Raw genomic sequence first — 72,089 nt, forward strand, 5'->3', positions numbered from 1 at the left:
AGGCACACCAGGCAAGTCTAAAGGAAACACTTCTGGAAATTCACACACTACCGGAATAGAATCAATAGAAGGAGACTTTACATCCATATTTCAAATATGGGCCAAATAGGCCAAACAACCCTGCCCCACATTTTTTCTATCCTGGAGAAAAGATATGATCTTAGCTGGCTTAGGCTTGTACACCCCTTCCCACTCTAACCTTTCCCTTCTCGGGATATCTAGATCCATAATGTTTGCATTACAATCAAGCACAAAAAAATATGGAGACAACCAAGTCATGCCTAAGATTACATCAAAATCGGTCATGTCTAAAATCGCTAAGTCAATCCAAGTCTGGTATACCATAAATGCCACAGGAAAAACACAATACACATGGGTGACTATGACTGACTTACCAACAGGGGTAGAAATATGAACAAGAGCATATAGTATATCACACATGCATAAAAACCTAACGCATATTTCACAGACACATAAGAATAAGTAGAATCCAGATCAAACAAAATAATATCCATCCATTCACAAATAAGAATAGTACATGTGATCACTGCATGAGATGCCTCTGTCTTGGCCTTACCCAAAAATTCATAAAATTGAGCCTGATCATCTTGATGGACCACCTCCCTGCCTGGATAAGATGCTCCTCGGCCTGTACTACCATTACCATGGGCCCCACGACCTCTTTAATTTCTTTCTCACCTACCCTGTAGGTATTCTCTACCACTGCCTCCCCTAGCCACAGGTACTATTGCTCTAGCTTGCTGGGGTGCTGAAACTTTCCCATGGGGTGAGAACATTCCCTCTGTATATGCCCCGGTTCTCTATAATTAAAATAGCCATGATCAAAGGATAATATTCTACCTAGAAATGATGCTCTTTGACCCTCATGGGATGGATGCTGCTGTGGAGTACCTAAACAACTGCCAGTAGAAGCGGACATAGCTGACTGAATCAGCCGGGCTGCAATCACCGGCCTGCCTGACCCTCTAGAATAGGATCCCTGGAAACTACTTGTGCTCTGGGCTTCTTATCCAAAGACTTGGCCTGCCCATCTCTTCTCACACCTTCTACCTTTTTCATAAAGCTAGTGACTTTGTTGAAACTCCTTCCTGACGAAGTCATATGAACTGACAACACTTCTAACTAGGGGTTCAACCCCTTCTCAAACAAACTAATCCCCTCTTCATCGGTAGTGACCAGCTGTGTAGCATACCTGGACAACGCATAAAATTTGGCCTCATAAACAACCACTGATAACCTTTCCTTCTCTAGTGCCATGAACTCATCCTTCTTTAGGTCCCTCAAAGTACGGGGCACACTCTTTTCCAAGAACAGGGCATAGAACTGAACCTATATAAGTGGGGGCAACACTGGTGAACGATACTCAATATAAGCCTTCCACCACTGTTTGTCATTACCCTACAGCTGAAATGTCACAAACTCTACTCCATTCTGGTGAACTATACCCAGCTTGTGCAACTTCTCATAGCAGTCAAGGATAAACTCATAGGCATCCTTATTCTCAGTACCATAGAAGACCAGAGGCTTGAGCTTTAGAAACTTGGTAAGCATGTCATTCTTAGTGCCGGTCATAACAAGACCCATAAGTGATCTGAAGAAAGAATCTGTGCCTACCACCTCATCTGTTAGCGGAGCTGCAACAACAAAAGAATGAGTAATAGGAGCTGAGATGATACTGCGGGCATAGTCAGGATGGATCTAGTGCCAGCCATATGGTACTGCGGGCATAGTCAGGATAGATCTAGTTCCAGCCACCCCACTTAAAAAGACCATGATCTCTTAAGATAGTATGGGGTCCATAGGGGGAAAACTAGCAACCCCAGCTTAGGTGTCTTCCTCCTGTTCAACATTCTCCTCTTATTCAACCTCTACATCTCCCTCTAACTCATTCTGGGAGCAGGAGGGACCTCGCTTATTGGCACCTCTTCAATTGGAACCTCCACTCTAAGGGGAGTTTCTCTACTTTTGCCCCTGTCGCATCTCCCTCTCCGGCCTCTACCTCTGTCTCGCCCTTAAACAATGGGCTCTTCATTTATCTCTACTAGAGCTATGGGTCGTACACCATTATAGCGTGTGTTAACCATCTACAAAAAATAGAGTGAATAAGTTGGATACCAATTTGGATCATTATATACCAATTGGAATCAAGTTATACCATGAATAAATAACGAAAATTTTCCTAAATCTTTGTAGCCTCTCGAAAAAATATAGACGTCTTCGTACCATTCCATAAGACTCTACTAAACTCATCTTAGTACAACGAGATCAATGAAATTAGAGCTCTAATACCAACTTTTGTAACAACCTCGACCTGCCGTGACTAGCACCCACATTAACCCTCTAGTGGAAAAACCATCGATATAGCCCAAACTAACAATACTTGAAAAATATAAACCACTTAAATATGTGGAAGTAGGTTTAAATCAATAAGAAATACTGAGTTCCTATAAACTCATAATAACAATCTAGTCAATGATCTCAACATGCGAAAATATCCTAGAAACTAAAAGTTATCGTACCAAAGCTCTAAAACTAACAAGTCTAGAAAAGGAGTGCAACTCCTAATAGAAAATCATTAAAAAATTAACCATTGTCTGAACATCTAAGTCCTATAAAAAGGAATAGAATAAAGGAGAGAGAGTTCCCAGCAGCCTGAAAGAACAACTCATCCTTGAACTCGAACACAACTACTCTTCTAGATGAGGTCTCTCCATAACCGGTTGGATATTTCCTGTACTCAACAAAGGACAGAGCAAGTGTAGTATCAGTCCACAAAATCAACATTATACTGGTAGGATCACGTGGCTAGCTTGTAAGCGGATCTTGAACAAGTAAACTCAATATAATAGGCACATATATACAGAATAGCTAAACTTATTTCACCTCAATAGTACTCAACAAGATTATAGTTCGCAATCTCAATATTATAAAACTTCACATAAGGGTGTACTTAGGGGACCTGGAAATACTTAACTTGTGTCGGAACGTGACCCGATCTAAAATTTATATCGGAATGTGCCACCCGATCCAACTGTGTGTCGGAATGTGACACCCAATCCCTTTATATGTCAGAACGTAAAACCCAATCCAAACATAAAAACAACCACAATTATATTTAATATTTAATAATATGTCACTAAGAATAGGTTCATCACAAAACGGCCAGCAAGAGATCATTTAACATAAATTCTAGAACGTTTCCTTATTCATATACATATATGCATACCATGAACCAATTTAGCAAGTATATGCAACACATAAGGGAAACAAAACCATTACCTACCTCGAATTTGAGATTCAACTACTCTAAGATACAAGAGCTTCTCCTTTTTAGGTTCTTTCTACTAGTTATTGGTCTATAAATAAGTCACATATACACAAGGATCAATAAAATATCCTAATTCACTAGAATTATAACATGATTTCCTTTATAGGCCAAAACCCATGATTCTAATCCCACCCTAAGGTTATTTTCTACCATTGATTTTAATCTAAAATCCTCTCCCAATGATCATCCATCCAAGTCTATGGGTTTAGAAATTAATTTACAAGTTTAGGGGGTAGAAATCTTACCTCCTTAAGCATGGAAATCGGTGGAAAATAATGAAAATCACCTATTTTGCCTCCTATCATTTTAGGAACTATAATTCTAGAACTAAACTGTTTCTGGGGTTTTTTCCGTCTTATGTTGAGACTTCCCGCTCTAAAGGGAATAATCCCATTCTGGCTGGATATACAGAAATAGTGAGCTCGAAATTTGTGATCCAAGCCGCCATTTCACAACACACCCTCTTCCAAAGATGTATTAAATTATAACCTTCACGCTAAGTCCTATTTCGGAAGTTTTACTCATTTGAATACGATTCTGCGAAGCCGTAAACGCTGTGTATCATCTTTTCTATCAACTTACCCCATAAAATTAGAGATTTGATCCCCTACAATCCACAAGGTCACCATAGACCTCACCTGAATTAGAATTCGTCCAACTCTATCCTAGGCTAAACTTTTTCGAAGTTACTACCCAAAGTTTTCTGGCTCAAAATCCTTCCCCATTGGCCTATCCATAATGACGGAGACAGGTCATTACATTAAATTAATCAAAACTCATTTATTTATATAGATAATAGAGAATACTCCCGTCGTTTATATTACTTTACGCTCATTCTAAAAATAGCTATTTTAATTTACTTGTCCACTTTATTAAATCAATTTTTCAATTTTTACTTTCCAAACCATACTTCGCAATCAAGCTAGAAAAAGACTAAGCAAGTGCTGTCCTAATGAAATGGTATTTCTACCTTAAATATTAAATAACTGCATAAAGTAATAGTAGTCAAATTATCATGATCCAAGCCTAGGACCTAGTCGTAACACGGCAGTCAAACCTCGAAGGGCTTTGACCATGCCTCTTGACATATCGTAAGCATATAACAGGTAAAATAAAGTGGAACATAGCATATGAAAGAGTCTAACATTAATCATAAAAGTGATAATAAACTTGAGTACAAAATAGACTCTATGAAGTTTGTCCAATAATTGCCTCTACTAATGAAAATGGGCGGGGGCTAAGACATGTCTCTAGCTCACCCTCAAATCAGAACATAACAAAGTCTTTTAAAGTAAGAAACAATAACTCATAACTAGTCCTCGATATATGAGGACTCACCATAACTCCGTCAATGAGAAAACTCAACTAGCTACGTGTATGGATATGATCCTTAACCCCTACATTATGAGACAATGTAGGCAATAAATATGTATTAGTATGTTTGAATATACATAGTATGAGGGCATGCCATGCAATATAAATCATATGATAGAATGATCAATTTAGTACATGAGAAAGAGGATGAGTAAAATAATGAAAAAAACCATAATAATTAAAACATTAAAAGGGCATATTTGAAATCATGAATGAGCATAAGAGAACATACATATGTGGGATTGAACCGTAATCGATAATAAGACCATGCGAGCTATAACATGGAATTCTGATGTCTCCCCATACAATGAAAGAAAGGGGAATCTACTCGCCAAGGTAGATTTTACCCTGCTAGGCGGGTCATCTACGTACGTTATATGTGGATCAACTAGCTAAGCCATGAAGGCAACCTACAGTGGCACGTAATTTAAAGGACTAAAGGCTGCTACTAAGGCTTTTGGTAGGGCACCCACCTCAAGTCCACTCGGTGCTAAGCCAAATCCCACAGAATTCATAACATAGTGATCATACTTAACAAATATTATAAACTTGTTCATAAACTTCATAATTCATAGAATAGCTCATTTTTATAACATAATTGCAATGTGACCAGCTTGAAAAAGGAAAGTCCTAGTGCTAGTTGTAAGGTTAGGAAGGCTTTTTTGTAATGCTACTAATACTTTCTCTGTTATTTTGCCCAAGCCTGGCTGAGGAAAAGCTGGAAATCATTCCAGGTACAAGAACTGGGGAAAAAAAGGGCTCGAACTACAGGTATCTGATACCTGGCTTTCTTGGTGTGAGAAGTTGGTTATGTAGGCTAACAACCTTTCCTAGGTTGTTTCAATCATAATTAAGATCTATTCATAGGTTGTCAGTCCCCTACGGTAGGGCTTCTCTCTTTTCATGAATCGACTTTGATACGCCTATGAACCTTAGTTCACGCTCTACATATCTTATTCTTTCAAGCAATCAATATTCTGTCTGAATTGCTTTCTTTCTTCCCTTACTGACCATTCAAATTTTCCTTGACTCCACAGGGCTGTAAAAAAAAGACTGGGTTAGTTTGGGCCTTTAAAGCTAATCGAAACACGTTATACCTAACAAACTAGCATAGCTGTGGGACTCTTGTCAGTATTGACCTCCTGGACTAGTACCGATGGTGTCTCCTAGGATGAGTCTTTATTTAGTTAGGAGTAGGTTCTTGCAATGATTTCATGCTTGGTTGATAGAAGAGATGTCATCTAAGTTACAGGTTCCGCTTAAGAAGGCGAATCCATAATGAATGTGGCAGACACAAAGAAAGGTTAGGAACAACTCTTTCTAATGGGAAAATGATTTTCCAAAAATGGGTGATCAAAAGATCAAATTACTATGCCTATCTTGGTGGTCGTTACTTTTGGTGGTCTTTATTTTTTCCCAGTTCAAATTCGGGTGTCGCTTGATCAATAAAAAAGTTGAAATATATTCTTTTGATATAAACCGCCGAATGAATCCCCAATAGCAATCGTAGTAGCACCATCCGCTAAAATTTGTCCCTTTTTAATGCATTTACTCCGAGGAACCCAAAAAATCATCTTTTGTAACATGCTTTATTAAGAAAAATAGATACATACGCGAACACATCCATCCCTCTTGGGCATGGAGACGATGTACTTAGACACATATGGATTCTTCTAGACCATCTACGAGAGAGATACCATGGTTCAATAGCATGGAGAAATGGAGGAAAGGAAGACGATAATTCTCAAATAGAGTGAACATACTGAGACCGCAGGGTAACACCACTGCCACTCAGGTCCCTCGACTGATTCTACCATAGAGGCCAACGATAGATAATAACTCCCCCCTCCCCTCCGAACACAGCTTACAACTTTCATCGTACTGTGCCATCCAAAGAGCAACTCCTAACTGATTTGAATCCATTTTCTTTGGGGGTCTAACTTTGGTTGTTCTTTCCTTCAAGCTAAGATAGACCCGATCAAAAATTAGTTCCAGAAGCATCTTCCATTCATCTCAACCTAGACTGATCTTTGGTGCTAGAAATCTCCTCATCAATGGCATAATTAGCTAGGCTATCAGCCACAACATTTCCTTCTCTGGTTTGTTTCGCCACCCCGACTAGTGAATTATTAAGATTCCCTTTTCAATAGAATCTTTTGCATTCACACGTTTCTTCATATGAAAGTGACCAAAAAAGCAGATGGTGATGGTTCAGCCGGTAAGTGAGAAAGCTTACAAAATGAAGGAAGAGGAGACCCTTCTATTATAAGTTAAAAAAGAAGTCAATACTCTACTATAAATCAGGTAGTGAGGATGAAAAATAGCATAATCTACCTCATTCGTGCTCCCGTCTTTCCCACTGCCATCTTCGATAGATGTTAGGACCGACATTCTATCTCGGTGAATAATGTTCCACTGATTAGGCGAGGACAGGATTTAAACCTGGAATCTTCAGGTCATGTCCTTCCTTTCAAGTGAAAAGTTATGAAATATACGGGCCGGGTCTTGGTTCCAACAGCCGGATCGATTACAAGTTGTCTCCTAGACTTCTTTTCGCAACTCAAACAGTCGGTATGCTTTTTGGCTTAAATGGGCGTGGGCTTGCAATGCTAGTTGTTCAACTTTAGTTAGAAGTACAAGTAGAGGCCATCGATTCCCCCCGTTAGTCACTTGCACAAGGGTAGGTCTCGAGCAGTAGTTGTTGATGAAGAAGAAGATAATGAAGCAAATTGGAATCCGCCCTCATCTGAGGTGACGACCTTTGTAGTACCAAGGCTGACCTATGAGGAGCATGAGAGAGCAAAAATGCTATGGAACTTGGGTGTGGGACTGTTATACCGAGTAGTTAGATCATAATCTCTTACCATAAAAATGGTTATATGCGCGGCAGCACCAACTATGACAAATCCACCAATCGACATGTGATGTGTTAACAATGACTATTGACCTTTCAACATTACAATATCATACTATCATAATTCATGTCATTAGGTTCCTTGGTCACCACATAGAGCCCTAAGTCACCTTTCTCCGTAACTTGCATGAAAATCATAACTTGAACATACTTGTATTCCATGATCATAATTCATACTTGAATTTAGAGTAAAACTCATATACATAATCAATTTGGATAAAACAATCATGAGAATACTCGAAATCATTGAACTTCATGATCATACTTCATAATAGCATCATGAAAATAACTTCATGAATGGGCAATCGTAATTCAACTTGAAATCTTGTAATTCATTTAGAAACATACTTATAATGATCATTTATAACAATTAAAACATAATTGAAATAGCCCAATGAAATTCATCAAACTAGCGTTACAAACCCAATTAAAATTAATGAGATTTTGAGTATAAACCTTGGGACTTCATAGGTAAAAGGAACCGGTGGATCAATTCCCACATACCTTGATTAAAATTGAACTTTGAAATTGACAAAGAAGGCTTGATCTTAAAGAAACCCTTACCAAAGCTTGATGAAGATGATGAACTCTTGAGGAACCTTGGGAGAGAAGTCTTAAACTTGTTTGGGAATAATAAGGAAAAAAGGGTTTAGGAGTATTTAGGACCAATTACAAATGAATATAGTCCTAAAAACGTCCACATTCATTAATAAATTATAGGAAAAAGACTAAACTACCCATTAGTAAACCCAGAGTCGGACAACCCTACGAGGGAATTCTATGATTCGTAGTAGAAGTGACAAGTCATAGGAATGACTCATCTTGCAGGTCCTGCAAAAGACCTGAAAATTGAGTCTCTGAACTTTCTATATGAGTCATGTCTATAATTCGTTCTCAAGTCTACGAGTCGTAGACTTCATTCGTCTTGCAGGGTACAAAATACTACCCTTTGAAGTTTGTGTACAACTCTTTTTGACGAGTCATCAAATCCTCTACGACTCATCCTATTAAGTCATAGTGTCACACCTCGAAAGGGTATCCTAGGCGTAGCTGGCACTCAAAAACCATCTCTGGCCTTCGAGATAACCACTTGGTCTCATCACTTATTCGTTCAGCAGCGGAACACTTAAGTGAAAATAACAATATTTATGTGGACTCACCATCATCAATATCATATTAAAGAAATAATCCTTAGAAGACGTAGTTTCAAAGAAGAACTACTCCAATTACATCATCAAACTTTGTCTACGAAGCCTCTAGCACTATCAGATAGTGCCAATGACATGTCCATGGTTACCTCAAAATAAACATAACACTCAACAATAATAAAAGGATAAACCTCCGAATACAAGGACTCATCAAATAGCTGAAAAGTAATGATCTTCAACAATGCGCCTATTGAGGATCTCTAACACCTGTATACGCTTCATAAAATGATGCAGGTCGAACAACATCAGTACATGAAATGTACGAGTATATAAAATGGCAGGAAAGTAAGGACAGATATCAAGAAACTCATCTCAAAAAGACTCAGCTCAGAACTCAATATCAATATGTAATGAAAGCTTTAAAAAAAATAATAAGCAATGCTTACTCAGTTTGGAGTTTCTCTAACCGACAACCATCACTTATGAGCTAGTGATGATACAACGAAGCGATGTCGTTGCCACATCCATCCAATACCTTGCCAGGGTAAAGGACATCACCATCTTGGATCCATTCATCAAAGTCCTCCTTTTGGGACTTAAGAGGTATAGCCTCCATTCTATGTTGGCTACGTAGTTCTAGGGTATGAGTCAGTTAAATTCTTACCCAACTCGGTGCTCAATACTACTCCAAAAATATGTGCTCATATTAACATCATCATCTAATCTTATTGAAATTTTTTTAAAACATCAAATTTATCTCATTACCTCTTCATCAATCATTATACTTTAAAACATTATTTACATCTCATCAAAACATCTTGCTCAAAACATCATTTAATCAAATTTATTTAAACTCAATTCTTTTGCTCTTTCAAAAATTAATAAAATACATATATAGTATTAATTCAAATCACTCTTTTTGTCAATGAATATTAAAAGCCAACATCTTTATTCAAAATACGCATAAAAATATTCATGAACATCAACTCAATTAGGATTCATGGAAAGTAGCCACAAACAATAATTTTAATAATATGAGAGATAAAAATAATAATAATCTCAATGCATAAATATATCTAACTCAATAGAAGAAGAATTAACTCATTAGAATTCAAAAATTAGGGTAAAACTCAACTATAACTCAATTACGGTGAATTTAAATATTGAGCACATGGAAGAACTCAATCCAATGCTTTGAATAACCTTACATATCTGAAATTTAAAGCTTTACTCTGAATTGAAGAACTCAATGAACACTCTTGAACCCCTAGCCTTTTCTCCTCGCTGGAGTATTTTGTGTACTATCCGTAGTATAAGAATCACATGAATAGTTCTACACTACTAAAAACTAAAACTATATTTGAGAATGAGTAAAGAAGTGTATAGAGAGAAGACTTACTTGAGAAAGCTTGATGAATAAAATGAGAAAATAAGGTGGGTATTTATAGGTGTGGAGGAGGGACCTAACAATAAATAAAAATAATTACAACGGATGATCTTGAAAAAATTCAATGGAGGATTGTGATGTCAAATGGAGGATGATTGATGTCATGGTTGATGTCAAATGGATCTAGATCTTTCTATGGTTGGTGAGATGAACCTTTTTTAAGCAGAATACTCTTTTTTGAAGCTGCGTTTGAACAAGATAACTTCCTCATTATAATTTGGTGTCTCTATATAAATTGTAGCTCTAGAGGTCTAATTTTATTTCGTTCAAGAATCAACCAATTTGGAGCATCCTACAGTGAAATATGGTTTTTTCTTCTACAAATACTCAATCTCTTCACAGCACCATGTCTTGCAAATATTAGTTTATTTGACCTACTTAGCCTCCAAATCGTAAGATATGGTCTTCACGTAATGATGTTGGGGTTATTGAGAAATTTGAATCACCTAATGTGGACTATCCTATGAAAAGTTATGCCAACAATACAAAAGCAGTATTATTTTCGTCGAGAATTAAAATACCACAAACAACATTTTAGGGGGTGTTAAACATAAAATATGTTCTGAGAGTTAAATAGTTGCAGGGTATTAGGCCTTCACTACGACTCCATTTTACAAGTCGTAGACTATTTCACGAGTCGTCAAAAGACTCGTAGACCCTCATACTTGCCTTGGTCAAATTTCCAACTTTTACTTCGCTTCCACGAGTTGAGTTTACAACTCATAATAACCTCCACGAGTCGTAGACAGACTCATAGTCCAGGGTTCGTTCAATTCTTCTAAAAATTTTCTTTCGTTCAACTTTTCATCTTACGGGGTCTTACACAAATTTAAAGTTTCAAAGCATTATTAATAATGTTAGTTTAGTAAAATAAACCTCTAATTAATTTTTTTTAAAGGGTGTCATATCAAGAAAAGCTAAGTAATATGAAATGCATAGAGTAAAGGGTGAAGAAAGACAAAATATAAGAATACATATATATATATACATACACTTAATGCATAGACCAATATTAAATTTTGTGACAAATTCATAAAATATTATTCTACTTATAATGTTAGTGAACTTAAGGGTTTGTTTGGAAAGCACAATGTAATTGAAATTTGGTGTAATTGAGTGTAATTACACTCTTTGACATGTTTGGTAGATCAGGTAATTACTTAATAAGAGAGGAATTGAGTGTAATTAAAGGAGAATAATTACACTCTTCAATTCTCAAAGGAGGGAAAGAAATTGGTGTAATTACACCATGTAATTACATGAAACATTTTAAAATTCTTCTGTTATTTATATTTTTTTCATTTTAATTTATTTTTTTATTTCTATTCTTTTAAAAAAAATATTTTTATTATTCTAATATTTTCTAAAAATATATATATATATATATATATATATATATATATATATTTTTATTTTTTTATTTCATTTCCTTCTCATTCTCAACCTTTAATTTTTAATGTGATTCCATGCAATTTTACATATTATTTATTTATTTATTATTCTATTTTTTTATTTGCATAATTTTGTTAGTATTCTAGTTTTTAAATTAAAGTAGAATTCATTATTAAATAAAATTATAGACTTATGTTTTTCTTTTCTTTTAAATCATATTTATGTATGTTGTGTTGAAATTTAATATAAGAGTATTATGTTAAATTTTTTGTTTTGAATTTAGAATTTATTTCATATTTTCAATATGACATTATATTTATAATATTAACATTTTTTGTCAAACATATCATGAAGTTCATAAAAATCTTATACTTTTAGTTTTAATGATTAAATTAATTAAAATATACTAATTTAAAAATGTAAATAAATTATTTTTTATAATATTAGTTAAGAGCATGAATTTATTAATTAATATATATCTTACATATTTAATTTATTATCATTTATAAAGATCCTTATTTTATGCTTTTTTTGAGCCGAGGATCTCTCAAAAACAGTCGTCCTACCTTGGTAAGAGTAAGGTCTGCGTACACTTTACCCTCCCCAGACCCCACGTTGTGGGATTTCACTGAATTGTTGTTGTTGTATAAAGATCCTTATTTGTCTAATATATATTTTAAATTTTTAAATGATTAATTTTTATTTTTAAAATTTAATATAATCTTATGATTGCACTTGTGCAACCAAACAGTAGACTAGTAATTACAATGTAATTACATTCTGGCAAACAAATAGGTCATTGTAATTACTCGGCTGGTAATTACTACCTTAGTAATTACTACCTTAGTAATTACATCAATTTCAATTACTAATTGACTTTCCAAACAGACCCTAAATAAAAAGTTATAAATACCTAAGTAAAAAATAAATTTTATATATATATAATATAAAGATGTATTACATATATTTAATATAACGTTAGTAAAATGGACAATGCATAAAATAAAGAGAGGAGTTTGATTACTATTCAAAATTGTGATTTTTTTTATTTTAAAGCAAAATTGAGGGGTAAAAATAATTTTCCTCCCTTTATATTTTCCTTCCCAAGTCGCTTATTAATTATTCAATGTAGTTGGGGAATGATTGAGAATGCACTGGATAAACTTCTAATTACATCTTCAATATCTTACTAACCAAGTCACTTGCATATTAATTGTTCAATGTAGTAGGAGAATGATTGAGAATGCATCGGATAAACTTCTAATTACATCTTCAATATTCCTCTCTTTGACATATTAATTATTAAAGATTCAGGAAAATGGTACAACATAATATATTGTAATTTGAATTAAAAAAATGGTCCTACAAATTATAAAGATATGTTTCATTTTCATATCTTATTATGAAAATAAAGTTTGTTTAAAAAATTTGACATAAATAAATTGTATTGAACGACTTATTCAAGATTGACTGAAAATTCATTGAATAATATCAATTTACATACTCATTTTTTTTTACGTTGATCTGATTAAATAAATTTTTTCTAATAAAAATATTTTATTATATATTTAAATATTTAATTTAAATAAATTATAGTTTTACTATCTAAATAAAGTTTGGTTTATAAATATAACGGGTTAGACACCTTACACAGAGATGTGAACACATCCCCCAACTGTCTTAATCATTCTCATTAAGCCTTGATGTCCAGTAATCCATAAACTATAGAGGCTCTGGTTAAATTCTAACCATGGTTACTTTTTAACTTATCCTCCAAGTGTCTATTCCTACAACAAAATACAATCAATGTCCCTCTTCTCTCGCATTTCAACACACAGTATGGTGTGTCAGTGCGTGTTCTATATATTTAAAATCTAAAAACAATGTACAGTGTACTACTACTACTACTATCAAGTTACTTCTGCTACCGAGTAGAGTTTGTTATTGTACACCTGTAGAAAGCGACAAACCGACACCAAAACACTGTTAACCCGCCGCCGCGGTTGCCGCCGCCGCCGCCGTGCAATGACTACTCGGAGGAGATCATCCTCCCCGTTCCAATCCTTGAAACTCTCTACTATTTCAGCAATTACAGTTTTGCTTCTCTGTCTCGCTTTTGTTTCTGCTTTGGCACTTGCATTCGCGCTTCCAGAATCAGATCAACAGCTAAGTGGAGGTAGTAATGGCACTCTTAATGGTAGTGAATTAAGCAATGGACCTCGGAGTAGGCCTAAAGAGGATAGTTTTGCTGATATGATCGATCGAGCCCTCGAAAAAGAGTTCACTGAAAATGATAAGGATGAAGGTTTATGTTCTAGATCTGAATTTCTCACTGTTTATATAACTTCGTTTTATTTTTTTGCTCAGAGCGTTTTACAAACATTTGCAATTTTTTGTGTGAAGCTTGATAAGTGTGAAATTGTCACAGTTGAATTGGCAACTGGAGATAATCTTTAAAACTGTATCAATGATCTAACCAAAGATTCTCTAGACTGAAGAATTTATGTGACTTGTACTCTTGTGTTGTGTTTAACGCATTCAGACTCCATCTTGCTGTAAATCTTCATTTTCTGCTTTCAGATACCTTATTTTATTAATGTGACCTGGTATATATAGTTCCATTAATTGCTGTATCTAGTAAAAAAAGATTTATATGTATGAAGATCTGCTTTTGTAGCTATCATATGCAATTTTGGAAGGTTGGTAAAGAAGAAAAAGATCAGCTACTAACTGATTGTGCGATATATTTTCCTATCTTATTGTCAGCTAATGATGCGGGCAGCTTCAATAATAGTGTGGCCGAGCAGCAGGTGTGTACATCTTACATTATCTCCCCACCTCTTCCTACTGAATTATATTCTATAAAGTGATTGTTATAGTGTTATTTGAATTGCTGTGTGTAATTTGTCAAGTTTGCTGATGAATGCCTCTCAAATTGAGAGGCTTGCCATTAAATAGAAAGTAGTCAGATTTACATCCCTAAAAATCAACTATTCTATCACAATATTTATTCTATTTGATCACAACATCAAATCTATATAATTACACACTTATATACAACACTATATTATTACTTAAATAGATACAATATTCTCTATTAATTCATGATCTGTGAGCTGTCCAACATGATCAATTTGCCTACTAGAAAATGATGGCGCTGTCGTGCCATGAATTTTGTAAATGCGTCAACTATTTGAAGATTATTGGACACTTGTGGAAGAGTAATGACTCCTTTATCTACCTCTCGTATATAATGATAGTCTACTTCGTTGTTTTTGGTCCCCTCATGATAAACTGGATTAGTTGCAATCTAAATAACACTTGTGTTGTCAGCGTGGAGAGGAGAAGAATTAGAGGAAATTCAATCGCAACAAGTAATCCACGAAGCTATACAACCTCGGAGCAAGCAATAGACATGGCTTGATATCTGATCTTTGTTGAAAATTTGGCACATGGTCTTGCTTCTTACTCTTCCAAGATATCAAGGACTCTCTAAGAAACATGGACCAACCAGTAACTGAACGACGAGTAACAGAACATCCCGTCCAATTAGAATCACTAAAAGCATTAAGATGAATAGGAGAACCACGAGGAAAGAATAATCTACGATTAGATGTTCTTAGGAGATATTGAATGATGGGAAAAACAACCACCAACCGCCAAATGGAGATGACGGGGAGCTTGCATAAATTGACCAATTTGCTGAACTGCAAAAGAGATATCAGGCCGAGTAATAGTAAGGTAATTTAGGCTCCCAACTAATTGTTGAAAAATAGTTGGATCAGGAAGAAGATCGCTTTCCTCATGATGATACATTACATTTAATTCCAATGGAGTATCTATGGAGGAGGAATCTTGAAGACTAATCAGAGAAGTCATACCTGAGTATATTTGTGTTGACTTAGAAACACACCTAAAGAATTCTAATGAACTTCCAATCCCAGGAAATACGTAAGAGTACCAAGATCTTTCATATGCAAAGAATAGTTAAGCTGTGGTTAGAGGCTAGTGCTTAATGAAGAATCGGTTCATGTGATAATAATTTCATCTACATATACCAAAAGAAGAACATAATCTGTAGATGTTTTTCGAAGGAACAAAGATGAGTCATGTTTGATCTGCTCAAAAAGGAATTGCAGCAAAGTAGACCAAAAATTGTCAAACCAAACTCTGGGAGCTTGTTTTAATTCATACAAAGATCACTTTAACTTGCATACATGTGATATAGGTGATGAGAGAAAATCAAGTGAAAGTTTCATATAAATATCTTCTTTGAGATCACCATGGAGAAAAGCACTTTTAACATCCATTTGATGAAGAGGCTAGTTTGTCACGCCTCGGGAGGGTACCCTAGACGTGGCCGGCACTCGAAAATCATTTTTGGCCTTCAAGCGAACCACTTGGTCCAATCACACTTTCATTCAGTCACATTCTATCAGCGGAAGACTCAAATCATAAGAATACTATTCATAATAAGGCCAAAGGCCAACCACATCTCCATTCAACAACTAGTAAAAATAAAACTAGTCACAACGAAACAATTCAGCATCATCTACACTCTAGTCTATGAAGCCTCTATCAACAATATAAGAGGTGCCAATGACAGGTTCATGGCTACCACAAATCAAAATAAAGAAAAACTAACTCAAAGCTGAAAAGATAACTGTGGTATCCTCCGGAAACAAGGAGGACTCACCAACTAACTGGAAGTGAATAGATCTTCAACGGTGCGCCTGTTGATGATCTCTAGTATCTGTTTCTGCATCATGAAACGATGCAGGCCAAATGACATCAGTACGTGGAATGTATGAGTATGTAAAATGGCCGAATGAAACAGACATCAAGGTAGAATCAAATCAACTTGGAACCTCAACTCAGAAGAAGAAACAACTCAATCAAGATGTCTTGAGTCTAAACAAGAATATATGATTTATACAAGACCAATCCCATACAATTCAACCCAATCTGACTCAGAATACTATCAAGACCTATATGTGAGTTTCTCTTATCCGACAACCATCACTTATGAGCCAGTGATAGTATAACAAGCCGACATTGTTGCCACATCCGTTCATACCTTGCCAGGGTAAGAATGAATCAACAAATCATGGATCCATAACCAATCAAGTCCTATTATATCAGGACAGTAATTTGGGAAACATCCAACTTTAACGGTCCAATCTCTTCCTACGTTTGGCGACATTGTTATTGGATTCGAGTTATTACTTACTCTTACCCAATTCGGTGCTCGATACTCCTCCTAAGACTCAATGCTCATAAAACTCTATCCAATCAATTCAATCTAATCATATCGACCAGTCTCATTTGGACCCTTGTCAATTCATCAATTCTATCCTAAATCAAGCCTGTTGACCAATCATATTATCCAATCAACCCCAATCATATTTTTCCAAGAGTAGTTTAGATATGTATTTATGACAACATTTAATTCTATCCAATCATTTTTCCATTCATTTAGCCAATCTTTTGGGGCTAAATCATGACTCACCAAGACTTTAACTCAACAATTTAGGATACTCAAATATTTAAGTTTATAACAAAAATATGTTTAACAACTCATATCAATCAACTCTTAGACATAACAAAATATGTATAACAACTCATATCAATCAACTCTTAGACATAACAAAATATGTATAACAACTCATATCAATCAACTCATATCAAACATGAAGCATTTATCAATTTCTCAACTTATCAATATCAACATAACAAAATCAAGTTAATAGATGTATAACCTCATTAGGACATAAATCTATCAAGAAAACCCAATTCCTATGAACATTCAATCTCAAAGAAGATGTAGGGCGCATGGTGAATTCAATCCATGTTTTTAGTAGCGTTACATACCTTAGAGTAGATTTTGAAGAAACCTTGATGTTAGGTCTTCAATGGAAAACTTGAATCCTTGATTATTTTTTTTTGGCAAATCTTGTTGGAGATGATTTGGAACAGAGGAGGATGAAGATTAGGGTTCTTTGGAGGTGAGAAGACTGCAAAAGTGATCCCAAAACGTTCCAAGTTCGTATATATAGGTATTAGGTAATTTTCCCAAAATACCCCTACAAAATCTGGAAATCGGCCAAAGTTCGCTGCAGGTCCTCTCTGTTCGACCAAGCATAACTTTTGACTCCGAACTCGAAAAAATACAATCTTGGTGGCGTTGGAAAGAAGACTCAAAGACCTTTAATTTGATAGGTCATGGGCCACCCAATTTGTTATATTTTAGGAGATATGGTCGTTTGAAGTTGACCCTTATACGAACTCATTTGGAAACTTAGCTGAGAGGAATTCTTTGGACTTGGCTTGATTTTTTGGGATCCCTTATGACCCTAAATCACATCTAATATACTTTAAATACTTATGAATCAATCATAGATCATATATACAATTTGAAGCCTTCGAGTTCAAGCCTATACACATACGAAGAACGGTCCGAATCTTAGCGTAGAGATTTTGAGGTGTCACACTAGTTCTGTGAAGCAACAATGGCAATAGTTGTTCGCACAGTAGTCATTTCTGCTACTGCTGCCCACACCATACTTGTGTACCAAGGAAAACCAATCGAGCTTTGTAATGATTAAGAGTTCCATCGGAATGGTGTTTAGTTGAATAGACCCATTTACATCCATTTGGACAGACATTTGAAGGACATGAAACAATGGCGCATGCATATTTTCTTTAAGAGCCAAAAATTCTTCCTCCATTGCTTTCTGCCAAATTTATGCTTGGAGGCTTATATGTAACAAGTTGGAACAAAAATGGTAGATAATGTAGAAGAAAAGCCATACTAGTTAGGAGTCTGAGATACTCTGGTGGATCTCAGAGCAGGCTCTAGAGGAGTAGGCCTTGAAGAATTTTCAGATTTTAGTTATGGAGCAGTCTCAAGTGTGGATAAAGTTGGCCGACCTCATTCATACTCAAATCTAGGTTTGAACTGTTTAGAAGAAGATGAAAAATTCTTAAAAAGTAGGAAGAAAAGGAGAAACAGAAGATGACTCAACATGAGTAGGAAGAAAATACCGATTCTCAAAGAAAATAACATTTATAGAAATACAAAATTTGTTCGAACATGGATCATAGCACATACAACCTTTCTGTGAAGGCACTATTAACCCATAAAAGCATAGTTAGTAGACTAAACATAAAGTTTGTTGGCCTAAAAAGGAGGCAGATGCACAAAAAAAACACAACCAAATGCATGAAAATTGTGATAGTTGGGATTTTGCTGATAAAGACGATAATATAGAGACGGAAGATTTAACACTTTAGATGGCAATTTGTTAATTAAACGTAGACAAAGTTTCCACCCAATATTTAGATGGGACAAAGGACTCAATCAATAAAGTACGAGTGACATCTAAAAGATGACGATATTTACGCTCGACAACCCCATTTTATTGTGGCGTGCATGGGCAAGAGCGTTGTAAGACAATTCCTTTCTCAAGCAAGAAATTATTGAATTTATGAGATATATACTCTCCACCAGACTCAAATCTTAATATTTTGATGCATGTGAAAACTTGAGTCTGAATGTAAGCCAAAATTTTCTTGAATATGAAAAATACCTCAGATTTGGAACGAAGAATATACACCCATGTGAATCAACTATAATCATCATGAATCTCACAAAGTACTTGAAATGGGCATGTTAAACAATTGGTGAGATGCCCCAAACATCACAATGAATGACACTAGAACACTCTGCAGCACAACTATCAAAATTAGGAAAAGGAAGAGGTTTGCCTAATTTACAAGTAGAACAATCAAAGGAAGCAACTGGAAATTGATTTTTATTTCCCAATAAATCAAAATTTTATAAATGAGACAACACAATAAATTTGGTGTCCTAGATGCTTATGCCAACCCTCCGTCTTACTAGATGTAGAAGTACAAGCAAAAACAGAACACGAGGAATGGAAAAGTATATGGGAAACAATCTTCCAACTTTAGGCCTCTTTATGATTATTGCCCCCGACACCTAGAAAAATTTACATCACAATTGTTATCTACCAATTGACCAGCTAAAATAAGACTAGTGGAGAGCTTTGGTGGTCCACAAACATTCCTGAAAGTTTGTGGAATATCCACAATCTTGGTAATGGGTAAATTACTACCATTGACAATCTGAATTTGTAAGGGACCATGATACTCACGACCATTTTTTAGCACACTAGTTGAGTCGGTCATATGATTGGAAGCGCCAGAATCAACAAGCCAAAAATTAGATGTAATATCATTACCTTGTAGCGCTAAAAGTTAAAAGACTGACACAATCATTTGTTGTACCATTTCAGGAGTAAGAACTTGTCCAGCTGCTGGATTAGCAAATTAGTTGTTAGCTCTCATTGAAGATGAGTTATGAGAAGTGGGACCATTTATCCTTGCTTGAAAGACATTGATCTTACAATTTTGAGGATGTGTGGGACACTACTTGATAATATGACTCTGTTGTTTACAATAATGTAGTTCGAGTTTTGCTCATATCCCTGCTATTTCCATTTCCTTGACCAGCAAATGCAATAGTGTGAAAATTTTCTTGCTTGAAAGCATTTAGTGAAAAGACGGTGCTCTTCACAAATTAATTTCCTAAAACAGATTACCAAGGAGGGAGATGGATCACGATTCATCAAGTTAGAGCGAACACCCTCAAATTTAGATCACAATTTCATCAAAAATGGGTCTCTCTTTCTTTGCTCATTAACTGCTTGAATTACAAAGCGAGATTCAACATGTATTTTAGCATAAACAATATCAGCAAATTCAACCCACAAGTTTTGAAATCCAGAAAAATAATCCTGATTTAGAGAAACCTCCTTGAGAGTAATTAGCAATTCATGCTCTAGATAAAAGTGTGTTGTGCTATTGTCTTAATTAGCAATTCATGCTCTAGATAAAAGTGTGTTGTGCTATTGTCTTGATTGTAAACTTTTTCCCACATGGCTTTTGCAATCTTGTATGGCCTGAAAGTAAGGATAATAAGAGGGTCAATTGATCCTAATATCCATGTCATCATCCGAGCATCTTTGACCTTCCACTGATCTAACTTTGTAGGATCAGTATATGAGTATAAGCAGGATCACTTCTGTCTATATGGCCCCATAATTCTTTTCCGGTGACAAATAGCTGGAACTGAAACTCCCCAGCAGAATAATTCTTACCAGTCAAGCAAACATTGAAGTACTCAAATTGATGCGAAGTCATGTTCTCGCATACACAAACAAGAGAATAATCAAGATCAAGAGCCCTAAATATATAAGATTAATTGTTGACGAATAGTCAAGAAAACCAAAACTTCCATTTATTTTTAAAGGAATCACAAATTAACGACTCTAAGAATCAAAGCAGTAGGCTCTGATACCATGTCAAGTTTGCTGAATGCCTCTCAAATTGAGAGTCTTGCCATTAAATAGAAAGTATTTAGATTTACATCCCTAAAGATCAGCTATTCTATCCCTCCAATTAATACGAAGACCAATGAGGGACTTGGTGAGATATTTGCAAGTTGACCACTCGACTTCACAAAATCGACAGTCAATCTCAATGTGCTCAGTCTTCTCATGAAAAACTGGATTTGATGCATAATGCCAGTCAATCTCAATGTGGTCAGTTTTCTCATGAAATACTGGATTTGATGCATAATGTCGATAAAATATAGAGTGATAAATTCCTAAATTGCAGTGTTGAATTTCCCCAACCAAGCTTGAGAACACTTTTTCAGACCATAGAGTTACTTACATAATCGACATACAAGGCTATTCCCTCTGAGCAACAAAACTAGGTGGTTGCTCAATGTAGACTTCTTCACAGTGCAGTGGTCGCCAGAAAGTGCTCAAAATATGGTATAAAATATATCGATCGTCTTGGAATCAATAGACGACATTAAACAAGAAAGTCATAGAAAAATTAGTCGGAACATACTCATGCGTCAGAGTATTAGATTTGATAGATGAAAGTGGTCACAATCATATTATACTAAAAGTGGGAAGAATGTTAGGCAAAAGTTAGATTACGATTTTACCCCTACATTAAATTTTAAATGTTATAAACTATTTAATAAATTAAATATTAAATAATAAATCATCATATTAGTACATGAATCAACCACCATAAAGTCTCTTGAATATGTATTCTTTGTATTAATTCCATGCTGAGTAAATTCATGAATATTTTGTTTTGTTCATCTTCCAATTGGAAATATGAATGGTTATATTTGGCCTTCACAAAAAGGAAAAAACGATACATATCTATTATATTCTTTTTTATATATATATATATATAAATATTTATGTTTGGCCTTCACAAAAAGAAAAAACAATACATATCTCTATTATATTTTTTATATATATATAAATATTTGTATTAATGTGAAGTACATTACATAAATTTTATTTTCGCCAACTCTCCATTATGTAAATATATGTAACTCCCACTAATAATTATATTCATTATGTTTTTTACTTCCACCTCTCATCCATGATCTCAAATGGATTAATGTCATATTCATGTGTTCCTCAATCCTATTCTATAAATAGAGACATTTGACACAATATTGTACACACTTAAAACAATTGAAAAAATATATGAGAAAATCTCTATGCTCTCTTCTCTTGTGTCTTTTCATTTGTTTTGTTTAATGTTTATGTTTCTAGTTTGTTTTAATTGTACAGGTTTCTATTGTTTTTGTTATTATTATTGAGAATTTACAGTGGCTTGTTTCTTTGTATACATTAGCCTAGCATGTAGTATTTTAGTATCCTCATTTGAATATTGTATTTGTACAATAGTTAGTTATTTTTACTTTACTCATTTTTAATCAATTTTATAATTTAGGACGTATTTTTTTTATTAGAAAGTTATATATACTTGTATCGTAAAAATGATGGATTTTTTTAGTAAATACCAATAGATTTGAACGGGATAAAATATGTCATTTGCAATACAAAATTATATGAAGTATTTTGGATAAACGTGCAACGCACGTTCCCATAACTAGTCTGAGAAATAAAGGGTAGGGTCAAAATGATGACATGATCCTACTGAGAAAGAGAATTATATGGGTAGGATCGGAAAGATGACACAATGTCATGACCCAAATCCGAGTGTGATGTCACTCATCTCAACCCACCGAGACAAGTCAGCCTAATACCCAATGGAAAGTAAATGAAGAAGAAAACGAAATAAAACAAAATTTAACTTAATCAAAAACAAATAAATAATCTCAAAATTCCCCAAGACTGGTTGTCACGTATACAAGCCACTAATAAATTACCGAAGTATGAAAGAAAATACAGTCACAATGTCTTTGTCTCTAGAACATGACTAAAAACATATTAAAAGAATAAGAGGTGTCCGCTATATGGCTGTAACAGCTACCTCAACACTCGAGATAATAGCCTCGGAAATGGTAGTAAACCCTAGGAGATCAAGCAGGTCTGGGCTCACAACCTACACAAGTGTAGAAGCAAGGGATGAGTACCAAACAACACGGTACTCAGCAAGTGGACAACTAAAACTAAGCAAAGCTCAATAGATACAAGTACTCCTATCCTCCCAACCGAACCTCCTTAATTACAACCTGCATAAAACTAGTCCAACTCTATACTTGTACAATAATAACAGTAATACAGTCCACGAATACTCATCAATAGTCTCATCAATGAATCATATCAAATCAAGTTCAGCATATACAGAGTAATAAAGGGGTAAACACGAATTCACAAATATCAACAAAATGCGATGCAATGCAATGAGATAATGCATGTCTGTCCTATCGGTACACATCCGCTGAATTACAGTTCGAAACCCATAGGGTACATTTTTGTCCATGTTACCTGCCACGGAACGTGTGGCCCGTCCCCTCAATATACATATCCTGCCATGGAGCGTGTGGCCCAACCCTTTTGTTTCATAATACCTGCCATGGAGCGTGTGGCCCGATCCCTTTGTTTCATATCATTTTCAGTCTCAGCACAGTATGTCAGAACCAATGCAATCAATTCATGTTCATATAATTCACGATAATAACATGACAACAACAATAATGTTTTTTCTATCTCGCATCAACATATTCATTTCACATGTCCAAAATAAACCTATAATCACAACATATCAATTCTACCAATACATGTCATTAGATCACCATTTTATACCCCTCATCTCCATTTTTAAGGTCAATCATACAGTCAATAACCCAGTCCAATTCTCATTACTCCCCAGTACACATAATACGGAAATACAAGCATATACAAGCTTAAACTGAGATTTAGAAATTCACTTGCCTCAATTAAATTGAATAATCACTTTAAAACTTGAGCTTTTCGTAACACTTCTGAATGATCAAAATCTGTTCAAATACATAATCTTTATAAGAATACGAATTCAATGACACCCATATTGCTATATTTATTTTCGGATAAAAAATTGGGTCAAAAAATCATCCCGAGTCATTGAATTCAAATATGAATTTTTTTTTCCGATTATGTTCACTCATGATAAAATAAACTCACAGTCAAATTTCAGCTAAAACGGATCGTTATTCAACCCCCAAATCAAGATTTTATGTGAAGAACCCTAGGGTCATATTTTTTTATTTCAGCGTTATTTCTCCACCAATATACCCTAAAAATATGTTCATAATCACATAAAAATTTAATGGAAAGGATGAGAATAATTACCTTGACGCTTTGGAATGAAAATCCCTATTTTTCTCTTCTCCTTTATTTTTCTTTTCCCCTTTCTTTTCTTTCTTCCTCCGTATTTTTTTTCCAGTTTCTGCCGCTGCGCTTTCTCGCTGTTCTCCTTTTTTTTAATTTTATTTTCTTTCTCAAACTAATTATGTATTAAAATTTACAAACCTTACTAAACTATTTTAATAAATATAAGAAAAGTGGTATAAGTATTAAATAAATCAACATTTTAGCCCACCAATTAAATTAATTCTCTAAAATTATCCCTCAACTAATTAACCGAAGTTATCGAAAGGTCCAAAATTTTTAACTTAAATTTACAAAAAGGGTCTTTTATGAAAGGAGGAGGACTCATTCTCAAAATGACCTAACGGGTCATTACACACAACCCTACTAGAAAAGAGAAATTATATGGGTAGGGTCGGCTTGATGGCACGACCCTATTGTAAAAAGAGAAATTATATAGGTAGGGTCGGAATGATGACACTATCAAACACAACCAAGAAAGTAGTCACTGAAAAGATGTCACGGTGCTACACAAATAAGATATGAGAAAATTATCACCGGAAAGATGCACGGTGCTACACAAATTAGATATAAGAAAGTAGTCACCGGAAAGATGGCACGGTGCTACACAAACACTGACGGATATGAGGTTGGTACAAAACAACCCTAGAAAGTCACCGAAAATTAATGCACAGTGATCTGTCTGACTAAGTTCTCTTCCCTTGCATATGAGATTCATACAAATATCATTGACCCTACTTTTGTTAACATAACCATGGGCTAGACGGGCGGCATATATGAGTAATAGCCGCCCGCTGGCAGCGGAAGCTCTTTAATTTTCTACCAAGATCATAGAGGCTCTAATACAATGTGAGAAATATAGGAGAAAATATTATTGAATTGCATGCATCTACATTATTACACAGAGACCCTATTTACAGACACTACAATACAATTCTTTACCAAGTAAGATACTATTTACTATTTATATTCCTATTCCTATTCTAAGTATATGCATATTCCTATTCTAACAATAACAATTATACCATTGTGCTGATAATCCTTTCTCGCTTATAGCTGTTTGTGTTGCTTCAATGTTTTATCCCTTTTTTTCAGGCGGTGTTGGAGACTGTGGCTAGAGTTAAGCCCAAGAAAAATGACACGAAGAAAGAGGACAAGTACATGCTTTGTACATTTTCACAAATTAACTTTCTACAGCGTTAAACTCCTTGATTCATGATTTTGTATTTTGTACATTTACTTTGTAGATCCTTTCAGCTTCATCATGTTTTCAAACTTGATAATGACCATGGAGCAGAAGAAACCCCAACATTAATAGATAGGAAGGTAAGCTTTTAGCTTTATTTGCTTCTGTGCATGAGTTGATTGGTTGGTTATGATTTCTGAAAATAAAGATCCATATACTTGGAGTGTAATGCTTGATATTTTGTTTATTCAGGATAATGTCTTTATCATATCTAATTTCAAGTCCAAGTATCCGGTATTACAGTTAGACTTGCGGTAAGCTTTCCACATTCATATGGAAACTGACAAGCATTTGTATGGCTCACTGTTGCTTGACATGTGTAATGTTTAGGTTGATATCAGATCTAGTAGTGGTCATTGTTTCTGCAACATGTGGTGGAATTGCCTTTGCTTGTGCGGGTCAACCGGTTGGATCACTATCTTTAACTGAGTTTTTCTTCATTACTGATTAAGAAAATGACTGATATTTCTTCATTTCCAAAGTGCACAATAGGCCTTCAAATTTCTAATTCTTAATTCATATTTCTCAGGTTATAACTGGATACTTACTAGCAGGATCTATTGTTGGACCTGGAGGTTTTAATGTTGTCAGTGAAATGGTGCAAGTATGTAGCTTTGACAAAAAGAATCTTATTATTTGTGTATTTTCTTTTCCTAATACAGTGGAGTTGTTCTTTCCTATAGTCCAAAGATTCTTACTCAGCTTGTAGTACTTGATAAGAAACGTGAAAAAACCTCTTTTCACAAGTTTGGGCCTGCTTAAGTGAGCATCTCAATTTTGTGAGCTTAATCAGATCATATGGGTTTTATATGATTGGAAAATGGAAATGATGGAGACTTGCAATCTCCGAAGAACTTTTCAACTTGGTGGTTTTTATAATTGCAAAAAAGAACGATATCAATTATCTTTAGCAATTGAATTAATGAAAGTTATCTGCCAGTAATCAACTTAGTGTAATTTTCTTCTGAGCTTTTAATTCATTTATCAAGTTTTATGTCACTTTCAACCTGTTTCTGCTTATAGGTTGAGACAGTGGCTCAGTTCGGTGTAATTTTTCTTCTTTTTGCGTTGGGGCTGGAGTTCTCAACCACAAAGGTTCGCTAAATAGAAAAAACATTACATATTTCATTTTCATTTTCTTGATACAACTCTGCAATCATTATTGATTTATGTTATGTAAACTGTGATTTGACTCTGATTTTTGTGCATTATCTAGCTCCGTATTGTTCGAGCTGTTGCAGTTCTTGGAGGCTTACTTCAAGTTCTTCTTTTTATATGTCTATGTGGAATTACAGCCTCGGTAGGTCTAAAATTTTCTTGTTTTGTGTGGTCTGGTTTAATGTGATTATGGTGCACCATTTCTTGTTATTCTAGTGATCGCTTTATTGCTATGCATTGATCACAGTTACTGGGTAATCTTATTAGAAAACATAGTGTTAATATGTGTTGTATTGGAAGGACTACAAAGTTTGGTGCCTGAGTAGAGAGGGGGTGGAATGTGCTATCTCCTTGTGCTGCTTCGCTCTTAGATTATTGTATCTTAATCAGTATTGACCAACTCTTCTTTATCAAACAACAAGAAGCTATGCCTTAATCCCCATCTAGCTCTCCAGCTATTTGAATCCTCAATGTCCATTTTGCTCTATTTATTATTTCATTTCAATACTTGAAGTTCTATGCTAACTGCTCTCTCTATTTTTGAGTGACATTCATATCTTTAAGGAGACTCTAGCAAACAATGAACCTTATGTAAATCTACACCATGAACAAGTCTTGGTCCCAATTTGCCGATATCGCATATGTGGATTTTTTACTTCTATTATGTTTTTTTTCCCTATGTCTGCTGGGATTTTGAGTGATTGTAGTCTCTTGAGACAACTTCCTTTGATGTAATTTTAGGTCTACCTTGTTTCCATTTAACATTAGCCAGTTCATCTGGAGGTCTAGGTAGGATGTGATAAATCCTAGCAAACAACATTCTCTCGTTTATCCTCTGTATATTCTACTTTTACCTTTCAGATTTTGTTTATCTTTGTATAAGTGCACATCTATCTTAGCATTCACATTTTGATGACACTAATCTTGTGGTACGTCGGACCTTTGAGGGCCAGCATTACCGTATAACAGTGTTAGTTTTCAGAGGAACTTCCTTTAAGCCTGTGAACTACACTTTGTCACATGATCAATACACATATGTTTTGAATGTGATGTGTTGCCATGCAGGGAATGTATTTCATTGGCAGCTTAGTGCATTTGATCAACAAATTGTGAAATCAGTAGCAGGCACATGTATCTTGTGTGAAATAAACTGTTTCTCAAACATTTTTGTGAATTCGCTTCCCTATTTGAACAATAGCTAGCTACTTAGTTTCAGTAATCATAACGCCACTGACTTTTCAAGAGTCAATTAATGAAACTTTGCTTCTCAATGGGAATGGATTGTTCTTCCTCCATCCAGATTTTAACTTGTTGGCTATACTGCTCCTCTGAAGTGCACAGGGCTAGGAGAATTTATTGGGACTAACAGTCTTGCGCTGGTTGCCTCTAAAATGAAAATTTTTAATGTGAAAACTGTTGGTAAATTTTTAATGCGGAAAATTTAGTTCTATTTAATAACAGAGCAAGTGAAATTTAATTAGCATTCTATATTTTAGTAACAGAAAATATATCCAAATACAGTCAGTTAAAATGTAGAAATTTTCTGCTTCACCTCATTTTATGTTTAGTATGTCAGATGAATAAATTGTTGAGCAATAAGATGTATACGCACATGCGACTGGCAGATGCTTCTTAATTATTTTGACACCTATACATATTGTAAGATAGATGTAAGATAGGAGAACGTTGCTCCGGACCAGTACTATGTCTCATCTTTTATGTTTACTGTTTGCCAAAAGTTTTTCCCCGTTTGTAGCAATATAAACTTGTGCAACTTGATGACTTTGTAGTTGTGTGGCGGTAAACCTTCAGAGGGTGTATTTGTTGGAGCATTTCTCTCAATGTCTTCTACAGCTGTGGTAAGCTTGTCGATATCCACTCTGTATCTCCTTTCGGTTTGAATACAAGTAATGATGGATAAGTTATGTTGGGATTAGTTAAGATGGGATACGTTATGCTGAGATTATTTCTTATTGAGTGTTTGGTTTGTTGTATTCAAAATAATATGCATTGCATAAATTTTAAGAATATGTTGTTTGTTTACAAAAATACCCTTCACTTTATTTAGTTTGTTATATTTTCTTTGCAAGCTTTAGTTATTCAATATTCATTCTTAAAATAAAACTTTCATCTTCTTTACTTTAAATATTTTTATTTGTTCATTTCCATGATGTCCGTATGTATTTAAAAATAAAACTTCTTATTTAATTTAAAAATAGAATTTTCATTTTAAGTTGGTTAAAGTAAAAAAGGATTTATGAGAAATCAAAATATAAATAAACATAAGAATTAGTCAAATAAATTTATAAATAAAAATTATATTATATAGTGTAATTTTTTAATAGACAAAATATGAAGAATTATCATAAAAATAAGGAGTGAATATTGTTATATATGATATTAAAAATAATGTAAATATATATGAATGTGGAAAGTGAGGTATAAAAAACATTTAAAGGGATATATTTGTCATTTACTTATTTTATCCCGGGATAAGTTATCCCGGAATTAGTATACCACCCAGGAGGAGGGTTAACTTATCCCGGTACTATTTGTTAATCCCGGAATAAGTTATCCCAGACTTGCCAACCAAACACCAACTTAAATGTCACTATAATTTAATCGCGGGATTATTTGGTGTTATCCTTCACACCAAACGACCCCTTAGTGTATTGTGGAGTCTGGAGGCTCTGATGGTAACTGACCTTTTTCCTTGCCATAGGTGTTGAAGTTTTTGATGGAAAAGAATAGTACAAATGCACTTCACGGCCAGGTTACAATCGGCACTCTTATTTTGCAGGTGCTTTGTCCTCTGATTCATCTCCTGCACATCCTTATTTCTTTACCATTTGCAAGAGTAACCAGTCTCACAGATTGAGATCTCTATGAGTTTTTATTTAGCACTTGATTGAAATCTACTATTTGGAAGTTCTAGTTGAATATTATTTTATTGAAAAGAAGTCTAAATGGCACGTGGCCAGTTCAAGGTCACAGAAAGAAAATATAGTCTCACCACTATTTCATCATCACAAGAATAACACTTGCTAAACATCAAATCACCGGAGCCCGGTGAAGCTATTAATTATTTTCCCATAAGATATCACCACATAAGAATAGATCATAGTTAACCTCATACTCTTTCTTAGCTCAAATGAATAGGAATGTACTGACTAAATTCCAGGTACTTTCTTGTTCTTTCAGGATTGTGCTGTAGGTCTTCTGTTTGCCTTGCTTCCAATCCTGGGAGGCACTTCCAATGTTCTGCAAGGGTTAATATCCATGACAAAGTCGTAAGTTTGTTTGCTTGACTTTGAGCACTTTCTATTCCCTCGCTGTACATGCTTTGGTGCAGGTCAGTTATATTTGTAAGAGCTAGTTGGTTTCCACTTGCTTTCCTTCTCTTTTAGAATCTTCTTAGTGAAAGAAAAAGAGTGTTCTTGAACATAATTTAGACCGTCTCATTAAAAATATAGATAGATTATTGTAACACTAAAAGATAATAGGTTTTATTGTGTTTGAAGCTGATCAATCCTGCAAATCACCTCTTTGCAGAGCTCATTACTGTATGAGAACTATTTGTTCTATGCTATTTGTTAGAATAGGAATAGATATATACAATCCTACTTAGAATAGGAATAGGAATACGAATAGTAGTGGGAATAGCAATAGTAAATAGTATCCTACTTGGTAAAGCATTGTATTGTAGTATCTATAAATAGGGTGTCTGTATAATAGTGTAGATACACAATTCAATAATATTTTTCTCCTATATTTACTCACATGGTATCAGAGCCTCTACGATCTTGGTAGAGAATCAAAGAGCTTTCGCTGCCGGCGGGCGGCTATTACAACTTTCTCATATATGATTTGTGTAGCACCGTGCATCATTCGGGCCACTACTTTTTCATATTTTATTTGTGTAGCACCGTGTCATCTTTTCGGTGACTACTTTCTCATATCCGATTTGTGTAGCACCGTGTCATTTTTTTGGTGACTACTTTTTCATATCCGATTTGCGTATCACCGTGCAATCTTTCCAGTGACTACTTTCTTATTTGTGTAGGGTCGTGCCACCATTCCGACCCTACCCATATAATTTTTATTTTTCAGTGGGGTCGTGCCATCATTCTGACTCTGCCCATATGATTTCTCTTTTTCAATAGGGTCATGCCGTCAATACGACCCTATCCATATAATTTCTATTTTTCAGTAGGGTTGTACCATTATTCAGATCCTACCCATATAATTCTCTTTCTCAGTAGGGTCATGCCATCATTCCGACCCTACCCATATAATTTTATTTCTCAGATTGTGACTACTTTCAGCCATCAAATCTAATAATCCGGCACACGAGCATGTTTCGGCCTGTTGTATGATTACTTCCCCCCCCAAAAAAAAAAACGAAGATATACTCAGATATTTGGGCTGAATTAGATTTATGTTTTCTCTCCCGTGGCTAAACTAACATATGTTCCTTTTTCTATCTATGGTTGTCATGATTGGCCTTTCAATCAGTTGAACATTAAGAATATTTTTCTCCATGATTATCTTGAGGAAGAAGTCTATATGGAGCAACCACTTGATTTTGTTGCTCAGGGGAAGTTTGTTAGTCTTGTATGTCGATTGTGTAAGTCACTCTATGGTCTGAAACAGTTTTCTCAAGCTTAGTTTGGAAAGTTCAACATTGCAATTCAGGAATTTATCACTCTTTGTTTTATCGACATTATGCATCAAATTCAGTATTTCATGAGAAGACCAAACACATTGATTGATAGTTATACATTAAATCATGTTTTTCATGAGAAGACTAGGCACATTGAGATTAACTATCAATTTTGTGAAGTCGAGTGATCAACTTGCAGATATTTCACCAAACCCCTTATCGGTCTTTGTATTAATTACATTTATAACAAGCTAGGTACCTATGACTTGTATGCACTAGCTTGAGGGGGAGTGTTAGAATAGGAATAGGTATATACAATCCTACTTAGAATAGGAATAGGAATACGAATAGTAGTAGGAATAGAAATAGTAAATAGTATCCTACTTGGTAAAGGATTGTATTGTAGTGTCTATAAATAAGGTCTCTATGTAATAGTGTAGATACACAATTCAATAATATTTTTCTCCTATATTTTCTCACAAAGTTGTCTTGTATGTCTAGGCATGCATTTCATAAACAGCACTTCCCTAGAGGCATCTGTTAAGTTTGGTAGATTTTAGCAACTTGACAATTGAATACTTTTATCCGTAGCTTTTCCAACTGAGATGTTGTAGGCAGGTCCAAATTACTTGACAACATGCTCATGAGTTCGGAATTTAAATTTAACTTCTTAGGAGTTCATGTTGTCCTCTAGAATATGGTAACAACTTGTCATTATGTCACTTGAGGAGGGAGGGTCAATTGTTCTTTTCTGCCAAAGGAATCTACCGCATAAAATATTACAGTTCTCAGATGGTTGTTGGGCTATGCATCCAATTCTGTTGATTGTAGAATATATAATGGCAAACAAACGCATTGGTGAAATATTAATTCACTTAAGAAGTGTATGGGCATAAAATATGTTAGTAGGATGGGACTAGGAGGTTTAATGCCTTTGGATCTGAAGCTTCTTGCATTGGCTATGAGAATTGACAAGCTCCAAAGTGGAAAGCTATGATATATGCTTGATATAAACATGAAGACTCAAATTTAAAACATCTAAATCATGATAAGATATATATATGCATGGAAAAACTAATTTCAGAGTCTAGCAACCCATTAGTATAATATTTAAGTGAGAACTCTCTTGCAGCGAATGAACTTATTGAAGAAAATATATTTTCATGAGAGTCTTCTAAAAGAATTTAGTGGAAGTCAAATTTGATGGGTGGAAGGTTGATGGACATATTCCCTACCAGAGATTATATAGGAATAACTTTTTCTTGGTTAAATGTGAAAGGCATAGAGAAATGAGATTATTATAATGAACACATAAATATTTTTTCGTCAAACGAATACCTATGGGAAGGTAAATCATAAAGAATTGCTACATGATTGTAGCAAAATTTCACCTAAATTCCTGGAAGGTTTTTTTTTTTTTTTTTTTTTTGGGTGGGGTGGGATGGGGAGTGGGGAGTTTAGGATTGATTCTTGAGAGCCATGTAGTAATACTTAACCTTCTTAATGATTCTTTACATTTAATCCTGTCTTCTGAGACAGATGATATATTTTAAATATTATGCAGAGCAATTAAAATGAGAACAAAGCATTGGTATTTCTGTGTATTTGGTGCTAAATTCTGTAACTTTGGTACCTTTATTCTTTTGCTAAGAGGCAATGCTTTTAGACTGTTGTTAGTTGTAAAATGAGGAGCAACCTTTAAATGTTTAGCATGGAGAATTTGCAAGTGTGACATACTTATTGATCTGTCTCATGTATAGAGGACCATTTTTGGTATCTTTGTGAAGGAGAAATTTCCTTTGAATGGAATGAGCTTTGGAAAATTTCATTTTGCAACTAAAATTTGCATTTCTTCTTGGAGTGCTTGTATTTCAGCAGAAATATCAGTTTCAATTCTTTTTGGTATTGTAGTAACACTAACGTAACTCCATTCTATCATATGATGGTTGTTGATTCTATTACATAGATGACATATACTGTATTTACTGTCTAGTGGTGTATTACATGACATATAATTAGCATACCGATACTGGTGTACCACTGTATTGTTTGTCTGCCATAATTAAACTTCTGGGAAATGTGGAAGGTGGGAGTCGGGAAAGTAGATGCTAAGCTAGTACTTCTGGAATTTTGGTGCTTTAAATTGTTTGAAACTCTTGCCTGACGTTAATTTTGCACCAATCCTACTTATTTATTGCATTATACTGATTCATCTATCAGCCAGGTTGGTCATGTTGCTGTCATTTTTGGCTATTTTGTCAATATTATCACGGAAGTGTGTGCCATGGTTCCTGAAGCTGATGATAAGCTTATCATCACAGGTATGAACTTCCTGACTTAAAGAAGTCCCTTTGTTTGGCAATAGCACTTTCTGAGATCTGTTGGAAGAGGAAGAATTATAGAGAATTAAATTGAATTCTCACAAAAAACGCCAAACATCTATTTATAGGTGTGTTATACTGTAGAACGTAGAGAATCAGTTAAGACCTTACTCGTACATCGATGCATTTATTGCATGCTTAACCCATATATATGGTCGCACATTAATTGTACTGCTTGACCCATTAATTAGGCTGGACTGAAACTTCTCAATGAACATTGTTTGTCAGTTTTCATGAGTTCTTCATGACTACTTGTAGGCATGGTGGTTACTGGTATTTAAGATTTTTCTGAGAATTCTAATTATGTCCTTGATTTCGCAGACCAATGAACTGTATCAACTGGCTTCAGTGGCATTTTGCCTCCTTCTAGCTTGGGTTGGTTATTCTTCTATCACTCAGCCTTTTAAACTTGTGTAAAAATATGGATTTGGATTGTCTTTTCACTGCTTTCTGGTTATGTATCAATTCCTGTTGAGTGCTGGCCCAACCTCTCTCTACAACCCCTGGTAGAAGAATTCAGCACTAGGACTTTTGGAATTGGAGTATATATTTGTTATGGCCTCCTAAACATGTCTGCATTGTTAGATGTGCTTGTTTTTATCATTTTTGAATTAAAACCTTGTCAGAAAGCTCTTCACAAGGATATGTTCATATTGCCAAGATATTCCTAGTTCAGAATTCTTTAGCTCTTCAAAAATAGCTCCTCAACTGCGCTGCAGTCAAGAAGAGCTCAGAACAGCTTGTTCATGCTTGGGCTGCTTTTCCAAAGTTTTTTATTCCAATTTCTTCAAGTTTACCAAACTGTGCTTTATTAACGTATTTTCACTATATAGTCCGTATTATTTTAGTTCTTGAATTTTTTACTCAGAGAGGTGCATGTTGAATTTGGTTCTTTTGGTGCATGCTAAGAACTAAATTCTTTACTTGTTTTCTTATCAATATTTTTTTTTCTATTGTTTGTACAATTTCAGTGTAGCGATAAGCTAGGTCTAAGCTTAGAGCTGGGTTCATTTGCTGCTGGAGTGATGATTTCAACAACTGATCTTGCCCAACATACTCTTGAACAAGTAAGACTTCATTATGATATTTGTTTTGCCATTACAAACATAGGGACAAGAAGCAATCATGGTATCAATGGGCATTAGGATATAATATCCGAAGCCTATCTGATATTTGAACGTTTGATATTATTGCTGAGAACGTGCATTTGCCTGGTATTGAACTACTGATATAAAGATATACTTCAACTATGCCTGGTGAAGATTTGATTCTTATTCCTACCTTCTGAGAACTAACTTTTCCTTTTTAGTGTCCAAGATGTTTGATCTGTGTATAACCTGATTTCAGGTTGATCAGAAACAATTTTCAAATGCCGCTCTTTGTCCAAAGTTTTATTTGTTCTACTTGCTAAATAATTCCAAGCATAGTCTATAATAATTTAGTTGAGATGGTAGGGGATAGAGTTGGTTTTTAAACAAAAGATAGAATAACTCAGAGACATACACTTATAGCTCTAGTTTCTAACTAAAAGATTGAATAAATGCTACTAATAACTGCAAATTCAAATAACAAAGAAAGAAGAAACTAACCCCTAAATTCAAGCCACTGAGCATTCTAATAAAAATAATTTAAAATCCTAAAAGTTAGCTATTGATAAACTGAATTTTTGCAAAAGAAATCTTTTAGAGATAATGCAACTAGCTGTTTATTTCTGCAATACCCTGAGACATTTTCAACAGAGAAACATGTAGTTTCTGAAGATTGGTTGCAATATTAAACTAGTTGCAGTTTGTTCCATTTGAAATCAGTTGATGTGATGCACCTTCTATTTATTTGAAGTTGGTCAAAGTCAAGGTCATTGTGGAGTAAGAATTTGATTTACTTAGTTTACAAATCAACCCACAAAAAGATTGCATCTGTAAGTTTTGGTACCAAAATTGTACATTTTATTCATCTATAGTACTACAAATATATAGTACAGAGAAATAAACAACAAAGAATCAGATCCCTTGATTCTAGTTGATTTGAGAATCAAGGGATGGTCTTATTTGATCTAATTACCTATACTATCTAATATCATAGCATATATGATTTTAGCAGATCAACTAAGATCCTATAAAATCAAATCTGATTATAGTTAGATATCCTTAAATCAACACTCCCCCTCAAGTTGGCATGTAAATTATCTGTCATGCCTAACTTGCTTACAAGAATTTCAAATTTTGGTTTGAACAAGCCTTTTGTGAAAACATCTGAAATTTGCTGATCTGTTGGGACGAAAGGCATGCATACACTTCCTTCTTCAATCTTCTCTTTTATGAAGTGCCTATCCACTTCAACATGCTTTGTTCTATCATGTTGAACTGGATTGTGAGCAATACTTATGGCGGCTTTATTGTCACATTACAACTTCATTGGTAAACCAAATAGTTTTACCTTTTTCAATTCTGCCATCATCTTCTTGAGCCAAATCATTTCACAGATCCCATGGACCATAGATCGGTATTCAGTTTCAGCACTGCTACGGGCTACGGCATTCTGTTTTTTACTTCTCCAAGTCACGAGATTTCCTCAGATAAATGTACAATATCCATACGTTGACCTCCTGTCAGTAGTAAAACCTGCTCAGTCTGCATCTGTAAAACTTTCTATGCCCCTATGTTGACCCTTTTTGAAAAACAATCCTTTCCCCGGTGAACTTTTAAGATATCTTAGGATCCTGTAGACCATTTCTTGGTGCTCTTCCTTTGGAGAGTGCATAAATTGACTGACCAAGCTTACAGCAAAAGCTATATCAGGTCGAGTATGTGACAAGTAGATCAACTTCCCATCCAGTCTCTGATACTGACTTTGGTCAACTAATTTCCTTCTTTGTTTCCAAATTTTATATTCGGATCAATAGGTGTTTCAGCTGGACGACAACCACTCATTCCTGTCTCTTTTAGAAGATCTAGTACATACTTCCTTTGTGACACCATAATGCCTTGTTTTGATCTTGCTACTTCCATGCCAAGAAAATATTTCAACTGGCCCAAATCTTTGATCTCAAACTCTGAAGCCAACTGTATTTTTAAATTCTTCATTTCGGACAAGTCATCTCCTGTAAGTATGATATCATCGACATACACTATCAGGATAGTTGTCTTTCCCTCATGAGAATGTTGAATGAACATGGTATGATCTGCTTGTCCTTGATTGTACCCTTGTTTTTTCACAAACTGAGTAAAAGGGCAGCCCGGTGCACTAAAGCTCCCGCTATGCGCGGGGTCCGGGGAAGGGCCTGACCACAAGGGTCTATTGTACGCAGCCTTGCCTTGCATTTCTGCCAGAGGCTGTTTCCAAGGCTTGAACCCGTGACCTCCTGGTCACATGGCAGCAACTTTACCAGTTACTCCAAGGCTCCCCTTCTGAGTAAACCTCTCAAACCAAGCTCTTGGAGATTGTTTGAGCCCGTAGAGAGATTTATTTAGCTTGCACACTCTAGTTCCATACCTTTCATCAAAACTCGGAGGTGGATCCATGTAGACTTCTTCAAGTTTTCCGTTCAACTAAGTTGCTTGGACTCTGGTGCGGGTGTCCGATAAGGGTGCGGATCTAGATGTCGGATCCTCTATGATCTAAAGTTTAAGATTCGGGGATATGGATCCATATATGGATACGGATGCGGGGATTCGGCTAAAAATAATTCGAATATCTAAAAATAGAGTTAAAAAACCTAAATTATGAGATATTATGTGGAAAACTTGAGGAGAAAATATTGATCAAGAGTAGAATCCTGGAAGGAGATAAAAGAAAGAGGAGTGGCAACAAAAAGTTATATATACAAGATATTTCATTTTCTTCAATTTCACCTTAGTTTTTATTTTGCTTACAAAAATCATTGAATATGTTCAGAATTTCTCTCTCGGATTCGGTCAAAGTATCCAAAACTGTTTGGCCAGAATGGGTACGGATCCCACACCCACACCCACACCCACGTCGTGTCGACACGGGTGCGGCACCGAAAGTGAAGAGTTCGAGCAACTTAGCCGTTCAAGAATGCATTTTTCATGTCTAGTTGTTGGAGGGCCCAATCAAGGTTGGCAGCAATGGTTAGAAGGACCCATATTGAATTCAACTTGGTGACCGGAGCGAATGTCTCAAGATAGTCAATCCCGTAGGTCTGAGTGAACCCTTGCTACCAAACGTGTCTTATACCTCTCTAGGGATTCATCTGATTTAAATTTGATGATGAACACTCACATGCAGCCCACTGTTTTCTTTCCACGTGGTATTTCCACCATTTCCAAAGTTTCATTTCTCTCAAGAGCATTCATCTCCTTTAGAATTGCCTCCTTCCACTCGAGAACATTTAAAGCATCTTGCACATTTCTCGGTATCTCCATTCCAGATAATTGAGAAAGAAAAGCTATATACGAAGGGGACAAGTTTCTATATGACACAAAATTTGACATGGGATGGTTGGTGACTTTTCTTACCCCTTTACGTTTGGCAATAGGAAGATCAAGGTCTAAAGTAACAAGGGGTAAATCAGAATTAGGTTCTGGAGAATTACCTTGTACATCAGTGAGATTGCTGGGTGGACATTTTGTTCTGATGAGAGTTCTTGATCTCTTTTTCTTGGTTCCGGTTTCGTCTCATGTAAACCTGTAATTCATTTGTTTGTTCCCTGTTCTTGTCAAATAATTGTATCATGAAAAAGCTCTATTGTCTCAGTTTCCTTATTTTCATTATTTAAGTTGGGATCTCTTACCTTGTCTAGGTTGTTATTACCAAAAGTACTATATCCTGTATCTATCATAAAAACTGAATCCTTTTGTTTCTCACATGTGAGGTCAAGAAGATCCTTCTTATCCCTTGAATCTTCACTATGTTTCTCCCCCTGAAGATGAGTTCCAAAAAATAATTGAAATTCAAAAAAGGTGACATCCATTGTGACAATTACCTTCCTAGTATTTGGATCTTAACACTTGTATCCCTTTTGATTAGGGGCATAGCCAATAAAAACACATTTTTTAGCACGTGGATCAAGTTTGCTCATATTATGATCATGGACATGAACAAATACACTACACCCAAAGACTCTTAAAGATAGATCAGCGGTCAATCTAGAAGGTGGGAAGTATGTCTTGAACATAGTGAAAGGGGTTTTAAAACCTAGAACACGGGAAGGCATCCTATTAATAAGATAGGTGGATGTCAAAAGAGCTTCTCCCCAAAGAAATTTAGGGACTCCACTTGTGAATATTAAGGCTCTAGTTACTTTCATAAGATTCCAATTTTTCTTTCCGCTGCTCCATTTTGTTGGGGTGAATTAGGACATGAACTTTGGTGCACTATTCCCTTGGAAGTGAAAAAATTGCCTAGCTGGTCATTAAAAAACTCTCTCCCATTATCACTTCGAAATTTTTGAATCTTCTCATGAAATTGTGTCTCAACCATAATATAAAAAGCCTCAAACATATGTTTTACTTCCCTTTGTCTTTCAATAGGTACACTCAAGTTAGTCTAGTGTGATCATCTATGAAACTCACAAATTACCTTTTCCCATTTACAATTGCTACTCTAGAAGGTCCCCAAACATCACTATGGATTAACTTAAAGGGTTTCGTGGCATGGTGTTTTTGGGAAGAAAAAGGTGAACGTCTGTGTTTAACCATTTCACAAAATTCACACTAAAAAGAGGATGTACTTTTATTCCCAAACAACTGAGGTAACAAGAGTTTCAAATAGTGAAAACTAGGATAACCAAGTGTATAGTGCCGTAATATGACTTTATTATCAACTAGAACAGAGTTCAAACAAGCTGAACTAAAATTTACTAAATTGTCACCATCTTCAAGAAAATAGAGACCTTCAGACTCTAGCATTGCCAATAATCCTCCCCGAGACCTTGTCTTGAAATACACATGAGATAGAGTCAAAGATAGCACGACAATTAAGGTTTTGAGTCAATTTGCTGATGGACAAAAGATTATGAGACAATTTTGAAACATGAAGGACATCAAAAAGAGTCAAAAAGGGGGTTAGCTTGACTGTCCCTTTTCCAGCAATTGCTGAGAAGGAACCATCAACAACTTTGACCTTTCTATTTCCTGCTGAAGAAGTATAGGTCGAGAAAAAATGGGAATTTCATGTCATGTGATCACTAGCCCCTGAATCTATGATCCAAGAGCTTATACCTGTTGAATCTGTACTTAAATAAACAGATGGCACATTACCTGATTGGGAAAAAGAACAAGTGGGAGTAGAAGGATCAGGTTTACTGGATTGGAGAAGTTTGTGCAGTAGCTCTAATTGTTCCTTGGTGAATGGTGGCATTTCTGGTGAAGATTTCAGCCCCGGTTCTCCAGTACACTGAAAGGCTTGGCTGTCATGGTTGTCTGCCCTTCTTTTGTTCCATTTAGGCGATTTTCCATGGATTTTCCAGCAAGTCTCACGAGTGTGCCAGTATTTTTTGCAAAAATCACACCACGGCTTCTTTTTCTTGTCATTTTCATTTTTCGCAGCAACTAAAGCTGAAAAATCTATATTTTTTTCTTCCTGATTGGAATCCATTTTCAACATAACATTCCTCTTTGTTTCTTCTTGCTTAATCTCAGAAAAAGTTTCCCTCAAAGTGGGCAGTGGATTTTTTCCAAGAAGTCGAGAACGAAGTTCGTCGAAATCTTGGTTCAACCCCGCTAGAGACAGATATACCCCCTCATTTTCTTTTTTTCTCATTGCTTTTACGCTATCCTTAGGACACTCCTATTCATCATTATAGCATTGATCTAATTCTTGCCCTACGGAAACCATCTCGTTATAGTAACTAGTAACACCTCTCACTCCTTCCCTAGCTTTCCATAGTTTAATTTTCAATTCAAAATTTGAGAGGCATTTTCTACATCGGAATAAGTCTCTCTAACAGCCTCCCAGACGTCCCTAGCACTGGGAAGAAATAAATATGGTTTACCTATGGCAGGTTCCATGGAATTTAGTAGCCAAGCAATTGCCGTCGAGTTTTCTGATCTCCAGGCATTCATTTTCGGGTCTCCTGGTTCAGGCTTTCTTGTTTATCGAGTCAGGTGCCCAAGTTTTCCTGGACCATCAATTGCCAAACAGACAAATTGCGCCCATTCCAAATAATTCTTTCCATTTAACTTGTAAGAAATAAGCTGAAAGGAAAAATGAGAAGAATCGCTGCCTTGGGTCATTATTTTCTCGGTCGGAACTTTGTTAACAGAACTCTCGGCTTTTGTTGATGCCGCTGGGTCAAGCAGCCCAATAAATGCTCTTTTAATCATAAGAAACTGAAGAATAAAACTGCTCTGATACCATGTAAGTTTTGGTACCAAAATTGTACATTTTATTCATCTATATAACTACAAATATATAGTACAGAGAAATAAACAACAAAGAATCAGATCCCTTGATTCTAGTTGATTTGAGAATCAAGGGATGATCTTATTTGATTTAATTACATAAACTATCTAATATCATATCATATATGATTTTATCAGATCAACTAAGATCCTACAAAATCAAATATGATTATAGTTAGATATCCTCAGATCAACAGCATCCATATGCATAATTTTTATCCAATTGTAGTTCTTTTGGAGGTGAATTAGGACTGATCTAATTAGGTTCACTAAGTTATAATATCATTTATTCATGTCTGGACAATCGATGTGATTAAGAATAATTCTGATGTGTCTTGTCATGAAAACTGCATTGAGAAAGTTATGAGATTACTATATAAGAGAACTTATTTGCTTTTCTTTTGACATGAGGAGACATTACGGACACAAATATCATCTGATTTGTAATGTGCTCTACATTCTGAGTCCATAGCAGCTTCCTTTTAATGGCCCGACTGTTTCTGAGCTTAGCTTCCTTTTAATGGCCCGACTGTTTCTGAGCTTTTCGAATGTGTTTGGTGGTAAGTGACCCAAAATGGGGATTTCTGCTCCCTTAATCCACGTAATGAAATTAAAGGTCTAAAGATTGAGCTTATTAGTTTGAGTAAAAGGTCTGGTGTGTATTCATCAAACAGAAGTAAAAGGTCTGGTGTGTGTGGAAGTAATTGGTCCACTTTTGAAAGAGTTGGTTTGGTCTTTGTGGGATCAAACCCAATGGAAGAAAATTCCATGTGCCAATTTGCTTGGCTTGGAATTGAACTTGGAGAGCAAGCTAAAATTTGTGGAGGGCAAATTTTGTATTTCTTTTCCTTTTCTCATTTTGTGCTTGGAGCCCAAGTTTGGCCACCTATAAAAGGATGGCCATTCTTCATTGTTGAAATCATCCATAAACTCATAGAAAAATACATTAGAAAAGTAGAGAGTTGAGAGAGCAATTTTCTTAGATGTATTTGAGATTTCTCCTCTTTCTTTGTTAATATAAAAACAGTTGTTATCTAGTGGACGTAAGATCATTCTAATCCGAACCACGTTTAATATTGTTGTTTTTTTTTGTTCTTTATTTTCATGTTTCTGCTAACAATTGGTATCAGAGCCAAGATTTTGTCTGAGTATGCTCTGTAGTTGCAGCACAGTCTGAACTTCCACATCAAAAAAGAATTACTTTGATTTTCTGTATTTTCAAATACTTTGTAGTAGAAGAGGAAGAACAAGTAACGATGAGTTCCATGAAGTTTGAAATCAATAGATTTAGTGGATGCAACAACATCAATATCCAAAAGATCCAGATGATAGTGTTACTGCGGAGGGAAGGTTCAATCCATGGCATTGACGAAAAGTACCCCGATGATACATTAGATTCCGACAAGGAGAAGATTGAAGGAGATGTATTGAGTGTAATCCAACTATCCCTTGCACCTAACGTGCTTTATGAAGTGAGTACAAGTATCGAGGAGACGGCCAAACAGTTATGGGAAAAGCTAGAAGGGCTTTATCAGGACTGGTCGGTAACAACAAGGATGTTGTTAAAACGACATCTTCACACATTTTAGGCGGAGTCAGGTCCTTTGTTGCAAGACCATCTATATGCGTTCAATAAGCTTGTGTTGGACTTACAGATTGCCAGAATTAAAAAGAATGAGGAGACGCTTGCATGTGCTTTGCTATTTTTATCATCTTCAAAATATCATGATATTGAGAATTCAATGATGTATAGCAAGGAGCCTATCACTCTTGAGCAAGTGCAGCAAGTACTTAACTCTTGTGATGTCTGGAGGCATTTTGAAGGAGACAAAGATGATGAAGCTAGTGGGCTCTTTATGAGAGGCCGTACTAGCCAATAGGGAAGGAGAAAATCAAGGCACAGATCAAAGTCTCGTGTGAACAAGATGAATGTGGAGTGTTAGGGCTGTCACAAGTAGAGGCACTTTGAACGAAATTACCCTATGTCAAAGTCTAAAGAAAAGGCAAGTGCATCCATTGTTGAGCAGGTACATGATTCTGATGACGATTATATACTAACAACATCATGCAATAGTGGAGTCTATGGCAGCAAATGGGTGTTAAACTCTGGTTGTACTCTGCATATGGCATATCAAAGAGATTGGTTCAGCAACTATGAGACAAGTGGAGGAATAGTAGTAATGGGCAATAATGCAACTTGTAAAATAGTTGGCATTGCTTTAGTTCAGGTTCGCTGCCATGATGGAACCGTGAGGACTATTATAGATATTGTCATACTCCTGATCTGAAGAAGAATTTGATCTCCCGGGGTACTCTGAATAAACAAGGCTGTAAGTACATGGGTGAACGAGGAACTATGAAAGTAACTAAAGGGTCTTTAGTCAGGCTGAAGGCCAAGTTGGAGGATGGCCTCTACACACTAGCAGGAAGCACCATTGTTGGCTCTATTAATGCATCTACAATGCTGTTATCTGATGATGAAAAGGCATGATTATCGCACACGAGACTTGGCCATATGAGTACACGAGGACTGGAGATTTTAATCAAATGCAACCTTTTGAATGGTGAGAAAATCAACACACTTGAATTTTGTAAGCACGACGTCCTAGGGAAGCAGAAGGTCAGCTTCAGCATTGGCAAGCACAAGACGAGAAGGGTGCTAGACTACATCCATTCAGTTTTATGGGGTCCCTCTAAGCTTCCATCGAGGGGAGGAAAGAGGTATCTTCTCATATTCATTGATGATTTTTCACGAAAGGTTTGGGTGCGTTTCTTGAAGGCAAAAGGTGATGCTTCTGAAGCATTTAAAGAATGGAAGATTTTGATTGAGAATCAAATGGAGAGAAAAATCAAGTATCTTCGCATAGATAATGGCTTGGAGTTTTGTAATGAAGAGTTCAACAGTTTCTGCAAGGATAATGGGATTGCAAGACATCAGACGGTCAGGCACACACCACAACAAAATGGAGTTGCCAAGAGAATGAACAAAATTCTTCTTGAGAAGGTTCGTTGTATGCTCTTACAAGCCAAAATGTCTTAAGTGTTTTGGGTTGAAGCAGTTCACATTGCTTCTCATATTGTCAATCGATCTCCAGCATTAGCGATTGACTTTAAGACTCTGAATGAGGTATGATGAGGTGGATCCTCTATCTATTCATACTTGCGAATATTTGGGTGTCCAGCTTATTATGCTGTTAATGAAGGAAAGCTGGAACCTAGGGCTAAGAAGGGCCATATTCGTAGGGTATGTAGATGGAGTAAAAGGGTACCAACGTTGGTGTTTGTCTTTACTCAAATTTGTAGTTAGTAGAGATGTTACCTTTGATGAATCCTCTATACTTGGTCCTCGTAAAGTTTCTATGGAGTTATCAGGAAACAAGAACAATGAGTAGGTGGAGCTTACCAAGGAAAAGGATCAAAAGACTCAAGTTGAGTAAAAAGATGCAGATCCTGAATAACTTGTTGTCAATGAACTATACACCATTGTGAAGGGAAGGGACAAAAGGCAGATACGAAAACCGCAACTTCTTATAGAGCAAGCCAATCTGATTGCATATGCGTTTTTAGCTGCAGAAGAAGAGATTAAGGATCTCGAGTCCTCCTCGTATGTTGAAGCAACTTCTTGCAAGGATGCTGCACAATGGTGGTTAGCCATAATGGAAGAGATGGAGTCTCTTCACAAAAATGAGACATGGGTCTTAGTTGAAAGGTTAAAGGGAAAGATGCTAGGTTTAAGACAAGATTAGTTGCAGAGGGTTTCAATCAGAAGGAGGGAATTGACTATAATGAGATCTTCTCTCCAGTTGTGAAACATATTGCACAATTTGATTTGGAGCTTCAACAGGTTGATGTCAAAACTACTTTCTTACATGGTGATTTAGAAGAGACAATCTATATGGATCACCCTGAAGGTTTTCTAGCTGAGGGAAAAGAAGATCATGTATGCCAACTGAAGAAGTCTTTGTATGGTTTGAAGCAATCCCCTAGACAGTGGTACAAGAGGTTTGATGCATTCATGACTACGCATGGATTCTTGAGGAGTCCATTTGATAGTTATGTGCATCATAAGAGAATGTCTGGTAACTTTATGATTTATTTATTGTTGTATGTTGATGATATGCTTATTGCTGCTAACAACATCGAAGAGATAAGCATTTTAAAGAAACTGTTGAGCAAGGAATTTGACATGAAGGATTTGGGAACTGCAAAGAAAATCCTTGGAATGAAGATTTCAAGAGAAGACGGTGTTGTACATCTCTCTCAGAAGAGGTACATCAAAAAGGTTCTTGAGAGATTCAATATTCATATGAGCAAGCCTATAAGTACATTGTTAACTTCTCATTTTAAGCTTTTAGAGTTACAAATGTCTCAGTCTGAGGATGGGGTGGAGCATATATCAAAGGTTCCTTATGCTAGCGCAGTTGGTAGCATTATGTATGCTATGGTGTGCACACATCGAGATATTGCTCAATCTGTAAGTGTGGTAAGTAGGTACATGGCCAATCCAAGAAAAAAGGTTGTCATGTGGATATTGAGATATCTCAAAGAAGCTTCTGATGTTGGCCTAACCTTTCGGAAAAGTGAAGGTATTTTAGTTCTCGGTTATGTGCATTCTGACTATGTAGGGGATATTGATAGAAAGAGGTCCACAAATGGATACATCTTTACTCTTGTTGGCAGTGCCATTAGTTAGAAATCAACTTTACAGTTGATTGTCGCTTTGTCTACAACAGAGGCAGAATATATGGCAGCAACGGAGGTAGTGAAAATTGAGTTTGGTTCAAGTGGAACCAACTCTAAAATGTTTTAGTCAAAGTGCTATTCATTTGATTAAAAATCAAAGATTTCATGAGCGCACCAAACACATTTATGTCACATTTCATTTCATTCGAGATGTCGTTGAAAAGGGAGCTATCAAGGTCGAGAAGGTTATTACAGACAATAACGCTGCAGACATGTTGACAAAGATAATCCCGCTTGCCAAGTTTGCACACTGCAAGGACTTGACGGTAGTATGCATCAACTGATGCAACTCGGGGAGAACAACTGCTAGCTGGAGCTAGTGTGTTCAACAAAGCTTTCTTCTTGTTTCTTACAACGGGATTGCCTAGTAAGCTTAGAAGTTTTTGGCCAGAGTTGTTCATATGCATGCTCAGAACGCAAACCAAGGTGGAGATTGAAAGAGTTGGTTTGGTCTTTGTTGGGTCAAGCCCAATGGAACAAAATTCCATGTGCCAATTTACTTGGCTAGGAATTGAATTTGGAGAGCAAGCTAAAATTTGTGGAGAACAAATTTTGTATTTCTTTTCCTTTTCTCGTTTTGTGCTTGGAGCCCAAGTTTGGCCACCTATAAAAGAATGGCCATTCTTCATTGTTGAAATCATCTATAAACTCATAGCAAAATATAGTAGAAGAGTAGAAAGTTGAGAGAGCAATTCTCTTAGATGTATTTGGGATTGCTCCCATTTATTTGTTAATATAAAGACAGGTTTTTTGTGGTGGACGTAGGATCATTCTGATCCGAACCACATTAAATATTGTTGTTCTTCCTTGTTCTTTATTTTCACGTTTCCGCTAACAACTTTAAAGAGAAAGCGGCTCATTGTCTTGTTGTACGATCTAGTGCAAAGATAAGACTTTTACTGTTTCTGCCTTTCTCCGCTGGGTACATTTGGTTTACAATCTAGTTCAGAGACAATACTTATACTGTTTCTACCTTTTTCTGCTGGATACATTTGGTTAAGGTTTATTCTGATGCAGGTTGAACCGATACGCAACTTCTTTGCAGCTCTTTTTCTTGCCAGTATTGGGATGCTCATCCATGTTCATTTCCTCTGGAACCATGTTGATATCCTACTTGCATCAGTGATATTAGTGGTCATTGTTAAAACTGTTGTGACTTCTGCAGTTGTTAAGGCCTTTGGCTACAACAACAAAACTTCACTGCTAGTATGACTCCACTTCTGTATTTAGTTTTAACTTTTTGTTGTATAAGTAACATTTCTTAACAAAGGGATATTGACATTTTGTAGGTTGGAATGTCTTTAGCACAAATAGGAGAATTTGCTTTTGTATTGCTCAGTCGTGCTTCTAATCTTCATCTTGTTGAGGTAATTGATACTACTGTTCTCTATGGGACAGGATTTTCTAGTTTCTATCCAACTTTAAGAGCCTAATAGGATAAAAAGAGAACTTTCACTGCATTAAATCCTCTCAGCCTGCCATTACATTCCAAATAAATCTCTTCCCCAGCACTTCTATCTGACAGGAATTCGTTAGTTTGATTGATGAATGTACAATTACAACTTTCAGGGTAAATTGTACCTGCTGCTTCTGGGGACAACAGCTCTCAGTCTGGTATGAGCTGTTAGCTTTCTTTTTTATCTCCATAAGGGGTCTCAGTTCTGAATGATGCTGCAAATCTTATCCATGTTAGAGTTTATATCGTTATCTTTGACTATTAGGACCCATAACGCATGTCTTCTCTTTTCTTTCTCTTATTTACTTCTATGTTAGGAGATTGAGTTACTTGTTATTGGTGAAGGATTATTCTCAGCCTCTCAGTACCAATTACAGATAGATAATGCCTATACAAACGAGGAGACGCATTTAACTAGGGGAAATTAACACTTTGCAAGGATACTCATGTGTCCTTTTCTAGCATTTCACATTAACTTAGTGGCCATTTGGACTACATTTTTGAAAAAGGGTTTTAAAATGAAGCTAAGTTGAAAATGTGTTTTGACTAGTTATAATTTTTTAAAAGATTTTTAAGCAGACGGATTTGTGTGAAAACAACTCCTAGCACTTAATTTAATTCAAAAGATTATTTTTCCAGATTCTTGCAAAATGAATATTTTTGGAAATTTTTAACAAATATCGTATTCCAAAATATAACTTCGGTTTTTGCAAGAAATTTGCACAAACACAGTCCTTCCCATAATAGTGTTTCGTGTGCCAGTGGAAGCATGTGCGGGCAAGAGATAGAGATGAAAATAGCAATACCATCTTAACTGAAAGCGTCTCCATGACTGCATATATGAAGACTAAATCATTTTCTATTCACAGTCAGTCCTTGGTCTTTTTTTCTAGCTGAATTATGACAAATCTTTTGGCAGGTGACTACGCCATTGCTTTTCAAGCTTATACCTGCTGTAGTTCACCTTGGTGTGCTGCTTAGGTGGTTCCCACCTGATAGTCCAAATGAGGTAATTACTCCCATGGTGGTCATATCACGAGGACAAATATTCACCATTAGCACTAATTTAGGCTCATGAGTATGGTTTTACTAAAAATTTCTTGGACTTGTTTATTTGCAGTTTGGATTCAAAAGTGACAACTTCCGATCTGATAGTGCTAAACAAAGGATTGCACTGATATCCAAGGATCTGATTCATAAAGGTTAAATTTGTGAGGTAGGTCTAGATGACCTATTTTACTTGGAGAAGTTTCCTAGTTCACAGCTTGAAAGGTGCTACAAAGGTTGTGGACTTGGCTAATTCTTGCCTCTTCCTAATGCGAGGGACTTGATATGTTTTTCTTGTTATATATCTTGAGCAAACTAGAGAAAGGCAAAGCTCCACGTGCCTCCAAAGGTGGGAGAGACCTGGATATAGAGGTATACTAACTGCGAACACAGCTAACAACTCGTTCACCTAAGGTAATAGATAGTTTTCCAAGTTACTTGATTCTTTCTTATTTGTTCCTTGTAAATGTAAAATAATTTTGGTTGATGATGTAATTGTAACTGCTATATGAATTCTCACTCCAATTTCATTTATGTTCCACATGTAGTTTCCAGAATGTAACCATTCATGTTTTTATGATACAAGGTCAACTGTATAAAAAATGTCATACCTTAGTTTGTTGTTTTGTGAAAATGATATTGTTCTTTACTTCTTAAACATCTTTTCCTTGGAAATTTTGACATGGACCTAATTTTTTATGATCACGCCCCCATCTATTAGCTTATTATGGTAGTTAGCTCACTGCTCACGCCAGAAATCAACCAATATAAACGACAAAAAGGGAAAATCAGAAACTAGTGAATTTTGCTTGCTTGCCAGTTTCTATCGTCTTAATCTTCCATTTGCACTGAATGGTAGTTTGAGCAGTTAGTAAATAGCTTTCGGGGAAGGTATTGATGCTGTGATATTCAGGTTTGACGAAATTCTGTCACAATTGTTCAATACTCAAGCTTGCATGGTAAGTGCAGATCACGCCACTTGCAATCTTCCATTTTCAACATTACAGTCAAGTGCATGTACTGGTTATCCTACTTCCATCCTTTAGCTGACAGGGTTATGATGGCGATATAGTAGAGTTGTATTCTTTATACTCGTGAACTGTCAAATGTATTTGGAGATGAGAGAGAAGTCTTTAGATCTAGTGGCTGCACTTGCAAACAAAACTTCACATAAAAGTTGTTGAAAGCTACTGTTCTCACATTTAATTAGATGCACAGATTACGCAGACGTCAAGGTCCGTCCTCCTTTTATTCATTTTTTTTCCATTTGATAATTTAGTGTTTATCGTAATTTATTTGAGGGTAAAATGCAGATTTATCGTTGTTGTTTGGACTTCTGTCAGGACTTAAATTGTGGTTATGTTGACTTCACATTGTTTTTCTTCCAACATGTTTTCCATGTAATTCAGAAGAATGATGTCACTAACCTAGTAGCCAATCTGTTTTCTAAGGTTTACTTTGTCATTTATTGTTTTCTTGTGCTGTTGACTAATTTTGTATGTATTCAATTCAATGTTTATGAATTAAGAAAGGTTTTAGTAAACAATGTGTTAGGTTCTCTTATATCCTCATTGGAAAAGGGTAAAAAGTAGTCGTTTGGATACACTGCATCCAACCCATGATGAGTATGTATCTCAAATACAGTGACGTTAAAAGGCTAAATAATCAGTAGACTTTTATGTGACAGAGGACGTGCTCATACGGCTTATAGAAGGATATGAAAAAGTACTTATTTGTTGGGAACTTTCACTTGGATCATCTCAATCAATTGATTGGGAAGAGATTACTTATGAGAAAAAGGGGAGGACGAAGTCGTAGGAGATTCGGTATTTTTCTCTTTTTCTGAATTGATTCCTAGTGTCAGTTAATCAAGATTCGTCATAAAGAGGATTTTCTTTCCCTATTTGAAAAAAGGAGATTTGTGTCACTCTTACTATGCTTCACATATGAAATTATTCCAAAAAAATGCACTTTGACTAAAGCGTATTCGTAAAAATATTTGGAAAAGGAAGGGGTATTGGGTAGCATTAAAGGCTTTTTCGTTAGCGAAATTTCTTTCTATCGGGAATTCAAAAAGTTCAGTTGAATCTGAATATTCTAATAATAAGATCGAATCAATTCCTATTTGAAAAGATGATTTTATCATACCTGGCTTTCCTAACCTTACAACTGGCACTAGCAATGTTACCTTTTTTTTTCTTCATATTCATATTTATATCCTTTGCAACAATTGTTGGGATAGACTTTCGTGGAAAATGAAAAGGCCCTTTATCGGATTGAAAGCGATGACTTAAGCCTCTTTCTTCTTCTTATAGGGCGTTTAAAGAGCGGACGACAAGCGTAGCTGTTCTGAAGTTCTAGTTAGAAAGAGGGGTTGGTAATCTAATCCCGGGCGAGTTCGGTTTGAGTGTTCTTCGGCCGGGTGGATCTATATGCTTCGGGGTCCCCGAGATTTGCCAAATTTTATTGATATCCATTAATGAAGAGCTTCTGGATTCCATCAGATCCAGAACTACTTCTTCTTCTTCTTTTTTCTTTCCTTTTGCTTGTTTTCCGGCGAATACCTCCAGATCTGTTTAGATTTGGCCTAGATCTATTGATTTCCGACGTCGTCTCGTGGTTTTCCATTTTTCGGCGTGAACAGTACTTTCGGCGTGAACAGTGTTTCCGGCGTGAATCAAGTTTTTTTTTTAACTGGAGTTGGTACCTCCGGTTTACCTATAATTTTTGTTCATAAACTTACCGTTGCATTTTGCTAACTTTAGATTTTTGAATAATTTATTAATTCCTACATATTTTTGTGGCTTTAGATAGTCATGGTAGACTAGGGTCATGTTCTCATTCAGGGATGGGGTAGGGGACGAGGGTAAGGAGCGGTAAGTGGGTTAAAGGAGCATCTAGACTGAGAGTTGGTTCTTGGAACATTGGAACGTTAACGGGCAAATCCATAGAGCTAGTTAAGATTATAAAGAAGAGAGATTAATATAGCTTGTCCAAGAGACCAAATTGGTAGGTTCTAAAGTGAGGGAGGTAGACGGGTATAAGCTTTGGTTCTCAGGTAGATCGAAATATAGGAATAGGGTAGGCATTTTAGTAGACAGTGATCTAAGGGATCAGGTGGTAGAGGTTAGGAGAGTCAACGATAGGATGATGTCGATTAAGGTGGTCATTGAAGGGAGCACAATCAACATTATTAGCACTTATGCGCCACAAGCGGGCTTAAGAGAGGAGGATAAGAGGCGCTTTTGGGAGGGTTTGGACGAGTTAGTGGGAGGTATACCACCTACTTAGAAGCTTTTCGTGGGAGGAGATTTCAATGGGCACATCGGGTCTATTTCAGGAGGGTATGATGATGTGCATGGAGGCTTTGGCTACGGGGTCAGAAATGGAGGAGGCCTTTCACTTTTGGAATTCGCAAGAGCTTTTGGGTTGGTCATAGCCAATTCGAGTTTCCCAAAGAAGGAAGACCACTTGGTAACCTTCCGTAGTTCGGTGGCTAAGACTCAGATAGACTTTTTACTCCTTAGGAAGGTTGTTAGAGGTCTGTGCAAAGACTGTAAGGTCATTCCGATAGACAACCTTACAACCCGACATAAGCTTTTGGTGATGAATTTAGGGATCAAGATGATGAGGAAGAAGAGGGTCGGGGATGATCAATCTAGGATTAGATGGAGGAGTTTGACCACGGCTAATGCCCTGAAGATGGGAGAGAAGTTGAAGGTCATGGAGGCCTGGGATAGTAATGGGGATGCGACTAGTATGTGGGATAGGACAACTAGTTGTATTAGGACTGTGGCAAGGGAAGTGTTGGGAGTCTTGACTGGTAGTCGTAGTCGGCATCGAGGGGATTGGTGGTGGAATGGAGAAGTGCAAGAAAAGGTGAAAGCAAAGAAGATGGCATATGCGAAGTTGGTAGAAAGCACGGATGAGGTGGAGAAGTGGACGAATAGGGAACTTTATAAGATAGCAAGGAAGGAGGCGAAGTTGGCGGTTTCGATGGCAAAAACAACAGCTTTTGAACGTCTTTATGCTGAACTAGAAGAGAAAGGTGGGGATAGAAAATTATTCAGGCTAGCCAGGGCGCGGGAGAGAAGGGCACGCGATGTGGACCAAGTGAAGTGCATTAAGGACGAGCATGGAAAAGTATTGGTAGACGTCTCCCTTATTAAACAGAGATGGCAGTCCTACTTCCATAAACTCTTGAATGAGGAAGGGGACAGAGACTTTGTGTTGGGAGATTTAGAACTTACAGGGAGGCATCGCGATTTTGGGTATTGCAGAAGTATTAAGGTCGAGGAGGTTAAGAGTGTCGTTCATAGGATGCGCTGGGGAAGAGCAACCGGACCTGACGAAATTCCTGGGAAATTTTGGAAGAGCACGAGCTCGGTAGGTTTGGAGTGGTTGACTAGGTTATTTAATGTCATCTTTAAAACGGCAACGATGCCCGAAGAATGGAGGTTGAGTGTAATAATCCCTTTATACAAAAACAAAGGGGATATCCAGAGTTGCGACAACTATAGAGGTATCAAGCTACTAAGCCATACTATGAAACTGTGGAAAAGAGTGGTGGAGATGAGGGTGAGGAGAGACGTGTCTATTTCAGAGAACCAGTTTGGATTTATGCCGGGACGCTCAACTACAGAAGCCATCCATCTTATGAGGAGACTGGTGGAGCAACATAGGGAGAGGAAGAGGGACTTGCATATGGTATTCATCGACCTAGAAAAGGCTTATGATAAAGTCCCAAGAGAAATACTATGGACATGTTTGGAGGCTAAAGGTGTACCTGTGGCATACATTAGGGTGATCAAGGACATGTACGAGGGAGCCAAAACCAGGGTAAGGACAGTAGGAGGGGACTCAGATCACTTCCCAGTGGTGATGGGGTTGCATCAAGGATCAGCTCTTAGTCCTTTTTTATTTGCCTTGGTGATAGATGGATTGACGCGACAAATTCAAGGTGAGGTGCCATGGTGTATGTTTTTCGCGGATGACATAGTCCTGATTGATGAGAGTCGCAGCGGAGTTAACGCTAAGCTGGAGGATTGGAGACATACCTTGGAGTCTAAAGGGTTTAAGTTGAGTAGGACCAAGACAGAGTATTTAGAGTGCAAGTTCAGTGAGACACCTCAGGAGGTTGGCGTGGAAGTTAGGCTTGGTGCTCAGGCCATCCAAAAGAGAAGTAGTTGCAAGTATCTTGGGTCTATCATGCAAGGCAGCGGAGAGATTGACGATGATGTCACACATCGTATTGGGGTAGGGTGGATGAAATGGAGGCTCGCTTCCGGAGTGATATGTGACAAGAATGTGCCACCAAAACTTAAGGGCAAGTTCTACAAAGTGGTGATTAGACCGGCTATGTTGTATGGGGCGGAGTGTTGGCCAGTTAAGATTTCTCACATTCAAAAGATGAAAGTTGCCGAGATGAGAATGCTGAGATGGATGTGTGGGCACACCAGGAGCGACAGGATTAGAAATGAGGCTATTCGGGACAAGGTAGGAGTGGCCTCGGTGTAAGACAAGATGCGGGAAATGCGACTGAGATGGTTTGGACATGTGAAGAGGAGAGACACAGATGCTCCAGTGCGGAGGTGTGAGAGGCTGGCCATGGATGGTTATAGAAGAGGTAGGGGTAGGCCGAAGAAGTATTGGGGAGAGGTGATTAGACAGGACATGACGCAGTTACGGCTTACGGAGGACATGACCTTAGATAGGAGGGTGTGGAGGACCCACATTAGGGTAGAAGGCTAGTTCATAGTCTCATTATTCTTCTCTATTCATAGGCGTAGTAGTGAATTACGATCTCTTGCGCTTTGACTTCTGATTTCTGTTACTATTTATTACTTTCTATGCTTTGACTACTCTATTTTATTTGTGACGCTTTCATTATTTATTTATTTGTTATTTGTTATTTGTATTTATTTATTTGTATTTATTTGTTATTTATTCGTTATTTGTTTGTTGTTTTTCTCATAAAGCTTTTAATTTCCTATTCTTATCTAACATTTTTTATGCGTTTATGCTTTTACTGAGCCGAGGGTCTCCAGAAAACAGTCGTCCTACCTTGGTAGGAGTAAGGTCTGCGTACATTCTACCCTCTCCAGACCCCATGTTGTGGGAATTCACTGGGTTGTTGTTGTTGTTGTATCCATTAATGAAGGAGCAAATCATGATGTGTATGAATCCCTCATGTTCCTGTGCATCACTAAACTTAAAAAGAGAACAAAATCTAAATTCTCTCTATCTATGCCTCTTTTTTGGAAAAATTGATTTGGTGGTTCTTCAAAATGAGTGACTGAATTCTTCAATTTCTTCGAAATTATGTAGCTCTGAGATAAAACACACAGCAAAAATCGATTTACTCTCTGTTCACACAAAAATTGATTTGATTATTCTTCAAAGTGACTGATTTCTTCAATTTCTTTGAAATTCGATTCTCTATATTCATAATTGACAATGCCAAATATTTTAGTGTTGCTACGACATTCCGGATTACGTAAATGGCTACATCAATTACATAATTGATGGTGTTGTGATTAAGGAGTATGAAGATTTAATTTAATCAATTTCAAAGCATTGAATATCCCTATGTTACAAGTGACTAGCTTGGCTGTTGATGCTGTTGAAACAGAAAAACTCCAAAAAATTGAATTGAAGTATAAAAACAAAGTGAACCTATGAAATTCCATCCATTTCATTAACTTGCAGAAGTTCTGAATTTATACAAAGAAAAAAGCTAACCATTTTCTATCTAGTAGCCACTTACAAAGTGGATGAAAAACTGAAAAAAAATATGTGCCACTAACAGCCATAAAAAAGCCACTAACTTTAGAAATTTAAGCAACTAAAATTGATGAAGTCTAGCTAGAAAATAGGAATGCAATAAACTGAAACTAAGTACAAACCAGTAAAAAAAACAATAAGCTAGAAGTTCAAAATGCCAATTGTCAAACACTCCTCCTTGGCATTTTCATGACGAACACCAATTCTTTGCCTTAGATCTTCAAACCTTTCCTTTGGCATAGAGTTAGTAAAAATGTCAGCTAGCTGGTTCTCAGATGAGCAATGAACAAGCAACACTTCAGTAGATTGTTGGACTTCTCTAATAAAATGAAACTTGATCTTGATGTGCTTAGTTCGACCACGAGACACTGAATTTTTTGAGATTGAAATTATTGAACTGTTATCACACATGATCCTGGTAGCTTCAGTTTGTTCATTGCCCAAGTCCTTCAACATCTTCCTTAGCCAGATAGCTTGGTTCACAGCAGATGCAACAACTATGTACTCAGTTTCTACTGTTGATTGAGTTGTAGTTTCTTGTTTCCTAGAGCTCCAAATAAAACAACTTGTCCCCAAACGGAACATATATCCAAAAGTGCTTCTGGAATCATCAACGCCGCCACCCCAATCACTGTCAGAGTAACCAATCAGATTCATAGTCATTTCGGCAGATGCTAGGAAAATATTCCAAACTTGCTGGTTCCTTTTATATACCTTAACACTCTTTTAGCCGCTCTGAAGTATGTGTCTCTAGGCGAATGCATGAACCTAGAGAGCAAACTTACAACAAATAGAATGCCAGGTCTGCTTGCGGTTAAATATAAAAGCCTGCCAATTAAGCTTCTATACATACTATCATCCACTTTTTCAGAATCTTCATCCTTGCCAAGCTTCACACCAGTAGAGATTAGAGTACTCACAGGTTTGCAGTCTTGAATTTTGAACCTGTTTAGAATATCTGAAATGTATTTCTGTTGGCATATAAAAATTCCATCACTGGACTGCAATCCATGCCAAGGAAGTACTTCACGACTCCAAGATCAGTCATTTCAAAGACTTCCTCCATTTCATCCTTGAACCTTTGGATTAGTTAAATTTTTCTTCCTATCACAAGCATGTCATCCACATAAATTGAGACAATTAAGGACTCAGCACCAATGACTTTCACATACAAAGTAGCTTCACTTCGACTTCTACTAAAGCCAAGTTGGATGAGATGACTGTCCATCCTCTCATACCATGCCCTTGGGGCTTGTTTTAGTCCATACAAGGCCTTTGTTAAGAGATAAACTTGATCCTCTTTTCCAGGAATTGAGAAACCATTAGGTTGCTCTACATAGATCTCTTCAGCAAGCAAACCATTCAAAAAATCTGATTTGACATCAAGCTGATGAATCTGCTAGGAACTATGAGATGCTAATACAAGAATAAGTTTGATTGTGTCATACCTTGCTACTTGAGCAAATGTTTCCTAGTAATCCACACCATATTGTTGTGCGTATCCCTTCACCACCAATATAGCCTTATGTTTGCAAATTATTCCATAAGGATTGAGTTTTGTCTTGAAAATCCATTTTACACTAATCACCTTGCAATTTCTAGGCCTGTCAATGAGCTGCCAGGTTCCATTCTTCTCTATCATGTCTAGTTCAGCTTGCATAGCTCTCCTCCATGCTTGAGAGTCTTGTTCTTCAGCGTAGCTTGTTGGTTCAGAGATAACCAAATTACACCGCTGATAGACATATTTTAAGGTTCGGGTGCTCCGTACTGGTACGTCAGTCACTAGTTCATCTTCCGCAAGTTGAGGCTGCTCTTTTGAAAATAAATAAAAAAAAGAAGTCTTCTGATTTTCCCAATCCCAAGCAGCTGCTTCATCAAACTTCACTTCTCGACTGAGAATTAGTTTTTCTATTTTCAAACAGAAAATCCTATATCCTTTGGATGAACTATAGCCCATAAATATGCCCTTTTGAACCTTGTTGTCCAGCTTACTCCTCTTTATTTCTGGAACTTGATAATAACATATACACCCAAAGATTCTGAGATGGTGTACTCATGGTTTGTTTCCACACCAAGCTTCCTATGGAGTCATGTACTGCAAGGCCTTACTAGGCAATCTGTTCGGCAAATATACGGAGGTATTGACTGCCTCCGACCAAAACTGATTTGAGATCTTTCTTACAAGCAAAAGACACCTGGCCATCTCCATTACTGTCTTGTTCTTCCTTTCAGATATGCTATTTTGCTGTGGAGTGTACGATAATGTTAATTGGCGTTCAATACCTGTGCTATTACAAAACTCCACAAATTGAGAAAAAGTATATTCTCCTACATTGTCAGACCTTAAAGCTTTAATACTGAGATTACATTGATTTTCTACTAAAGCTTTAAATTGTTTTAAAACATCAAAGACTTCAATCTTAAGTCTAATGAAATAAACCCAACACATTCTAGTGTAGTCATCAATAAAGAGGAGAAATATTTGTTACCACTCACGGAATCTGTTTTTATTGGGCCACAAGCATCCGTATGAATGAGCTGAAGTTTCTGATTAGCTCTCCATACTTAATTTGCTTGAAATGGCAATTTTGTTTGCTTTCCCTGCTGACAGGTTTCACAAACTTGAGCATTAGAAAGTAATTCAAGAAGGGGGTATTTAGAATATCTATGTCCCAGGACGGACATAAAAGATGAATAATGAAAGATGAGGAAGAGTGATGACCCACCCAGGATTGCTATGTACGGACTTAGAGATCAAATATAATATGTTCCTTTTCATTTCTCGTGAGCCACTTATTTCTCCGAAACAAGAGATTAAAGTCATCTTCCTGATGTCTAGGTGCTATCCCATTATATATGTTCCAAGTGTAACATCAATGATGATAAGCATATGAAAAGTAAAGTTCGCGAAAGTTCTTTTTACGATAATAGGTCCAAGAGGAGGCGTATTCTTATTAATTGCTTAGTTATTTGATATGATGCCCTGTGAGAAATATATATATATATATATGTGTGTGTGTGTGTGTGTGTGTGTGTGTGTTTCTAGTTGGGTGACATGTTTTAATAGTCATGTTTACAGAGGAAATTTTGTCAAATTTTTTGAAAAAAATCCTAGAGTAACACTTTTCTTGAGGACTCTGAGGACAAATGATTTTATCGGGGGATAATTGTAACACCCATAACTCCAAACTAAAAGATAACTAGTTAAACATAAACAAAACTATCAAAAATTGGTAGAATAAAGACGAAGTTGAGCAAATATGTTAAAAGTTAAGTGTACCATAGCTAATGTGATGTTAAAGAAAGATTGAAGGTTTGGAAGAGCCTTAGAATAAAAGCTAATTTGGAAGTTATATTTTTTGTGACATTTATTTCAAGTGATCTTACAAATGGTCTGATTTTAAAAGAGTATATCTTCCACATATGAAGCTTCACATGATGAGTGAACTATCAAATTAGAGGTCTATAAGTCTAGTTTCCAACAACATAAACTGCTCATCAATCTGATTTCTACATCAAAAGCTATGCACATTTTAAGAAAGAGTTGTAAATGGATTTTCAATTACGGACAACCACATATGGACCATAAGTGAGGTTTTTACTCATGTGGTGGACTTACATTATATTGGAGACTGTAGAAGCCTATACATGGCCAAAAGGATTGGACTTTTATTTTATTGCTCACCTTCTTTAATCAAGAACGACAGTCCCCTTAGGCTGTCAAGGAGATTTTCTCTCCTCCTAAGCTTCTGATGCTAAGTTTAAGCTTAGAACCCCCCCCCCCCCCCAATTAATCACAGGGTGCTTGAATTGATTCTTCTCCAATTATGGTTATTTGAAGGTTACTTCAAGGTGAAGTAACACTACTAAAAATAGGCCAAAAAGCGACGGACATTGTCGCTATAAAAATGCAACGGATAATGCGATGCTTTCCGTTGTTTTTATATTTTTTAATTTTTTTAATTAAAAGCGACGAACAGAGATGCTTAGTTCATCGCTTATTTTGGCGGATTTTTACACCAAAAATAAAATTTATTTATATGTAATTATTTTATATATTTTGATAAATAATAATAATTTATAAAATAATTATTAAGATGTTGTTTGTAGATTTTTATTAATTTTAATTTATTATATTTTTTAAACAAAGAGCGACGGATTTCATCGCTTGGTCCGTCGCTATTAGTCAACAGATTTGGTCAACAAATTTAAGTAGGCGACGGATTGTGTCGCTTTGTCCATCGCTATTTTGGTCAAAATAATGGTCAACAATTTTAAAAAAAACAACGGACTTTGCGACGTAGTCTGTCGCTTTTACTAAACCATCCCAATGCAGATCGAGATTTTTCTTATTTTATCCTTCTCTCTATTCTCTCCTCCTTCAATTTTAAATCTGGAACCCCCGTGTAAGATCCTGAAAGTCAGAAAGTTGGAACCAAGGAGAAAATTCTCAAACTTTAAAAGTGACCTATGTTTGCGAGTCACTCTAAGACTCGTAGGACTTTCTACGACTCATAAGAGTGAGTCGTAGAATGAGTCCCAAGGGTTTATTCAGGACCATCCCCAGATGACACCCTACGAATCAATATGATGAGTCGTAGGAGTGTCTATGATTTGTCAAAGTGAGTCGTTCTCAAAGATTAGAGACTCCACAAATTTGCAGAATTCTGGACCTGTTGGATGAATGTTTGTTACGACTCGTAGACTTCAAAATGAGTCATTTCAACAACTCATTTGCAAACTTCATAGACTCAATTCTCAAAATAATAGGGCCTGCAAGACGGATCGAGTCTACGACTCTAGACAAGTTGATGAGTCGTAATAACGACTCATAGAGGCAATCTTCAGAGACTTGGTTTTCTGAAGCTTTACAAAAGTATCCAGGATGAGTCATCTTGATGATTCGTCATTCTTCCTATGACTCGTAGAGTCAATTTTAGGTCCGAATCCGAAGTTTTAATGAAGGGTGATTTCTTCATTTTCCAAGTTTGGTTCAATGAACTTAGACACAATTATGGCTAAGTTCAATACTATATCTACCCAATCCTTTGAAATTTTCCTCATTGTAAACTATTCTTCTAAAAATCTCTAAGGCAAGGAACTCAATTCTCTCAAGAATTCTTCTTCAAGTTTCAAGCTAGGGTTTCAGATTTGACCAAGCTTTCCTCTTCAATTCTTAGTGATTTCAATCAAGGTATGTGAGTATTGATCCATGGCTTCCTTTCACCCATGGAGTCCCAAAGTTTTCTCCAAGTTTTCTTCAATTTTCAATAATGTATTAACCCTAGTTTTGATGAATTGCATTGGGCTGTTAGAACTTCGTTTTGAATTGTTATCAATGATTATTCTAAGAATGTATCTATATGAATTGCATGATTTTGAGTTGAATTATGAATACCCATGCATAAAGCTATTTCCAAGTTATGATTATGAAGTTAAAGATGATTTTCATGAATTGATTATGAGTTTAATGATGTTTAAAGAAAGTTTTCATGATTTAAAGTTGAGATTATGATTGTTAATGATGAAGTTATGATCAAAGAAAGTTATTATTGTGTGATAAGTTCAATTCTCACACACTCATGTTAATGATGGTGATAAGTACAATTCTTACCGATGTTATGGATCCTTATGAATCATTAAAGTTAATGAGATACTCCTAATATGTTTTATAAAGATGGATTGATAGGTAGTTACTATCTTTTCCTATTATGTTATGATCATGTTTTGTGAGTTTCCATTGGGATATTGACTAAGCACCGAGAGGGTTTCTAGGTGGGGTTAGTCCGGTAATGCAGTTAGTTATCCAAGAGAATTCTAGTAGCAATCTAAAGTCCCAAACTATGTTGCCCACGTAGGATTGCCTTTATGGCCTAGCTAGTGGATCCACATATAGCACAGTTGAGTTGAGTTGAGTCTCATGATGGAGTATACCTTAGTAAGGTAGCCTCCCCCTTCTTGATGAGGGTTTTATCGGATTTCATGTTATAGCTCGCATGGTCTAAGATGTCAGTTAAAGGTCTTATCCCACACAAGTTGAAATTAAATTATGAGTTTTATGATGAAGTTTTATGATATGCATTGACCATGAGTTTTCATATGTTTTCAAAGGCTTTTAAGCCTTACTCATATTCATTATGATTGGTCATGCGTCTTATGGCATATTGTTCACGTTCATTTACCTATTCATGCATATCTCACATACTTAGTACCTTTTATGTACTAACACATATTTTGCCTACATTGTCTCATAATGTAGGGAGGAATGATACTCACGATCATCATTCTTGTGGCTAGAGTTGCTTTAGATATCAAGGAATTAGTGAGTCCTCATGCTATTGAGGACATTGTTGTTTACTTGACTTTCTTCTATTGATTCGGGTGAGCTAGGAGCTTGTAGTAATCCCATATCAAAGACTAGATTATAGGCATGTTTATATGGTACTATGATGTAGTCCATTCGGACATTGGCTGATTGATTCTATCTCTTAGACCCATTCCCTTGAGCTTTTACTTCCACTTATATTACTATATTTATTTACCTTATGTGTGCGATGTATGCTAAGATGGCTTGGCTGGGGTTCCTCCCATCCCAATCGCTGTGTCGCGGCTTGGCCCTAATTTGGGTCGTGACACCCTGCCCCTCCACATCACCACTAGTCGTTGCTGACCCTCCCCTTTGTCGTCCCTCGCCATTAGTCCTCCCCATCACTGCCTCTCACCCTTAGCCAACTTCATCCTCTTCTTGTTAAGGTTTGTATAGTCACGGTTTTCAATTTTGATTTTTTTATTCTGAGAAATTAGGGTTATGTTAGTTAGTTTATTTCATTTAGTTTGTTGAATGTATGTTATTAATATTGTTAATTTGTATATGCAATTGTGAATTAGTTAATGTTATTGGAAAGTTGATTTAGGGCTTTACTTTGAATTGATGTTTCTTGAATGAAATTGTGAATTTAGTATTATTTGCGTTGAAATTGAAGTGTTGTTGAAATTAGAATGTTATTAACATAGTTAGTTTGTATACTTGAATATAGAATGTTTGAAAGTTCAACTTAGAAAAATAAAATATTGAGTTGCATATGATTTTTGATGTTTGGAAGATATTCAAAGTAATGAAGTTGAACATTAGGATTTTTGAAGTTTAACTTAGAAATTTTTTAGGTTTATATAAATTTTGAACTTTTTAGACTTTAGAACTAATTAGAATAACTTAGATACTTGAATATAGGAAGTTTTGAAGTTTGAAACTTAGAAAAATATTATTGGAATTTACATACTTGAATTTTAGGACAGAATTAACTTATAATTAGAATAACTTAGATATTAATTTGGGAAATTTTAGGTCTGTATAAATTTTGAAATCTTTAGACTTTAGAACTAATTAGAATAGCTAAAATACTTGAATATAGGAAGTTTTGAAGTTTGAAACTTGAAAAAAATATTGGAACTTAGATACTTGAATTTTAGGACTTTAGAACTTATAATTAGAATAACTTAAATACTTGAATTTTAGGATACTTGTATTTAGAACAACTTGAATGTCATGAGCTTAAAACTTAAAAAAAATCAACTTGATTTTATGTTGTCATGATCTTGAATTTTAGACACTTGAATATTTAGATTTTAGAACTTTAATTTGTATATACTTGAAACTTAGAATGTTGTACTTTAACTTAGAAACTTTAATGTCATGAATTAGAACTTGTTATTACAACTTAATTAATACTTAGTTATAACTTGAACTTAATTATAACTTGACCTTAATTATAACTTAAATTAATTAGAACTTGATGAACTAATTAAGCTTGAATATATATAATTTTGTACTCTTTATGAACTAATTAAGCTTGAATATAAAATTTTGTAGAGGGATCATCGTTTGTGGGTGTATAACATGCATTATAGAGTTGGTGGTGATTTGAAATCTGAATTTATTGATAGTGTAAGAAATTTTATCGATCATGCAATGACACTTGATATTTTTAAGAGAAATTGATTGGTTAGGTGTTTTTGTTGTGAATGTAGGTGCTTGAAATGTTTTAAGCCAGATATAGTTATGGTTCATTTGTATGGTAATGAATTTAAGGCTTGATATTTATATGGGTTGATCATGGAGAAAAAGAAGGATTAAATAATATATTTTATTATTTGCTGCCCGTGGATGAATATAATATGCTTGCACCACATGGTAAAATTAGGGTTGAACAAGATAAGGTTCCACATGATAGAGTTCATGAAATGGTCAATGATGCTTTCAGGGTTCAAGGTGGGATGGAACCCAATCAATATTTTGATAAAGCTCCTAATGAAGAAGCAAGACGCTTCTATCAACAATTAGAAGAGGGTAGTCGTCCACTATGCGAAGGGAGTCCGCATTCTGCTTTGTCAGTTGCAGTTAGGTTAATGAATATTAAATCAGATTAAAGTGTTTCTCATACAGCTATGGACTCCATGGTTGATCTTTTGAGCGAACTGGTTAATCTGGAGTTTAACATACCTAAAATCTTCTAACAGGCAAAGAGATTGATTTTCGAGTTAGGATTATCATATGATAAAATTCATTATTGTGTTAATGATTGCATGTTTTTCTACAATATTGATACTGAATTAGAAAATTGTAAGTTTTGTGGACATGATCGTTATAAGAGAACTCCTGATGGAAAGATGGCCCCAATTAAGGTGATGCATTATTTACCTCTTATTCCTAAATTAAAGAGGTTGCACGCATCGATGAGGTCTGTCCCACATATGAGATGGCATCGTGAATATAGAAGACCGCCAGGTGTCTTGTCTCATCCATATGATGGAGAAACATGAAAGTATTTTGATAACATGTATCCTGATTTTGCTAGTGAAGCAAGAAATGTTAGATTGGGGTTGTGTGCAGATGGCTTCACACCATTCTTTAATGCTGCCTCGCCTTATTTTTGCTGGCCTATATTTCTTACCCCGTACAATTTTTCTCCTAAAATGTGCATGACAAACATACATTTTTCTAAGCTGTGTTATTCAAGGTCTATCGTAATCCTAAAAGTTTGATTAATGTCTGTATACAACCATTAATAGATGAGCTTAAACAATTATGGTTTGAAGGCGTAGTGACTTATGATATATCAACTAAGCCGAATTTTGTTATGCTGCTTCTTTAATGTGGACTATTAATGCTTTTTCTACATATGGACTGTTTTCTGGTTGGATGACAGTTGGAAAGCTAGCTTGTCCACATTGCATGGAAAATAGTAAGGCATTCACTTTAAATCATGACAGAAAAAATACATGATTTGATTGTCATTGTCAGTTCTTGTCAATGGACCATGAGTTTAGAAAGAGGAAAAATGCATTCAGGAAAAATAAGATTGAATATGACCCCCCACCTCCATTGCTCGCAAGGCATCAAATTTGGGAGAGAGTTTCTCAATTGCCTAAAGTTACAGAAGATTCACCTTCTAGACTTCCCGGATATGATGTTGAACATAATTGGACAAAACAAAGCATATTTTGGGAGTTGCTGTATTGAAAATATAATCTCCTACGACATAATGTTGATGTGATGCACATTAAAAAAATTATTTTGACAATTTATTTAACACAATGATGGATGTTAAGGGCAAAATAAAAGATAATACAAAAGCTAGAATGGACATAAATGAATATTGTTGGAGAAATGAGTTGTGGCTGTAAGAATTATAAAATGATAAAATAGTTAAGCCCAAAGCCAGTTTTTCATTCTCATAGGATGAGAAATGCAAAATTTGTGAGTGGGTTAAAAATTTGAGAATGACGGAGGGCTATGCTTCGAATTTAGGAAAGAAGGTAGATATGAATGAAGGAAAGTTGATAGGTATGAAAACTCATGATTTTCATGTATTCATGAAAACTTTAATTCCTATTGCTTTTGGCCATTTACCTGACAGTATATGGAAATCAATCACAGAGATCAGTCTTTTCTTTAAAGATCCGTATTCAAGAAAGTTGTTGCATAGTAGTTTGACAGGATGGAGAAAAATATTCATATTATTACTACTAAGTTGGAGAAGATCTTTCCATGTGGTTTCTTTGATATGATGAAGCGTCTTTCAATTCACCTTGTACAAGAGGCACGCCTCAGAGGTCTAGTTCAAACAAGATGGTTGTATCCATTTGAGAGGTAATGTTATTCTTTATATTCATTAAATTATTTTTTCTTATATATACTATAATTATTAGCTAAGTATAGCAATTATATACATACCGAAGAATTGAGAATTGTAAACAAACAATTAAGCAAAGGAAAAAGATCAAAGGATCAGTTATTCAAGGTAATATTGCGAGATAAACTGGTAATTTTTATTCTTACTACTTTGGGAATGAAGTGCCATGTAGGAGAAATAGACCCAATCGCAATGATGAAGGTGATACTAATCCTTTGTTTCCCCCAATATCAATTTTTAATCAAAATGGTCGGCGATCTAAAAAGCGTGGAAAGTGAGGCTTCACTAGTATGAAAATACAATTAGATGTGACACATATTTTACTTAATTATACAGATATTCAACCATATCTCGAGTAAGTGATAAAGTATATTATCAAATTACATACTAATAAATGTTTATTAACTAATGAAAAATCTGAATGTACAATTATTCGCTTGTTCGTAAACACATGGGGTAATGAAGCCATCTATATGAGGTTTTCCAAATGGCTAAAAGAATATGTAAGTATGAAAGCTTACATTGAATCAATAAGTATAATAATGTATTCCATTTATACTAAATTATATTATTTTGAATAACAATATGCAGGTTTACGATGAATATTCAAATGTCGAACATTTGCAATTAGTAAGAAAAATTGTATTTAGACTTGAATCTCAAATTCAAAAAATGAATAAGTATTGTGTGAATGATTTTAAGTTTCAAACTGAACAAGTTTCTAGGTTTAAGAAAACTAATAATAGCTATGTCTATTTTTAAGATGACGTTGATGGTACTGGCCAAACTATTGAGTATTTTGGTGTTATTCATGAGATTATTGAAGTATGGTATTTAGGGTGGACAAAAAAAACATCATATTGTTTCGGTATAAGTGGTTTGATCCATCATATAGAGGCACAAGGGTGGATCAACAAAATAATATAATTGAAATTAAGTATACCAGACAATACAAAGGTTATGATCCTTTTATCATTGTAAAAAATGCAAGGCAAGTCTATTACGCTCTATATCCGTTGTGTAGAGACAAAGCTGATTGATGGATTGTAATAAAGACAAAGCATGTGGGAAGAATAGAAATTGAAAATATGTTAGATATGGCATACCAAAATGATGTCGCACTTGTTCAACAACAAGTTAATGTTGAATTGGAAACCACAGTAGAACAACCTCAACACATATTAGAAGAAGTTTCTGATGATGAGATAATGGAAAATGTCGAGCAAGAAATAAATGAGGATGAAGAATTTGATGAATCATTCGAGGAGGAAGAATAGGACGATGAAAATGAAACAACTGAGGAGGGAGAATGGGAGAATATTGATTAAAATGAAACAAGTGAGGAGGAAGAGTGGTAAAATGATAGCTTATACCTAGTATGTAAGAATACATATTCCCCACTCCTTAGCTACATTACTCCCTTAGTTTTCGAATATTTTTGTAAAGTTTGGGATATTTGGCTAACTTTGAAACAATTTCATAAGTCTTTAAACTACTATTTTTATATTTTTGAATATTTTATTAAGTTGTGGATGTTATATTATATGTGTAGTATTTGTTGTTGATTGTATTGTTGGGCTGTATATTGATTAGAATTAAAATGAAAATATAATGTAGGTGGGATGCAAAACTTGCAGTTTTCTATGATGAACGAGGCCTTTTTTTTCCGTTGCTTTGTTCTTCATAGTGAAGAACAATGAAGAAAAAAGTGATGGATATAACAACATTGTCCGTCTCTTTTTTTGAAAATTAAAAATAGAAAGTAGGGACAGATTGCGTCGCTATGTTCTTCATGCTCAAGAACAAAGCGACGCAGTCCTTCGCTTTTTGAATAATAATTTTTTTAAAAAAATATAAAAAAGCGACGGACTGCATCGTTCATGATGATGCAGTTCAGACAAAAAGTGACGGAAGTGACTGCATCACCTTTTCGTCGATTCTGTCCAAAAAAGCGACGCAGTCCGTCGCTTTTTGATAGTTTTTTAGTAGTGTAAAGTGAAGAAATCATAAAGTTTTGCATCCAAGCTAAGATTTCACCTTCCCCTTCATATGTAAGATCATATGAGAATTCAATACATGTTCTTAGTAAGAACTCACGGGAAGGTGATCGAAAGCCGTGAGTCCAAGGTTTTCTTATTATGTAAAAGGGTTTTGTGGCTGTTTTATATACTATTTTTTCGTGGGAGTTTCGACTCATGAGAAGGGTCTTGTGAAATTATTAGAAGATGGATAAGAAGAGTGTGGTGAAACACCATTTGTTTGAGGGTTGTACATGCTTGTTACCGGTCATGTGTTTGACGTACTATTTGTGGGGGACAACACCTGTTTATTAGCTACTTATATTAGCTTCATTATTGATGTGAACCAGGTTGCCTCTAAACCATTCACAAGAAGTCAAGCACGAGAGTTGCAATCTCTTTAAAGCTTATTCACAAAGATGGAAGTAGTTGGTCACATCTCGAGGCCATCCAATGAATTTCACATCATGATGGTTGAGTTAGAGGCTGAAATAAAAAAGGAGAGAGAACAACCTCTGAGTGACGATCATTATAGTGGCTGTCAACGGGGTGACGTATCATCACCTTGGGCATCACTCAATGGACACGAAGCAGGAAACTCACTAACTCAAGGTGACAGTATGCTTGACGAGCTATCAAGTGAGTGATGGCCCATCACAGAAGGCGTCACAAGTCCCACAACCAGATGGACATATTTGTAAAGCTTTGAGGGTGAATTTCGGGCCATTTACGTAATAACTAGACAAACACTATAAATAGCTAGTTTAGTCTTCATTCTTAGGTAGATTATGTTGAATATTGATGAACAATACTCCTAGTGTGAGTTGAGAGCTCGACAGAAAAGAAGGTCTCATTCTAGTTTCATTTCCATGCCTGCAGGAAAGAAGATCTAGAATGTCGAACGTCTGTCGGAGATAGGGTTGAGAAGTACCTGGTTAAGCTTTGGTTGTCTTTTTCTAAGAAACATTGGTTGCGAGGTGAATTCAATTAATTTCAATGATGTTGACATAAGAGTTAAGTGCTTTTTAGGATTAATAAATCGAGGTTTTAGGGTTTAATATACCCTTTAGTTGCTTTTAGTTTCCTACTTTATGTCTATCTATCTTGTCTTTTGATACTATATATTGTTCATGTTTTTCTAGGTCGATTTGTATCATGCACTTTCATTCTTGTAACGCCTCAAGACCCCACCCTAGACGTCACATAGAACTCAGAACTCCATTAGGCGCACCAACCTTCTTAAACCATATAATTCAAAAGAAATACCAAATTAAATACCAATGCGGAAGATAAGGCCAATTTCAATTAATCTTCAAAAGAATTTGAAAGAGGAAAATCAATTTGATTCTTGATAAGAAAACCAACTCTAACTAACCATAGGTCTACGAAACTTCTACTAACAGAATAACAAAGTCTACGTCGGGACATGGGCCCCGGCATATCATGAAATAAATAAAGGAAAGACTGATAAAAGAATAGTCTACTTTTCGAAAGATGAAAAGCTCACCATAATGCTAATTGTTGTCCTTCAAAGATCTATTGTTGCCCAAAACCACAAACCTGTGTCTCTAATGATGTAGCATCCAAGGACGGTCAGTACGATGAATATCGACATCCAATCCGAAGAAAGGGACAAATAATATACATATATATTATATAACCATAAAAGAAAGTCAAAAATCATAAGTGCAAACCCAAAAACATTTAGATATAGAACTTTTAAAAATTATTAATAATGAGTAAAGTAGTGTTCACCAACATATGCAACCCACGATGTATATGGTTCCGACCTCCACCCGACCAAGGGCCATTATCCATAAATGTCGCATGAATTGAGAAATATAAGAATCTGGTGAAGTAAACTCTCTCAAATAAATAATATAGAGGCTTCTCCGATTAACAACCTACAACGGTCAATCATATTTCAGAATAAAGACCTCCCACGCTGACAAATGCAATTTCAGGTGATGAGTCACGAAGACTTTATACACATTTTCAGTGATGCTACCAAACTCTCTTGAAGCACCATTAAAACCTTTACAAGTTTCCATTTACTAAGAGTTATCCAAATAAGACATATTTCCATTGGTATCGTCATACCAAGACTTGCAAGCCATAGTAACCATGCCATAATATATAATTAACCATTTACAACACGCAATTCATCTTTTGAAAATCAAAGACTCATTTATGATAAAGCATTTCATTCAATGCCATCATTCAAGTCTTTCCAAGTTATAAGACGACAAATAAAATGTAATATCATTAACATTAAGCCTGGATGGGAAATTACTCTTTGTTTATCATTTTAAACCAAAGCTTTTGAAAGACTCACAAGTTTCCAAATTTATTATTTATACCGAAAAACCCTTTTCAAAATCATGAGGCAATCCACCCATTCAAAACCAACAATCCAAGTGCTGAAATCATAATAAAATAACTTGAACACAATCAACAAGAGAGGAATATTTGTAATCAATTTTCATGAAAACATCTCTCAATCCTAACCTCAATTTGTAAGTTAGAAAACATGAATAATAGGATATGAACCTTGTATGAGTAGTTTGAAGTAGGGAATGTTTAACCATATCTTTTGACGAATAACTTCGGAAAGGCACCTTGAGAGTTAACCCTAGATATTTTGCTTCTTGATTGCCTTGAGGGTTTTTATTTGAAGTTCTTGAGCATAGGAATTTAGGAGTGAATGAGAAGGTTTTATTTATGAAATATTGATTTTCTACATGTTTTGGGATATTTAGATAACTTCGAAAAGGTTTTTAGGATAAAAAACCCTTAAAACAATTTAAAAGAAACGACAAAGGCAGTGAGGTCCATTTTCACTCCGTATCGCGGAGCCATCGTTGACTTGTGGAGTGTTTCTAGTAGATCGGTCATAACGTTTTACTCTAAACTCTGATTGACAAATGGTTGGAGGTAGAATACTTGTATACCTTTAATTTAACAAATTATGGGTCACCTAACTCTTCGTATTCTAGGAGATATGGTTGTTTGATGTTGATCCAAGTAAAATGTTATACGGAAATTCAATCGGTAAAGAAACTTTCAAATTAACTTTGAGCTAGAAGTTCCTTATGACCTTAATTCATATTTAAAACTCTTCCTACAGTAAAGGATTATTTTCAATACCTACGCAATATTAGAAATCATCAGGTTTGGGGTCTATTCGCATTTTAAGAACGACACAGATCATAGTTTTAAAATTTGGGGTGTTAGAATTGTATATTAGCTTCCTAAAGAAAGAGTCAAATCTTTATGAGTATGTAAAATTATGAATCGAGGTATTCTGTACCGAGAGGCATAATTCTCCGTTCTATGAGGATGTTGTAAAGCTAAAACCTGATTCGCTACTAAGGCATAACTTCCTTGTCATATGTTTCTGATCTCTTAATGAGTCAAAATTAAAGGACCTTAGAGTACGTGAAAAGAGTCCATACAAGCTACAAGCTTCATTTTTTAACTTGTTGTCTCTCTCTTAATTAAACTCAAGCTTTCATATAACTTGATATGGTGTTATAAGCCTTCCTTGAGTTGTCCATGTATGTATGTATATATATATTTGGAATGTCACATGTCCTAAGATGTCTAGTTTTACTAGGTTAAGATGAATAGTGTAATAGTTGGGAATAAACCCATCACAGAAATAATATTTGCGGTATACGAGCAACAAAAGCGGAACACAATGATACATTTAATTAACAAGAATAAAAAAGAGCAATAATGACACCAAATTATTTACTTAAAAACTCTTCTGAATTAGGAAAAAAACCACGGGCCGAGAGGAGCAAATGATATCACTATAGTAAGAAATTTTATACTTGTAGGTCTGAGTAAAAACTCCAATGACCACTCCACACTCAAAAGAAATAACCCTTTTTTGATTTTTCCACCTCACTACAATATCGCTCACGCTCTCTATTTTTTCCTCACAGATTATTTCCCTCTATGATGCCTCACTCTTCCTTTCTCTCCTTTGTGTTTTTGGTGTATTTAACAAATGAGCAATAGTTTCCTATTTATAGGGAAAAATTTATCCCCTTTGATGTCATTGATGACATCAATTAGAAACTAAAATTCAAAGTTAGGTTTCTTGGTAGAAAAATTGGTGAGATTTAGTTGTTGAGATTTTTCAATGACTAATTCATATTTTTGACACCAATTTTCAACCTAACAAACAAAGACATTTGTAGCATGGGATGGATAGCAAAAAATCTCCCTCTCCACTTCAACAAGTTCTTTGCACAATTAGAACTTGTCTCTCGATACTACCTTCGTCAGCATATCTGAAGGATTCTCACTAGTAGGGATCTTCATGACCTGCATAGATCCGTCGTCTATCTTTTTTCGAATCCAGTAATATCTCACATTGATATGTTTTTTCCTTGCATGATACATGGTATTTTTACTCAAGTCTATTACACTTTGACTGTCACAATAGACAACATATTCCTTTTGATGCAATTCAAGTTCTTAAAGAAATTGTTTCAACCATACCATGTCTTTGACAGCTGCAATTATTGCAATATGCTCTGCTTCAGTTTTAGAGAGTGCGACATACTTCTAAAACTTCGACTTCCATGATATATCTCCTCCTGAAAATGTAAATAAATATCCAGTAGTGGAGTTTCTATTATCAAGGTCACCTGCCATATCAACAT

At 35.7% G+C, this 72,089-nt stretch overlaps 1 protein-coding gene across 5 annotated transcripts; it reads left to right on the forward strand.

Annotated features, from left to right (window-relative positions):
- The first annotated feature begins 13,442 nt into the window (after nucleotides 1-13,442).
- Nucleotides 13,443-49,875, forward strand: LOC129889248 (K(+) efflux antiporter 4). 5 transcript variants are annotated; one of them, XR_008766858.1, is made up of 22 exons: nucleotides 13,443-13,929; nucleotides 14,391-14,434; nucleotides 25,457-25,518; nucleotides 25,609-25,687; nucleotides 25,800-25,861; nucleotides 25,938-26,013; nucleotides 26,137-26,211; nucleotides 26,631-26,702; nucleotides 26,824-26,907; nucleotides 28,556-28,624; nucleotides 29,488-29,565; nucleotides 29,967-30,055; nucleotides 33,653-33,749; nucleotides 34,131-34,184; nucleotides 34,781-34,876; nucleotides 46,934-47,122; nucleotides 47,206-47,283; nucleotides 47,486-47,530; nucleotides 48,292-48,381; nucleotides 48,493-48,833; nucleotides 49,333-49,378; nucleotides 49,466-49,875. XR_008766858.1 is itself a non-coding variant. In XM_055964478.1 (21 exons), exons 1-20 carry the CDS (start codon nucleotides 13,650-13,652, stop codon nucleotides 48,577-48,579), a joined length of 1,806 nt encoding a protein of 601 aa, XP_055820453.1. In that variant the 5' UTR covers nucleotides 13,443-13,649; the 3' UTR covers nucleotides 48,580-48,588; nucleotides 48,739-49,053. The 5 variants fall into 5 exon arrangements, 3 of the variants coding, with proteins under 3 accessions (XP_055820453.1, XP_055820452.1, XP_055820454.1); XR_008766857.1 differs by having other exon boundaries at nucleotides 49,333-49,875; XM_055964478.1 differs by lacking the exons at nucleotides 49,333-49,378; nucleotides 49,466-49,875 and having other exon boundaries at nucleotides 48,493-48,588; nucleotides 48,739-49,053.
- Nucleotides 49,876-72,089: the final 22,214 nt, after the last annotated feature.

The sequence above is a fragment of the Solanum dulcamara genome, chromosome 5, assembly GCF_947179165.1.
Source record: "Solanum dulcamara chromosome 5, daSolDulc1.2, whole genome shotgun sequence".
NCBI classification, from domain to species: domain Eukaryota; kingdom Viridiplantae; phylum Streptophyta; class Magnoliopsida; order Solanales; family Solanaceae; genus Solanum; species Solanum dulcamara.

Excerpts from the sequence above, each read along its gene's own strand:
- LOC129889248 (XM_055964477.1), top strand. The coding sequence starts at position 13,650 with ATGACTACTCGGAGGAGATCATCCTCCCCGTTCCAATCCTTGAAACTC. Across the intron at positions 14,435-25,456 it reads ATAGTGTGGCCGAGCAGCAG|GCGGTGTTGGAGACTGTGGC; the intron begins GTGTGTACATCT and ends CCTTTTTTTCAG. Across the intron at positions 26,908-28,555 it reads TATGTGGAATTACAGCCTCG|TTGTGTGGCGGTAAACCTTC; the intron begins GTAGGTCTAAAA and ends ATGACTTTGTAG.